The sequence below is a fragment of the Spermophilus citellus genome, assembly GCF_964194105.1.
Source record: "Spermophilus citellus genome assembly, chromosome: X".
Lineage (NCBI taxonomy): Eukaryota > Metazoa > Chordata > Mammalia > Rodentia > Sciuridae > Spermophilus > Spermophilus citellus.
In genome coordinates, this window is record NC_138190.1 from 44,968,281 (window position 1) to 45,024,073 (window position 55,793).

General features: G+C 43.0%; 2 protein-coding genes across 14 annotated transcripts; both read right to left on the reverse strand.

Annotated features, from left to right (window-relative positions):
• Positions 1-4,627: 4,627 nt before the first annotated feature.
• KDM5C (lysine demethylase 5C) lies at positions 4,628-50,291 on the reverse strand. 13 transcript variants are annotated; one of them, XM_081277525.1, is made up of 26 exons: positions 49,808-50,291; positions 46,111-46,188; positions 44,157-44,279; positions 43,692-43,862; positions 42,820-42,954; positions 41,666-41,789; positions 41,386-41,588; positions 40,256-40,414; positions 37,905-38,024; positions 37,614-37,772; positions 35,129-35,310; positions 34,867-35,029; positions 26,922-27,041; positions 26,618-26,812; positions 23,599-23,780; positions 23,385-23,509; positions 23,109-23,256; positions 22,435-22,540; positions 21,185-21,543; positions 20,461-20,599; positions 19,816-19,995; positions 19,512-19,649; positions 18,722-19,321; positions 18,363-18,441; positions 18,025-18,224; positions 4,628-6,155 (listed from the first exon to the last, which is right to left on the reverse strand). In XM_081277525.1, the coding sequence occupies exons 1-26, from the start codon at positions 49,955-49,957 to the stop codon at positions 6,150-6,152; spliced, it is 4,344 nt and encodes a 1,447-aa protein (XP_081133651.1). In that variant the 5' UTR covers positions 49,958-50,291; the 3' UTR covers positions 4,628-6,149. The 13 variants fall into 13 exon arrangements, with proteins under 13 accessions (XP_081133651.1, XP_081133650.1, XP_081133657.1 ...); XM_081277524.1 differs by lacking the exon at positions 4,628-6,155 and adding an exon at positions 9,342-11,051; XM_081277531.1 differs by lacking the exon at positions 4,628-6,155 and adding an exon at positions 17,346-17,915 and having other exon boundaries at positions 18,372-18,441; positions 41,386-41,567; positions 42,820-42,951; positions 49,808-50,290.
• Positions 15,914-17,481, reverse strand: LOC308639317 (uncharacterized protein; the record flags this gene model as incomplete). Its single annotated transcript, XM_081277536.1, has 1 exon — positions 15,914-17,481. A coding segment is annotated over one exon (627 nt), but the record flags the coding sequence as incomplete, so codon positions are not given.
• Positions 50,292-55,793: the final 5,502 nt, after the last annotated feature.

The window sequence follows — 55,793 nt, forward strand, 5'->3', positions numbered from 1 at the left end:
ATCACAATGTTTCAACCAACCAACCCAACTGTAGTTAGCACTCTTCCAACTGAGCTATATCCCCAGCCCATTAGCACCATTTCTAAGTTTCCAAGTGGCAACCTTAAATTCAGTATCTCTTTGTGGGTCCATATCAATAAATTTTATCCCAATCCAACATTATGTTCCTTCTACTATTATCCCACACCCTGTTACTAGGGATTGAACCCAGGGGCACTCTACCACTGAGCTACATCCCCAGCCTTTTATTTAGTTATAAGAGAGGGTATCTCTTAAGTTACTGAAGCTGGTCTCAAACTTGCAATCCCCCTGCCTCAGTCTCCCGAGTTGCAGGGTTCACAGGCATGCACCACCATGACTGGCCTTATATGTATTTCTCAATACAGGCTCCCCAGATTTATGTCTGTATAAATTAGAAGACTCAAGTAGCTTTGGAGCATACTGCATTCCCTCATGGGTCTACTTTGTGCCTCACCATTAGAAGCCTGCTGATACTTGAGTCTAGTTATAGATTTAGAAGCAAATGCAGGGTGGCAGGGATGGGTTGTAAGGAGGATCAGCATTTTCTTGCATAGCAACTGCCTCAGAGGAGGCTATTACTTTCCTCAGGCAATTCAGGGCTAACACTCTCAGAGGAAGGTGAAGAGGCTTTTTCCTCTAGGGTTGTGGAGGCTACTTCCCTTGGCAGAGAAGACACATTAAAATTTAGGGGCCAAATGTCCCCAGTTTCATCAGGGATCTTCCCACATGTCTTCATTACATCTTTCAGGACCCCATTCTTTCACAATCAATGTCCTCCTAATAAAGATTGGCAGTTCACTTGCATTGTAATTCAGCCAGGTGATATAATGCTGAGTTTGATTGTTGGCAACTACCAGAGATCAGAGTGACCTTCAGAACACACATAAAAGCTTTTAGGACATTTCTGCAGTGTTTGAGCTTAGGATTCATATCCCTAAACTCATCCTTTACTTTCCCCACTTTGTCCGGTGACATTAAGAACATCCATCCAACCTAATTATATTTGACAAAAATATCCCTAAGGATCATATACACAGTCACCCAGAACCTTTTAATAAGTGATTGATTATAAATATCCCGTGGTGACATTTTGTGGAACTCTATTGCCAGATCATGGCATAGATCAGTAACCAATGGGATATCAGAAAGAGGGAGAGATTGTTATAAGGAATTGGCTCATGTTAATTATGAAGACACAAGAGATTTGATTGTGTAGTTCTAGTCTGAAGGCCAGTAGACTTGAAGAACCAGTGTTTTAATTCAAATATAAAAGCCAGGAAGAACCAGTGTTTTAATTAAAATACAAAACCAGGGAAAAAAACCTATGGCCCAATTCCAAAACAGGCAGGAAGAATTGTTCCTTACTGTGAAGAAGATAAGCCTTTTTTTTTTTTTCTATTCAGGCCTTCAATTAGATGAGGCCTGCTGACATTAAGGAGGACAGCCTGCTTTACTCAGTCTACCAATTTAAAAATTTTGGGGGTGGTACTGGGGATTGAATTCAGGGGCACTCCACCACTGAGCCACATTCCCAGCCCTGTTTTGTATTTGATTTAGAGACAGGGTCTCACTGAGTTGCTTACCATCTAAGGCTGGCTTTGAACCTGAGATTCTCCTGCCTCAGCCTCTTGAGCTGCTGGGATTACAGGCATGCACCACCACACTCAGCTTTAAATTTTAATCTCATTTTAAAATGCTCTTATAGAGGGGCTGAGGTTCAGCGGTAGAACACTTGCCTACCATGTATGAGGCACTGGGTTCGATTCTCAGCACCACATATAAATAAATGAATAAAATAAAGGTCCATGCATCTAAAAAAAATATTTAAAAAAAACACTCTTATAGAAACATCCAAAATAATGTTTGAGCAAATATCTGTGCACGCCATGGCCCTGTCAACACCTAAAATTAACTATCATAATGGACAATGTTGAATATCCGTGTCTTAGTCTATTTTCTGTTGCAGTGACAGAATACCTGAAACTGGGTAATTTGTAAAGAACAAGGACTACTCTTGGGCACAGTGGCACATGCCTATAATTCCAATGACTGTGAAAACTGAGGGAGGAAGATTACAAGTTCAAGACCAGCCTGGGCAACTTATTGAGACCCTGTCTCAAAAAATAACAAGGGGAAATGCCTAGCTCATTACCTACCCTCTTGTCTGATCACAAGACAAAACAGGGAATGACATCATCCAAAGAACAAGGAGGTGCTAAAGGGAGGTCCTCAGCAGCACCTCCTAGCAATAACTGAGGGGATGAAATTGTCAGAAAGGAACTGGCCCCAAAGACATCTCCATTGCTTGAGTCCCTCCATAGCCGACCTCAATTCCCAGCCCCTCTAGCTAGGTCTCCTTCTTCACTTATCTTTGTTCCCAAGAAAGAAAGGAGGTGGCTGGGGTAGGTGCTGTAGCTCAGTGGCAGAGCGCTTGCCTAGCATGTGTGAAGCACTAGATTCGATTCTCAGCACCACATATAAATAAGAAATAAAGGTCCATTGACAATTAAAAACAATATTAATAAAAAAAGGAGGTGGTGGCTGGCAAGTACTCCAAGGAACAAAGAATGGACCTGGAACATGAACTGAATGGGGGAATTCTCTTGAACTCAAAAAGAGTTGGGTGTCCTCCAACATTTCCTCAGACTACTATCTCTCCAGAGGTCATAACAGTCTGCAGAGGACACAAGTCAGGGCACTCCCCACCAGAATCAATGACCCTAGCTCTATAAAGTATACAAAGTCCTGCATTCCCCCACCTTATCTCCCTCACATCCTACTTTCTATGCCTCAGCCATTCCCAGCAGGACAAGTTGCCCCCCCCCCCCCCGCTGTCTGTTCTCTGGACCTTAACTATTGCTCAGATCTCAGCAGGATTTTCATCCTCCTTCTCAAACAAACCCCTACTCAGCTGTTCAGATAGCTCATGTGGGATCTTCCTTCAGGCATAGAAAAGTGGAAGTATTAGCTATGAAAAATCTGATCTTCCAGTTCACTTATTCATTCTACAAATGTAGTCAAATCTACTGTTTATTCCATCTATTACATTCTGTACTTTAATTATTTTTTATTTCAAATTTTTATTTACTCATACCCTTTCCTGTATGTGGTTATGTCCAAAAATTTAAAAGTAAATAAAACAGGAAACAATTTTATATGAATACCCGCCAGTTGTAATACATGTGATATTTCAGGTAAATAATGTTTTTTGCATCTGAAATTTTATCCATAGACACCCAAAGAACAATAAAGTTCCTGTTTGATGTAATAATTAGTATATCATTTGGTTTAAGATGACTTAATTCAGTGTTTAATAAGTAAATTGTCAAATGTTTTAGTGTAAGAATTAAATAGGCCTACTGTACACTTTCTTTCCAATCTAGTGTTTTTTTTGGGGGGGCGGGTTTACTGGGAATTAAACTCAAGAGTGATCTACCACGGAGCTACATCCCCAGCCCTTTTATTTAGGGACAGGGTCTTACGAAATTGCCAAGCCTGGTCTCAAACTTGCAATCCTCCTGTCTCAGCCTCCTGCATTGTTGGAATAAAGGGTGTGTGCCACCATGCCCGGCCTAATGTGCTTTTTACTTGAGCTCAGCAGAATGGTTGAAGAAACACTTTATTCTTTCTATTTCAGTGTATTATTTATGTATGAGATATGTTCAACATGTTCTATGTCTTAGAAGTGCTCCAAGTCAGAATATGTTGCTTTTGAAACACAGTATGGAGAACATCTACCTGTACTAGACCTGAAGGTAAATGTGTAGATGTGAGTATCCTAAAATATACATATGACTGGCCTTTTTACTCTCTATCTCTAAATGCATTTGAGAAACTGTACCTTGTTTTAATATAATATAAGCAGTGTCTTTTGATTATTTATGAACAGTAAATACATATTGCTGACATGATTTTTTTAAAAAATATTTATTTAGTTGTAGATGAACACACAGTATCTTTATTTTTATGTGATGCTGAGGATTGAACCCAGTGCCTCACACATGCGAGGAAGCACTTTACTGCCAAACTACAGCCTCAGCCCCTTTGCTGACATGATTTTAAAAAGCTTTTTTTTTTTTTTTTTTTTTGTACTGGAGATTGAACTCAGGGACATTTAACCACTGAACCACATCTCCAGCCCTTTTTTGTATTTTATTTAGAGACAGGGTCTCACTGAGTTGCTTAGGGCCTTGCTAAGTTGCTGAGACTGGCTTTGAACTTACAATCCTCCTGCCTCAGCCTCCTGAGCCTCAGGGATTACAGGTGTATGCCACTGCACCTGGCTTAAAAAAGCATTTTTAAAAGCAAGATCATAGTTTTAGATTTTGAGTTCAAGGCACTGGGGAGTTTCTTTACTGCCCCAAGGAAAGAAATCTCCTTTAAACCCTTACAAAAATTAGCTCCAAATGAACCATAGGCCTAAATGTAAACCACAAAACTAAAAAAAAGCTCCTAGAAAATAATAGCAGAAAATTTAGGTGATCTTTGGGTATGGTGATAACACTTTAGATATAACAACAAAGGCATGATCCATGAAAGAATTGATAAGATGGACTTCATTAGATCTTTTAATGACATTTTTAATGACATATTTTACAAAGGACACTGTCAAAAGAATAGAAAACAAGCTACAGACTGGGAGGAAATATTTACAGGTCATATTTGATAAAGAACTTGTATCCAAAATATACAAATAATTCTTCACACTCAACAATAAAAAACAAACAAACAACACTCCCACTCCTGAATTTATATCCCAAAGAGATGAAATAAGTATGTCAAAGAGGCATCTGAAACCCCATATTTATTGCAACATTATTCACTGTAGCCAAGAACTGCAAACAACTTAAATGGCCATCAACTGATGAATGGATAAAGAAAATATGGTACAGATACATAGTGGAATACTATATGACCATAAAAAGGAACAAAATCTAGTCATTTGCAACAACACAGGTAGAACTGGAGATAATTATGTTAAAGGAAATTGGCCAGGCATGGAAAGACAAGTACTGCATGATCTTACTCATATGTAGAATCTAAAAACTTGATCTCATTGAAATTGAGAGTAGAAAGGTAGTTGCCAGAGGCAGGGGAAAATAGCAGGGATATACAGAGAAGATGACAGATGGGTTTCTGAGTTAGTTACATAAGAGAAGTTCTAATGTGCTATTGCACAATAGGGGGACTATGGATAAAAATAATGTACAGTACATTTCCAAAAGCTAGAAGGATTTTGAAAGTTTTCACCATAAAGAAATAATAACTGAGGAGATAGATAAATTTAACCTGATTTAAACATTATACAGTATATACATGTACCAAAACATCCCATGTTACCCCATCATTATGTATAGTTTCTTTTTGCAGTACTGGGGACCAAACTAGGGCTTTGTACAAACTAGGCAAATACTCTACTAATGAGCTACATTTTCAGCCTTTGAACAATTTTATGTTCTCCTGTATCAGTTAAAAAATAAATTTAATTTTGGAAAAGAAAACAACCCGATTAAGAAATAGGTAAAAGACCTAAACAGATACTTCACCAAAAAAAGGATGTACAAATTGTAAAGAAGCACATGAAAAAGATGCTTCACAAAATAGATAAATAAAACAAAGGTATTATGTCCAACTACAACTAAAAAAATAAATATTTTTTTAAAAAAAGAATTGGAATATAAATATCAGAGTTGATTTGGACAGATCTGAGTGCCCTAAACCCCAACCTTCACTGAGCAGGGAAATGCAAATTAAGCAACAATGAGATACTATTACATACCTGTTAGAATAGCTGAAATCCAGAATACTTATAACACCAAATGCTGATGAGTATTGGGAGCAACAGTAACTCTCAGCCATTGCTGGTGGAAATGCAAAATGGTACAGCCACTTTGGAAGACAGTTTGACGGTTTCTTACAAAACTAAACATTCTCTTACCATATAGTCCAATACTCACATTCCTGGATATTTTTTTTTCCCAGTGGGTTGAAAACTTATATCCACACAAACCGGCATACAAATGTTTTCAGCATCTTTATTCATAATTGTCAAAACTTTGAAGCAACCAAGATGTCCTTCAGTAGGTGAATGGAGAAATTTGTGGTACATCCAGACAATGGAATATTATTCAGTGCTAAAAAGAAATGAGCAGGTGCAGTGGTGCATGCCTGTAATCTCCACCACTTTGGAAACTGAGACAGAAATATCACAAGTTCCAGGGAAGGCTGGGCAACTTTAGCAAGACCCTGTCTCATAATAAAAGTTAAAAAGTGCTACGGGTGTAGCTCAGTAGTTAGTAAAGTGCCCCTTAGTTCAATCCCCAGCACTGAGAAGAAGGAGAAAGAAGTGAGCTGTCCAGTGACAGAGTGCTTTCCTATGCCTGAGGCCTTGGTTCAATTCCCAGTTTGAAGAAAAGAAAGGTAAGGAAGAAAGGAAGGGAGGAAGGGAGGGATGGAGGGAAGGAGGAGAGAAATGAGCTATTAAGTCATAAAGTGACATGGAGGAAACTTAAATGAGTATTACTAAGTGAAAGAAGAAAATCTGAAAATGTTACATACTCTGATTCCTGAATAATGTCATTTTGGAAAACACAAAACTTCAGAGACAGTAAAAAGATCAGTGTTGCCAGGGGTTAGAAGAAAGAGACACATGAATAGGTGAAGCACAGACATTTTAGGGCGGCGAAACTACTCTGTATGATACTGTAGTGGTAGACACATGTCATTATATATTTGTCAAAAACCATAAAATGTACAACACCAAGATTGAGCCCTAATATAAACTATTGACTTGATTGATGATACGACAATATGAGTTTATGAACATGAACAGTAACAAATGCACTACTCTGTTGTGAGATTTAGATAGTGCGGGAGGCTGTACACATGTGGGAGCAGGGGGTATATGGAAATTCTCTGTACTTTGCACTCCATTTTACTGTGAACCTAAAACAACTCTAAAAATAAAGTTTATGGTTAAAAAAGAAATCTGTTTATCTCTTCTAAGCCCAGGACTGATGCAGACTGAAATCAGACATAAGCTAAATCCTGTAGGTTGCTAACTTCCAATGCAGATTGAATTCACAGGACCTCCAGGTCTCTTATGTGAAAACAAGGCTACTAATTAGGGAAACAGTGGGACCTTAAGAATTGGAATAGAGGGGCTGGGGTTGTGGCTCAGCTTGCCTAGCGTGTGCGATGCCCAGGGTTCTATCCTCAGCACCACATAAAATAGATAAATAAACAAAGGTATTGTGTCCAACTACAACTAAAAAATAAATATTTTTAAAAAAAAGAATTGGAATATAAATATCAGAGTTGATTTGGACAAATCTGAGTGCCCTAAACCCCAACCTTCACTGAGCGTCCCTTGGCACCAGAGGCTGTTCTTCCTCCCCAGTCTAATGGGGCTGGTCTTGCATGACTTAGGGGCCCTTTCAAAATCTGGCTAATTAATCCCAGTGACTCAGGAGGCTGAGGCAGGAGGATTGCAAATCTAAGACCAGTCTCAGTAACTTAGCAAGGCCCTAAACAACTTAGAACAATCCCATCTCAAAAAATTTAAAAGGTACGGGGAGGTAGTGCAGAGGTAAAAAGCTCCTGGGTTTATCCCCTAATACCTCCCCCGCAAAAGAAAAAAAACAATCTGGCTAATCTTTCTCAAAGAGCTATCAATATCACTCCTTGCTGCCTTTAGACCCATTACAGAATTCAGATATCCACACGTTGGAGAACAAGTAGACACCTATTAGAAAGTGTTCAAGCACACATGCATACACAAACCTAAGGAGATTTAGCTAATTTATACTGGCAGGAATCTCAGTAACGTGTGGGAATTGACTCTAAGGATGATAGATCAGGAGAAAGAAATGTAACTTTACATTGAGCTAAACGTTTTTTGTTGTGGATGGATATATATATATATAAAATCAAAAAATTTGGGGCTGGGATTGTGGCTCAGCGGTAGATTGCTCGTCTAGTACGTGTGAGGCCCTGGGTTCGATCCTCAGCACCACATAAAAATAAATATCGGGGCTGGGGATGTGGCTCAAGCTGTAGCGCGCTCGCCTGGTGTGCGTGTGGCCCGGGTTCGATCCTCAGCACCACATACAAACAAAGATGTTGTGTCCGCCAATAACTGAAAAATAAATATTGAAATTCTCTCTCTCTCCTCTCTCTCTCTCTTTAAAAAAAATAAAAAAATAAATATAATATTGTATCCAGTTACAACTAAAAAATAAATATTAAAGTAATTCTTCATTATTTAAAAAAAATTTGTCATTTTAACCATTTTTGAGTGTACAATTAGGTGACATTAATCACGTTCACAATGTTGTGCAGTCATCACTACTATCTAGTTCCAAAACTTTTCATCACCCCCAAAAGAAATTCTGCACAACCATTCTCTCATATTACTAGCCCCCAGTAACCTTTTAACTACTTTCTGTCTCTGAATTTGCCAAGCCCAGATAATCTCACTAAAGTGGAATCATACAATCTTTGCCCTTTGCGTCTAGATTATTTCAGTTAGAATTTTTCCAAAGTACTTTCATATTGTAGCATGTGTCCAAACTTCATTCTTTTTATGGCTGAATAATATTCTACTATTTGTACATACCACATTTTGTTTATACATTCTTATGTTGATGGACAGACACTTGTGTTGTTTTTTCCTCTTGATTATCGTGAATAATGTTTCAGTGAAAATTAGTATTCAATTATATGTTTGAGTTCCTTTTTAAAGTTTTTAAGTGTAAACCTAAGAGTGGAATTGCTAGGTGATATGGCAATTCTGGTAGCTTTTTGAGGAACTGCCAAACTGTTTTACAGAGAGGGCCCATTTTACATTACTACCAACAATATACTAGGGTTACAATTTCTCCATATCCTCTCCAACTTCCTATTTTCTGGGTTTAAAATTTATTATTATTGCTACTCTAGTGGACATGAAGTGGTTTTTCATTGTGGCTTTGATTTGCATTTCCCTAATAAAAGACATTACACATCTTTTCCTGTGCTTCTTGGCTATTTTTATATCTTCTTTTTTAAAAATATTTTTTTAGCTGCAGTTGGACACAATACTTTGGTTTTATTTATTTATTTTTATGTGGTACTGAGGATTGAACCCAGCACGTCACACATGCTCAGCAAGCACTCCACCGCTGAGCTGCATCCCCAGCCCCTATTTTTATATCTTCTTTGGGGAAATATTTATTCAAGACCTTTGCCCATTTTTAAAACTGGGTTGTTTCTCTTTTCGCTAAGTTGTACGAACTCTTTACATATTCTGAAAATTGTCCTCTTTTTTGATAAAATCCTATTATGCACAAAAAATTTAATATCAATGAAATCCAATTTATCTATTTTATTGTTTTGCTCATGCTTTTGGTATCATATCTAAAACTCCATTGCCACATCCAAGGTCATAAGGAACAATTCCTATTTTCTTCTAAAGAGTGTTATTTTAACTCTTAAACATAAGGCGCTGATTCATTTTGGGTTAATGGTATATGGTGTGAGGTAGAGGGTCCAAGTTCGTTGTTCTGCATGTGGAAATTAAGTTGTTCAAGCACTATCAGTTGAAGACTGTTTTCTCCCCTACTGGACTTGTCACCCTTGTCAAAAATCAGTTATCCACCTGGAGGGTTAACTCCATGGTAGAGGGCTTACCCAGTTTATGTGAAGCCCTGGGTTCAATTTCTAGTATCACACACAAAAATCAATTGGCCATTTGATATTCTTTTTCAATATTGTTTTGGCTATTATTGGTCCCTTGCAATTTCATATTAATTTGTGGGTTGGCTTTCCAGTTTCTGCAAAAATCCTGTTCAAACTTTCATAGAGGACTGCATTGAATTTATAGAACACCTTGGCTAGTATTAACATTAACAATGATAAATCTTCCAATTCATAGACATGGAATCTTTCCACTTCTTTAGATCTTTATTTTCTTTCGGCAATTTTTTATAGTTTTTAATGTGTAAGTCTTTCTCTTCCATGGTCATATTTATTCCTAGGTATTTTATTTTTGTGGGTGTTATTGTAAGTGGAATTGTTTTTTAATTTCATTTTTAATCATTCATTGCTAGAATATAAAAATAGAACTAATTTCTATGTGTTCCTCTTGTATCCTGCAATTTGTCCTAAATTTATTAGCTCTATGCCTTTTCTGCATTTGAAATGCCTTTTCTGTATGAAATGAGATGATCATGTGTTTTTTTCTCTTTGTTCTATTGTGATGTATTACCTTGATAGATTTCATGTTGAATCACTCTTGCATTCCTACAGTAAATCCCACTTGATCCTGACATATAATACTTTCAATCTGCTGCTGGATTTGTCGTGCTAGTAATCTGTTGAGAATTTCACATCTATATTCACCAAGGATATTGTTCTGTAATTTTCTTTTTTTGTGCTATTTTTATCTGATTTTGGTGAGGTCAGACTTTTCAATAGAGGTACAGTCATTAGCAATCCTAGATGTACTTTGTAGGCTGAAGCAACTATGAGTATTTCTGGGTTGTTGTATTGTTTGACTAAAATGTGGTCTCAACAATAATCTGTGTTAAATGAAGTTAAGATGCCAGAAAATCTGTGGTACAATGTAAATAGAAGAATCCAAATTGTTTAGGGCAACAAGAATGTTGTAATTGACTAATCATGCTAACCCATTCATTTCATCCTCTGTTACTATTCCTTCTAGAAGGGCTTTGAAAAGTACAGTATGACATATGGCAAAAAATTGGTTAGGTGATCATTAAGTCTTCTTCCTCTTCTTTCTAGGGACAAATCCAGATTATGTTTTCCAGTGTCCCTGAAATTGGGTATGCCATTGTCTGAGTTCTAGCTAACAGAATGTGAGCAGATGTAACATGCACTACATCCAGGCTTAGCTTCTAAAAACATTCTACCTGGTCTTTTCCTCTTCTGGCTGGCTGGGATGGAGGTGACAATAGTACAATGGTGACCATATTTTGAAGATTTCAGTGGGGATGATAGGATCACCTTCGGAGAGAAGTTGGGTTTGGTTCCTATAGTGAACAGCAGAACCATAGCAGTAATCAGAATGGTTTGACCTGTGGGAATCTGTAATAGTGGCTAATTAAGCATGGTTTTATTGGGACCAAATAGATGGACAGTCCTACTTATTATATAACCCCCCCCAAATTTTTCTGGTGTGGCATATGATATAGTTGCCAAAATGTACAGTCCCAGCCTTTCCCCCAGTCCACAGACTAAATAAAGCCCCTTGAATGAAAGGGAGGGTCCATTTGAAGAATGACCTTGCTACACTTTCACAAGTGTATATGGTAAAATCTCCCTTCCTGCTTTCCCCACAGGGACCTACAGCCAGGATAATTTCGTGCTGGGGTCAGGGAAATATCCAGACATCTTAAAATACACTGGATATGCTGTATTGATGTTAATCCCTGGTGACCCAGCCACTCACTATGGTCAACTAGTTAGACTAGGATCAGGTTATACATGAAGTTTCATCCTGAGTCCTCAAATGGTGCCCAGGAGAAATCCTAAGGTGATTTCTCCAGTTCCTGGATACATTATTGAGACACACAGTACAGATGGCATAAAGATAGAAGGTTATAGCAAAAGAACAAATTATTGAGAGGAAGATCAGATTGAGGGCCTTTTCTGGAAATCAACAGGAAAGACTAAGGAGATACAACATACTTTTTATTTAAAGACTAAAGAAATGGAGGATAAAATTGGAATTGGCAACATCATGATATAGGAATCCCAGAAGCAGTGAGAAATAAAAATGAAAAAGTGGATCAATTTTGTGAGTGAACACCTGAGCACAGGACACCAGCTGACCTGTGTTTGGTGTTGATCTGCCTATGTTGATCTCTGGAACTGTCTCATCAGGTCCATGAAGTTATCTTTGTGCAACAGCATTCCACTATCAAATAGAATAGGTCTATACAGCAGGTCTTGGAAACACAAGTAAGCTGCCTGAACAGGTAATCTTACTCCCCCACCTGCTGTACTGCCATCTCTTTCTCACCTACACCTAGGCCTCATGGGAGTTGCCTGTGACCAAATGACTAAGGGATACAATATTTAATCTTGGCTTAAAACCAAATGGTTCTATACAATATGCTGGTATCTGCCAGAAGTGGCTAGTTGCAGGATTACAACCCCACTTAAGATTGATCTTGAAGGATAGTAAGAAGGGAAATTCTTCCAGTAGAAAAACTATCTGGTCACATAAATGGTCAAAAATGTAGATAGCTGACAACTCATTGATGAGTAGTTACCAATGACCTGGCTCCCTGATCAAGGACTTTAAAAGGATAGAGTTGAAATATTGTTAATAAGGAAGTTTCAGGAAGGCCATGTCCTCCATAGAATGGACATACAGTGTGAAAGTTAAATTTTTGTCCCACATAAATGAGGACCAGAAAGAATCCACTATGGAGGAGGATCTCAGACAAGATAACCTGTTCTGTGAATATGAGCCAACCTCTATCCTGTCATCCTTTTCCTTGCCCAACAGACTCCAGAACAAAATGGCCATGATGGTGGACATGGGCTCCACAATATGGACTTCCACCAATGCCAGTCTGGCTATAGCCACTGGTGACTGCCCAACTCACCAACAGAAGAGAAATACCAAGCATATGATTACAGAGACAATACAAGACAAAAAGAAGTCAATGGACCTCTGAAATTCTACTGGCGGTAAGCAGATTGAGCGAACTGCTTAGCTGCAAACATGTGCTACTCTTAATGAAAAAGGAAGGAAGGAAAGAAGGCACAGATGATGGAAGCAAGAGCCCAGAAGGCAGGGCAAAGAGCCATTGAGAATTATTCCCAGACCTTGAAATCTAATCAAGGAACTTCTGTTTGCCCAGTTAGATTTCAGAATTATTATAGACCAGTAACTCCCTTGCATCTTCCATTTCCCCCACCTTTTTAACAGGAATATCTGTAGCAGTTATCCTATGCCTGTTCCACCATTGTGTGTTGGGTGTCTTGGGAACAGATAACTTGCCTCTTAAGTTTCACAGATCTATACATAGAGAAAAATAGTATTTAAAGAACCATACTTAAGGAATACACCCAAGGCACCTCAGTCACACCTGGACCTGATTAAGATATTCTGAACTTTGAGGTCATGCTGTAATGGGATGAGATTTTTAGAGAACTTGGGAAGGGATGAATGTATTTTGTATGTGGAAGGAATATGAATCATTGGGGACCAATGGTAATCAGTCTCCAAAATGGCCCCCAATGTTCCTCACCTTCACTGTTGGCACCTACACTGTTGTGTAAATCCCTCCCACTCAGTGTGGTCTGGACCTAGTGACTTACTTCTAATGAATAGACTACTGCAAAAGTGATAGGTTATAAAGAATGACTTCTGTCTTGCACGTGGGCACACATTATCTCTCTCTCATCTCACTTGATTGCTCTGACAAAACAAGTTGCCCTATGAAAAGATCCACATAGCAAGGAATTGAGAGTGGTATCTGGCCAAGAGCCAGCAAAAAATACTGAATCTTGCCAATAACCCTGTGAGGGAGTTTGGAAACAGATCCTTCTACAGTGGAGCCTTGAGATGACTACAGCCCTGGCTGACACTTTGATTGCAGGCTGTGAGCGGCCCTGAAATAGAAACTCAACTAAGATGTACCTACATTTCTATCCCACAGGAACTATGAGATAAATGCTGTTTTAAGCCACTATGGTTTTGAGGTAATTTGTGACACAGCAGTACATAATACAGACAGGCATGGAGCTTATGCAGAACCTCAGCAACAAAGGCTTCTACCTACCAAGGCCAGTATGTATAGCACTGCTGAGTTCCCAGCCTACCAACAGCAGAGATCAATGCTGGGTTCCCACTATGAACTACTTCCTGGTGGCAGACCACTTACTTTGGAACCCTTCTGACAGGCAGAGCTTAGATTCACAGAAACAGTGAACATCCCAGCCCTATCAAGTTGATAATACCTGGGCCTGACCTGTTCTAGAGGTCTGTTTCCTGTGTGTCTATCAAGGACTCTGAAATATCTCATGTGGAACTTGGCACCCAGGAGGGGGTTCACAAGGGGCTGTTTCCCTTTGCTAGAATATGAGTGTTCTAGGGGAGGGAACCCATTTCTCTGGCTTGGTATCTCTTTTCTCTCACAATTTCAGGTCTTCTTGGAAGCATGCCTAATGCCTGCCCCATTGACCATGGACCTCAAACCCAATTACTACCACTATAGATTGCCATCTGGAACTTTTTGCAATGCAAAAAGGTTCACATGCACGGTATGGGACTCCAACTGCTGCTTCTGTCTGCCTTCTTCTGAGCCAACTTTGCAGGGTTCCTAGCCTAAAAGTGGGGAGGACTCAAGCCTGTGCCTCACCTTCCCTTCAGGAACTCCCAGTATGGGGAACAGAGGGTAGGAGGAAACCCATTAATCCTAGTGTTTCAGACACCATTTAAGGCACAGTGGAGGCACTAATGGCGGCGGGGGGGGGGGGGGGGTCAGTTGAGCCTGAGAAATGGGATAGTCCTTACTAATGTGTCTTCCTATCCCCTTGTCACCTGCAGACTCAGGAGACATACTGAGGGGCAAAGTAGTATCTGGGATACAGAGCAGGGTGTCTCTATAAAGTAGAAAATAACTTTGAAGTGAGACAATACTAATGCCCTGGTTTCATTCTCCCATCCCCCACTCAGATCTAAGGCTCCTGCATCAGTTACCCCTCCCTTTCTAGGGGACTGCCTGGGAAAGGGACAGATGTGGAACCAAAGTAAGTTCTCTAGTAGAGGTTAGAATTAACCTTGGTCTTGCAGAATGGCTACAGCCTTTTCTGTAGAGTTCAAGGGATACATGTCCACTGGAAAGGGGGCATAAAGTAAAAGAGGGATGGGGCAGGGCGGTGCCAAGGTGAGAAAGGGTGTCTGCCAATCAGTGAGGGATGGGCCCATAAACTGAAAGACCCTCACCTCAGGCAAGCAGTTCTCTAGCCTGGGTCTTGCTGCATCATCTCTTCCTTTCCTGTCTGGCCACTTCTTCCAGTGGTTAGCTGCCTTGGAGTGGTGATTGATTGCCAAGATTGAGCCCCTTTCTGTCCCTGTCCCAGGTCTTTCTTGTCTGTCATTACCCTCTTTTCTTCATGATCAATTTTAGACAGGTGGGCAGATAAAAAGCCAGCTTTTTCCCTGGACTGGAACCTGGAATAAAACTGGGCCCAGGATAGGGTAGTTCATTGGCCCTTGCCTTTCATTGTATAGTCCAGGGCCCCAACCCAAACTGGACGACAGAGGGCTGAGACAAGCCCTCTCACCACTCATAGCTGCCACAAGAGGGCGTGCTTTGTAATTCATCACCAGGTTCCTATCACCTGGAAATCCTGGGTAGGGAGAGAAATAGAGCAAATGGAACTCTCCAAACACACGGATGAAAAAGGACAAAATAGAGTGGCAATGTGCTGTATTCCTGGGCTAGGGATCAGGACCTGGCCTTTAGCTTCTAATACCTCTGTGCAGCCCCTTGAAAGGAGGGAAAGCCCTCTAAGAACCAAGCATGAAGAGAAGCTGGTTGACTTAGCAGTTTCTATGCTCTTGATTCCTCCTCTTTGTCCTTATGTCCTGAGCACAGAACACTCAGGACCACAAGGAATGGTTCTTAGCCTCTGGAGGGTCAAGGATCCTTTTATGAATCTGATGCAAGTTGGTTAGTCTGTTTACCTGAAAAACACATGCAGACACTCACAAAAACGTGTCAGTAATCTCCAGGGGTGGTCCCTGATCTAGCCCAGCACCCTCATCTTAAAAGATTTCAAGTCTCAGAAGGGAAAAATCCACCCAACTATTGTAGGACCATTAATGGGCTTGAAATGATTATGCCAAGTGAAAGAAGCCAAACACAAAGGATCACATATTGCATAATTTCATTTATATAAAATGTCAAAAATGAGCAAACGGGGGGATGGGAAGGACACCTAAGGAGTGTGGAGTTTCTTTTGGGGGTGATAAAAACATTCTAGACTTTTTCGCAGTGATGGTTGCACAACTCTGTGAATATACTAAAAGCCACTGAATTGTACACTTTAAGTGGGTAAACTATATGGTATGTGAATTTTATCTCAATAAAGCAAATTAAAAAAGTAAACTCAGGAATTGCAAATAGCCAACCACACATTTGAGCTTTAGTCCCCATTGATCAGGGGCAGAAAGAACCAGTGGAGAAACATCAGGGATGAGTCCCTGAATACGGCATATAGGTTAAACAGGAAAGCATTCTAGAAAGAATGACATTAAATATAATCTTTATCTTAAGGGGAATGAAGCATCACAAAGTTTTAAGCAGTAGTGATACGGTCAGATCCATACTGTAGAAACAACTGTCTGACAGAACAAATCACATATTTCGAACAGGTGAATTTTAAGCGTGAAGACTGTACCTCAATAAAGCCATGAAAAAAAAAATTCCTCTGGGAACTAGAGGCTTAGATGAGGGCACAAAGCTGGTGGAGGCTATTGTGCTGGAGGTTAGGTGGGCAGGGCCAGAGCCCACCTGATTGGAATGTCTTGCCCAGGTTAAAGAGAAGCTGGTGGGACTAAGATTCTGAACCCTGGGCTCCCTGTCCTCAGCCCCAGAATCCTGCTAGCACTACAGCTGCTCCGCTGACAGGCGAGGGAGGCACCATTCTCCCCTTCGAAGAGAAATGCACTTCAGAAACATGTTTCCAAAAAACGTTGCTAAGGGTTTTATTTCTAACAAGAGGAAAATTATAATAAAATAAAATTAAAATAGGCTTCAGTTGGAACCAAGTTTCTTGTTTTGCTTTTTTTTTTCCTTTTGAACAAATTAATTACACACCAACAATCTTCTTTATTACAACATGAACCCAGGAGGAGGAGGAAAGGAGACAGGGGAAGATGGGGTGGGAGGGTTGAGGTGGGTGTGAGGACAAGCACCAAAAGCTTTCTTCAGACCAAAGGATGCCCTGTTCAGCCCCCCAACCAAATTCCTTTAAAATAAGAAACTGAGCACAGCTATGTGAAGCTTCCTCCTCCTGGGTAGAACAGTCAGGGAGAGGAAGGATGGGAGAGGGAGGAAGGGGAGTGGGGAGAGGCAAGAGTGAGAGGGGGAAGGGGAGGTTAGTGTAGCATGGCCTGGCCAGGGCCAGAACTGGGGAAGAGAAGAGAGAGGAGATCCCCCAGTTTGCATATGCACTGGCCTTGTCTCTGGAATGGTGCTGGCTCAGCCCCAGTTGTCCCTCTGCCCACCTGCCCATCTGTCTATCTGCCTCAGGAGTCTGGGAATGCTGGTTAGAGGTTACCAGGGACGGGGGGACTCCAGGGGCCGGCCCCCAGGAGCTGAGGTCTGAACAATACCTTGGAGTCAGAATATAAAAATCAAGGGACTCAGGGGTGGGTGGGGAGGGGGTTGGCCTTCCCCCCCTCCCTGCCCACCTCCCAAGAAGCAGGCTTGATGGTCAGAAAGAGGATCCTTGAGGCCAAGGTGGGGGATCTCTGTTGGGGTCTGTGCTAGGCTCAGCCACTGTCACAACTGTTGCTGAGGAGGCTGCTGTGGGCAGGGCATATGCAGCCGGGAAGTCAGAGTAGAGAAAGGGGACGAGGGGCCTGAAGTGGCCCCTAGCGCCGGTTCCAAGCCATTCTGGTTCTCCTGGGTGCTGGGGCTGCCAGTGTTGGGGAGGGATGCAGGGGGGACCTCACCCCCAGTCTCCTCCTCCAGCTCCTCCTCCTCCTGGGCTTCCTCGGCCTCTGGCCCTGAGCTCCGTACCCTCTTTGGCTCTAGCTCCTCTCGGGCTGGGTCATCGCCCTCCCCACCCCGATCCACCTTCCGCCGCCGCCGCCTCTCCAGGGCCCGGCCCCGTGCCCGACTCCCATGGCGCTCTGCCTTCTCCAGCTGTGATCACAGACAGGCAGAAAAGATAGGTTGTGGGCCAGCAGTCAGGCCTGGGCTCCCTGCCTGCTTGGCCTGACCTCCTGGCCCTGCCTATGATTTCTCTCCTCACCTCTAGAAGTGTTTGGATCCGCTCCAGGTCTGGAGGCTGCCCAGCCTGCAGCAGCTGCCAGATGCTGTGGTTCTCATCCAGGGTCACCTCAAGCAGGTCCCCCTCCATCATGAGCTCCTCCAGTGGGGCCCGGGTTGCCTCAGGCAGTTCTAACACAGGGCCAGTCAACTGTGGCAACAGCGAGGATAGCATCTCCAGATCTAGGAGAGGTGGGGTGGGGACAGGCTATGTTAGAGACTGTCCTTGGTCGTTTCCACTACTATGACAGAGCTGAGAACTACATGGGTCACTCTGGTGACATCTAGTCAACAGCCTACCCACACCACATCTAGACCTACCTCTCTTACCTGAGCCCTCCTCTGGGGCCACCTTCTCAGGACTGGTCATACTATCTCCGTTCTCCAATAAACCCTGGACCTGCCAAGGAAAACAATAATGGGTAAGAGTAACTAAACTGAAGAACCAGACCTTATTCTTCTATCCCCAATCTGGGACCTTCTACATCCTGGAAGAGGAGGGAGCAGACACAGGCTACCAGTAGGGAAGAGTCTATGGATCTGGACAGATACAGAATGGGGCAGGGAGGCTGGGCCAAAAGAGTATGAAAATTGGAAAGCAGGGACAGAGCTGGAATCTAAATCGGGGTAGGGGCCAGGAGACAGGAATTTGAGGACAAGAGCTGGGCCAAGCAGCTCACCTTAGGCATATCCTTGCCACTGCCCTCTCTGAGAGAGTCAGAGGCAGGGGCCGAAGGATAGGAAGGGGGCTCCTCGGGCCTGGGTTCAGCCTGTAGCCGTTGGCGGAGCTCAGCCAGCCGTCCCAACAGAGCAGTCACGTCCTCAGAGGCCAGAGCCTGTCTGGCACGGCCTTGCCAGCTGATGGCCCTCTCTGTGAGGCACTGTAGGGCCTCACCCTCAGGCAGCCGCACAGGCAGTCTCTGTAGGGCTACCAGCAGTGCCAGGATGGTCTCCAGGCGTGGGCGCCGTGAGCGCATGCACAGTGGGCATAGGAATTTGGTGTCCCACTCCCACCAGGCCAGTAGCGGGGATGAGGTGGGACTGGGCCTTGGGGAGCTGAGGAGGCGGGGCACCGACACACACCGCCCATGGAACCAGTCCTGACACAGGTCACACTGCAGAGCTCCCACCCCGGCTGGCACTTGCCCACACACGCAGACGGAGGTTGCAGAAGAGGCCGTGGTCGACGATGCCAGTGGACTGGGCTTGGCTGAATTGGTGCGACGCAGCTGCAGGATACCCTCCTTCTCCTTCTGTTCCCCCTCCTTGAAGGCCACGATCTGCCGTGCCCAGGACAGGGGGGAAGAATAGGTCAGCAGCCTGCCCCCTCTCTTCTCTGGCCCCCTTAACACCCCACTCCCAAACCAGGAGAAGTAAAGCTCAAGAAGCAAGCGGTCTGCCCATGGTCACCCGGCTCAGACAACTCTATCATTGCCAGGCTCTTCACCCATCTGTGTCTAAGCTCCTTACCACAGAGCCTGGGTCCCTGAGGTCCTGCGCAGACAGCCCCAGCAGCTCTGTGTCAGATTTGTACAACCCCAGCTCCTTCTCCATCCACCGGCTGCGCTTGGTGCTGTCTGAGCCGGCGTCTGCACACGGGCAGAGCACCTGAGGCAGGCAGACAGAGGGGGAATGACCGGGCTTCCCTACCTCCCACACCCTCTCCTCTCCTCCCCTTTCTGGTGCCCTTCAAAAACCCATTTTCTCATATGAGCCATCTCACAACAGCCAGGCCAGGTGAGAAGAGGCTGTGGGTGAAGGTGCAAGGTCTCACCTCCAGCAGTGTGTAGCAAGAGTTCTTCTTGAGGAAGGTCTTGGAGGCCTTCTCCCTCCAGGAGTGCGCTGTCAGTACCTGCAGCTCCAGTTGTCTCAGTTCCTCTAGCCCCACAGGAAGATCCCGGCCCACAGCCACCAGGCCCTCCAAGTCATCCAAGCAGGGGTAGTGATCACCATTCTGAGGACAGAGGTGAGAGAAAGCTGAGTTTAAACTGCCAATGTCTACTGATGCTTACTCTGCCCAGTCCTGAGCTGAGAAGATGGACTGGACTCAGTCTTGAAGCAGAAAATAGGCATTGTCCCGGCTCTCTCCCAAACACCTGCATCCACTGACTGGCTTATCCCCCGTCCCAGGACCACCAGCCTCACTGTTAGCCTGTGGTTTTTCCTCTTCAACCCTCCTCCAGGTACCTACTCTGCTCCACTCCCACACTAACTGGTTCCGTGCCCTACCATCTTCATCCTAACCAGCACCTCAACTTTCTTCAGGCCAGCCCCTCGACCCTTCCTCTCACATTGTTCACCAAGCACATTTTGCCTCCTCAGTGTGCCATACAAGTTTCCTCTCTTTAGCCCACCCAACCCAGTGTTTGCAAACTCTTCTCAGCTGACAGAAAGCCTTGGATGGGGGAGTGGTCCTCACTTGGATCTCATCCACATCGGCAATCCAAGCCCGGGCCTTAGCAAGAGCCTCCTTGAGAGCTTGGATGTTGGGCAGGTGAACTGGGATGTTTTCTGCTTCACGGATTATGGCCTCGAGTGTAGCTGGTGGATGTTTCTGCCTAAAGGTAGGAAAAAAAGAGGACTCCGTCTGGTATAGCGGACCAGAAGCCCAGTCTGATAACCAGATGTATCTGCATAGGCCCCTTGGGCACTTGTAATTCCTGATATCATGTGGGCTTAATTGCTTGAGTCCTGACTATGGATGGCTGCCAGTCCCTGTTTCCTTCAGACTGCATGCACCCATGCATCTCCTTTTGCCACAACTCTTGCACCTCTGCCTGTCCACCAGTCGATCAGTCTGCTGGAAGTGCCTACACATACTGTTGGTGTGTAACCTATGGCTGCAGTCTTATCAGACTGCCCCATGTGTGTTGTCTTCCTACTAACATTATGCCCAACTGCCTGTTACTTGTGCTTTCGTGTGTATACCACATAAGCCTACAGGGCTAGTCCTCTATGCATCTCTGCCTCTCTGTGTATATAAATTATGTTTTAAAAAGAACAAGACAGGAAACACAAGTTAGGTGGAGAGTCCCTACACCAACACAGGAGTAAAACATCCAAGACCACCTATAGCAACCATCTTCAGGTTCTCCATGAAACTTTGAAGGATAAAGGGCATGGAGGGGAAGAGCCGGGCCTACCTGGCCTCCAGGCAGAGGTGGGCCTTCTCCTCCCAGCGTTCAGCAATGGTCAGCAACTCCTGCAGCTCAGCCTGGGCCTTATCCACAGCAGGGCTAGGGGCTACATTGGCCCCAGCAACCAACAGTCCTCTCATGACAGCCAAGGTGCCCCTTCGGGCAGACGGGGCCAACGTGCGTTTTACCTCATCCAGCCATCGCGCCTGTTCCACTTGCCGCTGGAGTTGCTGGGCCTCAGGCACCTCCACTCCTAGCTGCTGCCCCCTCTCCAACAGGGACTGCAGTAGCCCTGGACTAGAGGGCTGTGAGGCCAGGGCCTCACGGGCCTCAACCTGGTAGGCCTCCACCTGTTCCAGAATACCCTACCAGGATATGGAATGAAGAACAAACTCCTCAGCTGGGCTCACTTAGAGGTTCTACCAGTACATACCCTTGCCCCACTATCTTCTTCCCCTCTAATCTTTTGGGAAAAGGGAACCTAAATGCCAGGCTCTCCTCCTCCAAGCTCTAAGACAGTGATTCCTAACATTGAGTACTTCTTAAGATGCCCTGGGGAATTTGTTAAAATGCACACTCCTAGGCCCCACCACTAAAGATTCTTTTTAAATTTTCTTAATGGTACAGCAGGGGCTACCACTGAGATAAATATCTGGTCCTTTTTATTTTAAGACAGGGTTTCACTAAGTTGCCAAGGATAGCCTCAAACTTGTGATCCTCCTGCCTTAGCCTTAGTCACTGTGATTATAAGTGAGTACCACCACACCCAGTCACCCTCAGAAATTCTTAATAGAGAGTGGTCAGGAATCTGCTTCATTTTTCTCTGCAAAGGACTCTGCCCTCAGAGCAGTGAGAGACCCTCTGCCCTAAGAAATGCCACCCTACACTTAGTCCCTGTACAAACAATCATGCTCACACTGGTGTTTGCTCTCCTCTTGTCCTGCTTATTCTTTACCTTTATGAACTTTGTTCAATTTTCCAGGCCCAACAAGCACTTTCGTTACCTCCTTTTCTTCTACCTCCTCCAAACAACTTTCTTTTGATTCTGCATCCTACACTCAAACCCATCACCTGCCCCTCAAATCCCACATTTAACAGAGAGTTACTAGACCCTTGCCTCATGCCTATTTTCTCACACATGCAACCTACATCACCCAAATGCCTTAAATTTGCTAAGGGAGCCCAAAGTGACCTGCTGCTCAGGTTCCCCAGTCCCTCTGATCCCTCAGCAGCATTCCAAGTCCACCCCTCCTCACCTTGACATCCCCAATCTGGTGCATGGCACAAGGCAGGTTGTTCATCTGGTCCAGAAAGGCCCGGAGCTCAGCCAGGGTCATCTGTAGACCAGCTACCCTGTGGGGACTATGGAGTTTCACATGTGGGGGTTTCAGGTCCAAAACCAGTCCCTTCCCTCCATCTCTGTGCTAAGTAACACCCAATACCTTTCCTCACCATACATATCCACCTTGATCTCATACCTCAGGATTTCCCCAACTGCCCAGATTACAGGGAGGGTTTTAAAGTATAAGTATGTTCATAGGATAAGGGAAATCAGGAGAAACAGGTCCTCTACCACTTAGCTACACACCCCAATACCTGGACTCTTCAATCCATCCCCCACTGTGTACCCAAAAATGTGTGGCTATGCTCAGATTTATGTGTCTACATCCTGTTCTAACCCAACTCTTCCATAACTTCTCCCTGTCCACAAAATTCCTCAGCCTGTCTCTCAAATCTCCTATAGGTACTGATAAAATATACACAAGTTGCCTGGTCTCCTTACCCTTCCAGGCTACCTCATACTCTCAGGTACTTAACAACTTCCTGCTGACACACCCAGTGGTATTGAGAGTCCACCCCCTGTAGCACTTCTCTTAGGCACTGGATCCTAAGCAGTCTCTCTATGCCCTAGCACCTCATGTTGCCATACCCAGCTTCCTGGCCGCTGACCAGCCCCAGAGCCTGGGACACGCAAGCTTCTGCCTCACTCAGGCAATTCTTCAGTCGTTGCAGCAGCTCACTGTTAGGAAACCTCCGCTCACGGGCCTCAGACTCTAGTGCTCTCAGTTCTTCAAGGCCTAGAGGGAGAATGAGAGCAGCAAGAAGTAGGCAGTATTGAGTAAAGGCATAGGAAGGGTGTCAGGGGTACAGTAGAAAAGGGAATAGAACTTGCCTGTGGAGTCCCTCCGACCCCCCCATCACTCACTGCGCTTCCGCCCATCCTCCACCTCCAGGGCCACTCGCACTTTGTTGGCCCAGGTGTCGAAGGACTCGGCCCGAACCTTCAGCTTATGCAGCATGGCAGGGAGCTCATCCAAGGTGTACCGATACCTGGAGGAAGAAGACAAGGAAGAGCATGTCTGGCCCAGCTCTGTACCCTCCTCATTATCTCATTTCCTCCAGAAAGGTTCCATGCTCACCGCAGATACTGCCGGCTACTGGAGCACTTGCAGAGGTCATTGATATGGGAAAGGCAGACAAGGCCATCTGGGCAGTCATAGCAGGCCAGGGCAGAAAGGAAGCATGTAGTCTTGCACTTGATGCATTGGCGTTCATCATCTGGGAGCAGCTCAAAAGCCTCTCGCTCAGCCTCTGTGATACCCTGGGAACATCCAACCACATGTGTTATGAACCAGGCAGGGTTGAATAAACCCCCATCTTAGCTACCACTGAGCCCCAATTTAGACTCAAATCTATGCTGATGGTCATGGAGGTCGAGAGGCCAAACTTCACAGAGCACACCTGCCTTTTATCAAGTCCACACTCTCAAGGCAGAGGAAATCAGATGGATCAGGGCAAAATCAATATGGGCTGAGACAGAGAATTTAATAGAGGAAGAAAATCAGATAAGATTCAGCTAGATACTAAGGGCCTTTTGGATGAGAGAAGGCAAGGACAGTGGTAGACCATGGCACCAGAGAGGTAGCAATGTAGAATGTATTCAAGGGAACAATCCTGGCTTAAGAGTTACTTGTGCTGACTGCTTATCAGGCAGAAGACACTGCCTGCATCTATCCAGATTACAGAAATTCAACTGCATGCCCTTGTGTCCATGTCTTAAAGATACAAGATTTCCAAAGCTAAGCCAGTGACTTCATCTGCTGCTTAGAATGAAGACAAACCAGTCTATTTCAGAAATGAAGGAAAAGCCAACTATGCTGGAGTAACTTAAAGACAAAATGCTATATATTATGGGTTATTTTAGGGATTTTAAAGAGAAATACTGATGCTAACAGTTTTGCTTATACACTTCAACAACTAACCTCTGCATAAGCTATAAGACCACTGCAAATTATAGATACCACTGCTGTGCCACTTATTTTAGCTGTGTAATCATGAGTAAATTATTTAAACATTTCTGGGTCTCAGTTTTCTTGTAAGATAGAGGTAACAGTACCATCCTCTTTGGATTGTTAGGAGGATTAAAAAGCAACTTCAGTGCTCCACAAATACTTATTATATCTCATTTTACTAAGGAGGAAATTAAGTCTCAAGAGTCAGTAACTTGCCAACTAAGGATCTGACTGTAGTCACTTTGACTCCAAGCCAAAGAATGTTCTAATGATGAAGCACCTATGGGCTGGGGTTGTGGCTCAGCGGTAGAGCGCTCGCCTTGCAAGTGTGAGATCCTGGGTTTGATCCTCAGCATCACATAAAAATAAATAAAATAAAGGTAGTAAAAAAAGAATAGAACTTCCTTAAAAAAAAAAATGAAAAATGAAGCCCCTAGGTTTTCATGGATCATGAACTCCTAAGAATTGGATGCAGCCAGGCGTGGTGGCAAATGCTGTAATCCTAGTGCCTCAGGAGGCCGAGGCAGGAGGATTACAAGTTCAAGGCCAGACTCAGCAACTTAGTGAGACCCTGTCTCACAATAAAAAATAAAAAGGGCTGGGAATATAGCTTAGTGGGTTCAATCCACAGTATCAAATTAAACAAAACAGAATTGGATGCAAATCAAATCTTCTCCTCCCAGAAAAGTATTCCAACACACACATCATCTCTTAAGTATTCCAAGACTAGGGTGTATAGAACTCCTCTCTGAGGTGAGGGCCAAGTGTACAGAATTCTAAATGTTAGGACAGGAAAGTCTATTCTCCCCATGTTGCTTTGGCTCTTTCCTATAGTATAGTATAGCCTCAGGGCCATCATTTAAGAATAGAACCACAGAGAGAGAAAATGATGCCTGGAAATCCTCAGAGACTTACCAACTAACGCCATGACTGAGAGGCCCCAGACTTCCAACACTACTATAGCTGAAACTCTCCCTACATCCCATATTCACAGAAAAGTTATGAGCTTTAAAATAATAAAATACCATCCCAAATAGGAAGCAAGGAATTTCTCAGGACCAGCATTCATTTGTAAACTTTGTTCTTTTTGGTGGTGCTGGGGCCTTATGCATGCATGCTAAGTACACACTCTACTCCTGTGCTATACCCTCAACCCTCCTCTGTAATCTTATGGAGGAGCCCCACTAAGTCAATTCCCTAAAGAGATAAGTGTGAAGCTTGAAGGTGGCAGATGAATCTACATGGGTGGACTTTATACCTCTGTAGCAGCTTCTACTCAGCCACACACACAACTGACACATGGTTATCAGAAATGTATTAAAGTAGAAACACTTTCTACTTGGTAACACTATTTCCTTAATTAGAGTTACTAAACCACCTATGTGTAAGAAAATAGCACTTTCAAAGAAATATTCCACATTTCATTTTCTTCATGTATTAACATTACCAAAAAGAGCAGAGAAAAAAGAGCCTGTCTTTTTGTTTGAACCCAGGGCCTCACACTTGCCTCACACATGTGAAACTCAGTTTGAGTTTCACAACTACCTTGCAGGTCAGGTATTTATTCCCATTTTACAGAGTAGGAAAGTGAAACTATGAGAGTTTAAGTAACCTAATAAAGTCACCCAGATACTCAGCAGTGAGGATTTCATATGCTTGCCTGTCTCACTGAGTTATTTGGATAATGATAAAGAACTTCTATACAATCACCAGCTATGGGTCAGTTATTAAACATTATATCTGATCCACTGGACTATTCAAAAATATAAGTATTATTATTATTATTATTTTAGTTATAGATGGACAAAGTATCTTTATTTTATGTATTTACTTTTACATGGTGCTGAGGATCAAACCCAGAGCCTCACATGTGCAAGGCAAGTGCTCTGCCAATGAGCCACAATCCCAGCCCTTAAGCATTATTATAATTCCCAAATTATATGGAAAAACTGACAGTGAAGTCAACTGACTTGTCTAAGGTTGCCAATAAAGGTTAGAGCAGAGAATGGAGTGAGTTTTTTAATTTAGATGCATCCAGTTCTTTTCACTACACTCCAATAGTAAGGTTACATCTCCTTGGTATGGCCCATTTCCTACAACCTCCTAGGCTAGGGTATCTAATGCTAGGGACTCTCCCACCACCCACCTTCTCCAATAGAGCCTTCCGTAGACGCCGCTCCTCTTGCACCATGATGAACATCTCCTTATGCACAGCTGCTGCCAGGTTCAGGTCCAGCTTCTCAGGGCAAGCAGCCATCTTGCAGATGAGTTCCTCATGGGAGAAGACACAGTACCTTCGGAGCCGGCGATAGTGCTCAATGCACTGGCGCCCAGCTGGCAGCTGTGGACAGGTTCAAGTTTGAGTATGGCCAAGTCTGAAGGCAGTGATGTCTTAGCTTCCTCACAACTTTCCTGCTTCTCATTGCCAGCCCACCACACTCCAGACTCACCCAGTCGGCAGTGCAAAAGTTGACAGCCTCAGCAAAGTTGTAGCCTTGGTTGAAGCCACTATGGTAAGCACGGGGAAAGGTGATGACAAATTCTCCTGCACACTGGTTTGTACGGACAACCTGAAAAACAAGAAAGGTGAAGACTATTGATATGGAGGTTTTCCAGTCTGTAGAAACCACTGCAGGGTCCTTAAGGAGACAAAGGAAAGCATCAGGGTACACAACCTGACAACAGAATCCTAGGCCCTTCAATTCTGAAGGGAGAACCATTAGTCTCTGCTTTTCAAGGTTCTGATCTTGACAGATGACAGAAAGATTTGAGTCACAAACCCGCAACATACCTATCAAATTATTTCAACTTCCCTAGTAATTTTTGTAAAAATTATAAATATCACTTTTAATTAAGCTGCCCAAACTTTTTATACTAATGTTTACTTTTATTAGTCATAGACACAGTTTTAAGAGTCAAATGTGTTCTAAATGATTTGTTATAAAATCAGAAGGTCCTGCCATTCTCCCCTTCCCAGAGCCAATCACTTTCACCTCTTCTGGTTACATTGGTGTTTACCTTTAACAACCCTAAATGACATGCTTTGGACTCTGTTAAAAACAGCTGTGGCTCAGTGGCAGAGCACTTGCCTGGCATGTGTGAGGCCCTGGGTTAAAAAAAAAAAAAAAAAAAAAAGACAGCCTCTTTTTTCTCAATTTGCTTAACTTTCTCTGCACATATATTAATTTAACCCCCAACTTTCTGACAAGTGTCTGAATCACCTTTCCTATTAATTTTCACATTTCTATAACACTCTCTCATGCAGCCTTCTCATCTGATCCAGTCTGGATCAGCTGTCTTCCTGAGATCCTCATACTTCTATGACAGACCTCTCATTTCTTAGATCCCATGACTTCCTCCTCCTTGGTTTATTCCTTTGCCATATTTGAACTTCCTGAGAAATGGAGGGAAGAAACGTTTTTTGGTGGTGATGGGGTCTATTCTTACTCTCACACTTGACTGTATATAGAATTCTTGGGATTTTTTGCTTTTTTGTTATTGGGGATTGAACCCAGAGACAGTTTACCACTGAGCCACATTCATAGCCCTTTTTATTTATTTTCAGACAGGGTCTCACTAAGTTGCTTAGGGCCTTGGTAAATTGCTGAGGCCGGCCTTGAACTTGCCATCCTCCTGCTTCAGCAACCTGAGTCAGGATAAAAGGCCTGCACCACGACATCCAGCTGTGTATAAAATTCTAAGATGAAAATCACTTTGAAGGCTTGCTCTAGTCTTCTAGATTCCAATATTGCTGTTGAAAAGTCTAAAGCTATTCTTATTTCTAATGCTTTGAATTAATCCTGATTCTGTCTCAAGAAGTTCACATGATTATTCCGTTCCCAGTGTTTGAGATGAAATCCCCAAGATATATCTTAGTGTAGATCATTCATATACTGGATAGGCTGTTTGACTCTGAAAACTCAATTCTTCAGTTAAAGGAAATTTTCTTAAATGATTTCACCAATGATTCCATTCTCTCAGTTTCCATCTATTTTTTCTTTTCATAATTCCCACTATTTGAATTTGAACTTCCTGGATAAATTCTCAAATTTTATCTTTCCCCATTTTTATCTTTTCATTCTATTTTCTAGGAAATCTCAAGTACATTTTTTTTTTAAAGTTTCACTTCTGCTATCAAAATTTTAAGCTCTAAGTGCTCAATGTTTTGAGTATGCTCTTTTTAATTAGTTCTTAGTATGTTCTTTTTAAATAGTATTCTGCTCTTTCAGGTTTGCAGTGCAGTACTCTCACTGTATCTGTGGGGAATACATTCCAAGACCCCTAGTAGAGGTCTGAAATCTTGGATAGTACCAAATCCTATATTTAATGCTTTTTTTTTTCCTACACATACATACACAAATTTGATACCTTTCCTTTCCTAATAAGCACTTACCACATGCTGTGCCCATCTTTTGCAGTCTGAGGTGTGATATTAAAAATAGCACAAATTTCTTTTTCCTTCACAGACACAAGATTTACTGTAGATCTTAGCAACCTCAGCACACAACTTTTTCAAGTTGAGAATTTTTCACATTTCACTTAAGGAAAACACTTAACAGCTTCTCTTTGGCATATCTGAATTGCTAGCTTCACTACTCTTGCACTTTGGGGCCAGTATTAAGTAAAACAAGGGCTACCTGAACACAAGCACTATTATACTTTGACAGTCAATATGATAACCAAGATAGCTATGTGACTGACAAGTGGGTAGCATATACAGCACAGATATACTGGACAAAGGAATGATCATGCCCTAGGTGGGATAGAGCAGAGGTGGCACAAGACTTCATGCTACTCAGAATGGTATGCAATTTAAAACTTATAAACTGTTTATTTCTGGAATTTAAAATTTTTAGACTGCAGCTGACCACTGATAAATGAAACTATGGAAAGCAAAACTATGAATAAAAGGGCACTACTGTGCATGCTTATCTCTGAAGACAGTAATGAAGTTTCTTTTCCTTTTAAAGTTACTATTGTTGGGCATGGTGGTGCACACCTCTAATCTCAGGGTCTTGGGAGCCTGAGGCACGAGGATTGCAAATTCAAGACCAGGCTCAGAAAACTTAGTGAGACCCTGTCTCAAAATTTTAAAAAATTAAAAGAACTAGGGATGTAGTTCCATGGTAAAGTGCCCTTGGGTTCAATCCCCAGTACAAAAAGGAAAAAAAAAAAAAAAACCCTAAAGTTAAGTTTATTTCTCCTTTCCTGGCCTCTTTTTCTCCAAGTAGCTTTCTTCTTATTTGTCTGTTTCTATTGCATTTACTAGGGTTTCTTTAGTTGACTGTTAATTTGTGGCTGCCTATTTATATTTAAGAGGAAGAGATGCTGCTGGATGTGGTGGTATATGCCTATAATCTCAGCAACTCAGGAGGCTGAAGCAGAAGAACTGCAAGTTCAAGGCCAGCCTCAGCAAATGAGCAAGACCAGATCTCAAAATAAAAAATAAAAAGGACTGGGGATATGGCTCAGTGTGGCTCAGTATCCCTGGATTAAATCCCTGGTACCAAAAAAAGAGAGAGATGAAAAAGCTCTGAGTACATAGGTGAAATCTGACAACTGTGAGTTTCAATGCTGGGTGATCTACCTGAGCCATTTTGTTTAGAAAACTCTACTTCTTTCCTCTGAGGCCAGAGAAAATCCTCACATTTTTTTGCCTGTAGAAAAAAGGCCTGTCCGCATGTTCTAATGGTCAAGCAAAAGAAAATGCCTAGAAATCCCAGCTATCAGTATGCTCAAATGATAAAAATCCTATTTTCACTGTTAACCCCACCTTCAACTGCACCTAGGGGACCTCAATCCAGGGGCCCTCTGTATTAACCTCTTCAAAAATAAATCCTTGGTCTTACTTGAGTAAAGGTAGTTCACATTTCTAGCAGCCCAGCATGGGAGGGGAACCCCCAGCTTTTTATTCTTTTATTTTTTATTTTTTACAGTACTGGGGATTGAACCCAGGAGTATTCTACACTAAGCCACTAACCCCAGTCCTTTTTATTTTTTTAATTTTTGGGGGATGGGTATCAGGGATTGAACTCAGGGGCACTCACCCACTGAGCCACATCCCCAGCCCTATTTTGTATTTGATTTAGAGACAGGGTCTCACTGAGTTGCTTAGCGCCTCCGCTTTTGCTGAGGCTGATTCTGAACTCACGATCTTCCTGTCTCAGCCTCTGGAGCCACTGGAATTACAGGCGTGCGCTACCACATCTGACTCATTTTTGTTTTTTTATGCTGAGACAGAAACTAACTTGCCCAGGCTGACCTGAACTTGTGATCCTCCTACCTCGGCTTCTCTAGGTAGGAGGCACCATAGGCATATGCTACAGCACCTGGCTCACAGCTTCTCATATAGATTTGAACCAGTCCTTATTTTCATCCCCTTTGCCTCTAGAATGTCTGGTGCCACTGACTACAAACCTTTGGGGGACTTCTGAGGTAAAAATCAGGTTGGTTCTCAGATGTTCTCAGTTCTGGCTTAAGATTCAGTTTCCTTGTCTGTTTTGTAGTTTCAGGAATTTTATTTACCATTGTATCCTCTGTTTTCATAATCTCTGTGATCTTATATCCTAAAAAAAAATCCCCTTTGTGTCGTTTTACTGGAGTTTCACTAAGGAATGGAAATAGCTATGTATACTTTTATCTTTTTTTACAATAAGTCAAAACTTTTAAGATGAACATTTGATGCTAGCAAAGACACACAGTGAAATAGGTACAGTGATGCTAAGAAAATAAACTCTATTCTCCAAAAAATAATCTTATGTGTGTGCACACACTGGGAATTGAACCCAGAGTCTCTAAGTTACACCTACTGCATGCAAAATGGCCAATTTTTATCAAGAACCTGTTTATACCCTTCAACGATTCCTCTGATAGGATTCTAGAATAGTTCAGGATGAACTAATCCTAACAAAATTAAATCTTCCCATTCATGAACATATCATCACCACATTCATTTGGGGCATATATCAGTTTCTACCTCCAGTACATTTTCTTCTTCTCTGCTTAGAGGCAGTTATCTGCCTCAAAGCATTTCTTGCTGTATTATTGTACTAGCTTGCCACATTATTGTACTAGCCTCTACTATCAAACACCTGAACTATCTTTTAAAACTGCAAATCTGACAATGGCATATCTTTGTTGAGAGAGCCCCTCATTTTAACCTATTTCTACAAACCCTTTCCTAAAACCCCAGTCTTAAATGACCCAGTTTGTGGTTCTTTTGCAGCACCCCTCTTTATTCCATATGTTTACTGCTCTCTGTCCTGTACTCAACTGTGCATACCCAAAGGCAGGGACTGATTTATTGACCTTCAGGGTGTTTTTGAGAGGCCCTGCACACAGAAAGGGCTTTAGCAATATTTGCTGAATGATCTAGTCCCAGACTTAATTTTATAGATGTGAAAACTAAGTCCCAGAGAAGCCTTTGGTAGGAAAACCAGGAGTAGAACCTAATGCTCCTGGATCTTCATCTCAGCATGCACCTTCATTTTGGCAATTTCACTTTACTATTTCCTACATGGTGGTTTTAAAAAACTCTTCTCACGTTCTGTAGCTACTAAAAATGACAAATGTGAACAGCCAAAAAGTAAAAACAACCCAATATTCATTAGATAGTGAAGGGAATTATTGGGTCAGAAAGGGAATGAACTCCTGACATGGATAAACCTTAAAAACCTACTAGGTGAGAGAAGACCACTTATTTTTCTATTATCATGAATTGGCCAGAAAAGGCAAATCTAGAGACAGAAAACAGATCAATGGTTGCCTGGTCCTAAGGGCTAGAATGAAGAGTGACTACAAATATTAATAAGGGATCTTTCTGGGATAAGAGAAATGTTCTAAAACTGGATTTTGGTGATGGCAGCACAACTGAATTGTGCACTTAAAATGGATAAATTTTATGGTATGTAAACCATAATGCAATAAACTGTTTTTTTAAAAAAATGACAATTATAAAAATCATTCTAGACTAGCACTGTCCATAAGAAATATGCTAGGCACATATGCACTTTAAAATTCTTTAGTAGCCACATTAAAAAAGTAAACAGGTAAATTAATTTCAATAATTTTATTTAATAAAGGCACAATATTATCATTTCAATGTGTCAATTGTTATACAAAAGTGTGAGATATTTTACAATCTTTGTTTCATACTAAGTCTTGAAATCCAACATAAACTATATATACTTTTAGCACATTTCAGCTGGAACTAGTCACATTTCAAATGCTTAATAGCCGCATGTGACCAGTGGCTACCAATTGGACAGTGCAGTTCTAGACCGTCAAATTTATAAAACATTAAAAAATCTATACTGATTATTACTACATCAAAATTTTCACAAAAAACAAAAAACATATGGAAACATAACAAAAATGTTTACTAGGATGGAATATGGATAACCTCCTTATTTTCCACTTTTTGAAAAGGAGGAATGTTTCTTTTTTAATGAAAATAATACTTACACTGTATATCTATAAAAAGAAATGGCCTTCTCCCTCCAAAGAAGAAGGCAGCAGGGAACAGATAGCTAAAGATAGCTTTGCAGAATGTATGAAATATGATATGTCAAGAGCTTTGTAATGTTGTGAACAACCAATTAAAAAAAAAAAGTCAAAAAAAAAAAAAAAAAGATAGCTTTGCAGGGAGCTCCAGCTGGCTACACTGCAGCCTGCCAGTATGAGAACATGAAAATCACAGATGCCTTGGACTAGGGGGATACTGCCAAGTCCAAAGGACCTAGAGATGCTGGGAACTACCAAAATGGGGTGGGGCAGAAAGAGGGCAACGTGTAAAGCAGGAGCTGGCTAAAGAAGCTGGTTAGCCATTAGCCAAAGCTATGGAGATATAAGCAAAGAGTACATGTTTAAAAGTGTGTGACAGTCTTTAAAAAAGAGCTTAGGATCAAACAGCTCCATGACCTTCTCTCATATATATGCATCTCAGCTACCTAAATCCTTAAGAATCTTCTAATCTTACAGTTTTCCTTGGCATTGTAGACTAGAATGAATGCTGGGCTATGAATGAGAAAGAGGGAAGTCTGAGAAAAAGTCATATCCAAAGTCTACTTATGAAGTAGCAAAACTGAAAGGGTCTTTGATGATTTTTTTTTTTTTTCTTTTTTAGGGGGTATGTGCTGGAGATCAAACCCAGGACTTTGCACATGCTAAGCACACACTCTACCATGGAGTCAATCTGCAGCCCTCCTTGATCATTTTGACCCCAGTAATCCTTAACTAGGGTAAAGCACAGAGGGAAAAGGAGAGTCCCTTCCAAGTGCAGGAAGGTTGCCAGAGCTGTTTTAAGATGTTGCTTCCCTTGTTCAATATCCCATTTCATGGTTAAATATCATTAAAATGTAAAAAATTTTATCCATAGAATATAAAAATAATAACACAAGGTGAATGCAAGAAAAAAATTCAGAGAGAACCACAGACCAAGTCCAAAGCTCTACTGCAAAAGGTCCGGGATACCTCAAAAAGACTAAATATTAACAACTACCTAATATGTCCTATATATAAGACTAAGTGGCAATAAGGCCAAGGCCAGAGGGAGAAGAAGGGAATAGGGAGTAATACCAGCACAGAGTAAGAACTAAAGCAGAGATGGAAGATATACTAATTCCTTTTTACATAGGAATGTTGATCAGGTTTTTTTGTTTGTTTTTTTAAGGTCCACACCAGAAAACTGGCAGATGCTAATCAATGCCAAAAATTCCCAGAAATATAAAGTCCCTCACAGATATGTGAAGTTGTATACCCAGCAATACGTTTGTTTTTTGTTTTTGTTTTTGTTTTTTTTAAGGGTAAGAAAAAAACTGTCAGAGAAAGTGGATAGGCCAAGACTCTGGATTCAACTTTTGACCTGTTTAGTAAGTAAAAAGATATACCCACTGCTCCAAAAAAGGTAACAATATGAAAACATGGCACAAATAGCTATTTGTCCTCTGATATTATTTCATAATAATTTGACTTACAATTTGTAGGTGGTATATGACCATCCAGTGTAAAAATAACATTCCCTAGTTTTCCTTACAGCTAGATGTGGCCATGTGACCAAGTTCTAACAGGAGATAAGTTGATAGATTTGCCTTTAAAAGCAAGGAAACATTCTAGCCCTGCCATTCCTCCATTTCCCTCTTCCACTAACTGAAACACAGTTATGATAATAAGCCAGTCCTAAGGTACGCCCCTCAAACGCAAGGCCTGGAGGTCTCACAATCACATTGTGTATCTACCTATTATCATGGGTCTCTACTAGAATAGTCACACCTACAACTCAATCAGGATAGAAAAGGAACGAGAGCAGGGGTAAACTCAGATGAAGACTACCACTGCCACCAAAAAGGATATCACTAAATCATTCCTACTCCTTGTTCACTTTTCCTGGACACTCACCGGCACACCATGGGACATGAGAGTGTTCGGATTCATGAGAGTGACAAGTTGGTGCAAGAGGTCAGGCTGGCTATCAAAGAGCTCAGGTGTCAGCTTCTTCATTACTTCTTCCAAATGTTCTGCTGCAAGTGAGGGTACCCCATACCAGGTCTTCGGCTCACCCCTACTCAAGTGGAAAAGGAACACAATAATGTAGTCACACCTGATGTCATGCAGAGAGCCCATCCTGACTGCTTCCCAGGCTCTTCAGGGCCCCACTCACCAGTGGAGGTAGTTAATGGAGTAACTCCAGTGATCCTCAATATGCCAGCAAAAGGCTGAGAAGACCATGCCCACATAGAGCCAGGGCACCTTCATGCCAGAGATATCTGCATTGATGTGGCATAATACAGACTGCTCCAACACTGGCATCACATTCAGATTCCATCCACTCGTAGCATACTCCTGTAAGGTCAGATATTTGGGGGATCACATCTAAACATCTAAAACTGAAGTTTTCTTATCCCCCTTCCCTCAAAATGCATAAACACAAAATTTCAATTCAATTTGATCTATCCATCTACCATCTACAAGTCAAAGCCCTCTGCCAACTGATTTTCAACAAAGGCATTAAGAACACACATTGGAGAAAGAGCAGTATTTCCAATAATGTTGCTGGAAAAACTAGATATCCATATGCAAAAGAATAAAACTGTACCCCTATCTTCCATCATTAATAAAAATCAACTCTAAATGGGTTAAGGCTTAAATATAAGACCTTAAATTATGAAGTTAATAGAAGAAAACAATGGATACACATCAGGACATTGAAACAGGCAAGGGTTTTTGGTTCCTTTACTATGCCACATAACACCCCCAAAACACTGTGAACAGAAGCAAAAGTAGACAAATGGGACTACATCAAATTAAAAAGCTTCTGCACAGCAAAGCAATCAGCAGAGCGAAGAGACAACCTACAGAATAGGAGAAAATATTTGCAAACAATATCTGACAAGGAAGTAATATTCAGAATAAGTAAGGTAATCAAAATATTCAATACCAAAAAAAGTAGATAACCTGATTAAAAACTTGGAAATAGACCTTAATAGACATTTCTCAACAGATGACATACAAATGGCCAGCAGATATCTGAAAAACTGTTCAGTATTACTAATCATCAGGAGAATACACAGTGAAACCACAAAGAGATATCACTTGACCTGAGTAAGAATAACTAGTATCAAAAAGATAAAGAGGCAGGGAATATAGTTCAGCATAGAGTTTGCCTAGTATGCACAAGGGTTTGATTCTAAGCACCACAGAAAAAGAGAAAAATAAAAACAAAATTTAGTAAGTGCTGGCAAGGATATGGAGAAAAGTAACCCCTGTACACTATTGGTAAGAATGTACATCAGTATAGCCATGTTGGAAACAGTATGGAGGTTCCTCAAAAACTTAAAAATAGAACTAGCATATGATCCAGCAATCCCACTACTGGGTATATATCCAAAAGAAAGGAAATCAATATGTATGTCAAAGAGACATCTGCACTCCCATGTTTATTGCAGCACTGTTCAAAATCGCCAAGAAATGGAATCCAACCTGAGTCCATCAACCAATGAAGGAACAGAGAAATTGTGGTAAATATACACAATGAAATACTATTCAACTATAAAAAGGATGAAATCCTGTCAATGCAGCAAATGGATGGAACTGGAGATCATTATATTAAGTGAAATCAGCCAGGCACTGAAAGCCAAGTACCACATGATCACAAGTTCATACCTCACAGAAACTGAGAGTAAAATGGTGGTTCTAGTGAGCAGAGAAAGTAAAGGTAAGGGCAGAACTAAGAAAGGTTGTGTATCTAACTATATACTAAGTTATAGTTAGATAGATAGTATGAAATTCTGGTATGCTACTGCATAGTAGGTTGACTATAAATAACATTTATGAGCTAGGCGTGGTGGTGCACGCCTGTAATCCCAGTGGCTCAGGAGGCTGAGGCAGGAGGATTGCTAGTTCAAAGCCAACCTCAAAGCCAGCCTCAGCAACAGCATAAACAACTCAGTGAGACCCTGTCTCTAAATAAAATACAAAATAGGGCTGGGGATGTAGCTCAGTGGTCAAGCGCCCCTGAGTTCAATCCCCAGTACAAAAAAAAACCCCAACAACAATTAAGTACTATTATGTTTCAAAAAGCTAGAAGAAAGGATTTTGAATGTTGACCATAAATAAATGAGATATTTACTCTCATTTAAACATTACATAATATATACTGTACTGAAACATCACATGGTACCCCCCCATAAGTATATATAATTCTAATGTTTTTATATATCAGTTTTAATAATACATTTAATAATTCTATAAATTTTAAAACAAACATCAAAACCCTGTTCTAAACCCAAATGCTACTCTTCCCTTGAGATAGACTGGGCCCTCAATTTCCTATGCATCCAAATCCCACTCCCTGAACACTTCCTATGAATGAGCTGAGCACATTCTTGTAACATTTGCAAGATAGGTATTATCTCCATTTCACAGCTAAGAAAATAGGTTCAGAGAGGTCAAAGAACCCATCTTGCATCTATACACACCAGGTACTAGACTATGTTCTTTACATACAGCATTTCATCTAAATTTCACAGCAACTGCATTAAGAGGCATAATCATCTCCATCTTAGAGAAATACTGAATCTTTCAGATACTAAATGACTTGCCTAAGCTACACAGCTGACATATAACCATGGTATTTACCCACTCACCTCCTCCTCAGGGGTTAGGTGCCGCTTACTGTCACTGACAGGGAAACCACTGCCAAATTCTTTGGAATGGATGTCAGCCCCATACTCGACAGTCACATCTTCCTCAATACTATTCACTAGCCGCCAGAACTCCTTCTCTACTAGTTCTGTAGGCACCATCTGGGGAAACAGGGACAGCAGAGAACTGTGGTACGTCTTATCCTGGCCCCATTGACCCAGGAGAGGTGAGACTATCAGGAACCAATACCTATGACCCTAGCCCCAACATTATCCCAGCCCTCCATCACCTACATGCACGGGCATGTTGAAATAGTCGGCTTTAAAGGAGTCAGCCATCTCGCCAAAGCTCTGCAGAGTGTACTCCCGGGTAGCCTGCTCAAAGCCAAAGGCTTCAGGGGGCCGTTTACACTCCTGAAACCCAAAGGAGAACATGTCACCAAAACAGACAGAGATAGAGAATCCTCATAAGTGGAACTGGAATATGGAGTAGGAGTAAGGGAGAGAGGTCTGCACTCAAGGCCTTTGAGGCAGCTTTTACTTTATAGCTCTATTTTTTTCTCTTACCACTTGATCCTAATTCATCTTTTCCATTCCCCACATACACCCTCATTATATTTTTGTTCATATAGATCCTCCTTATTTGAAATGTCCTCTCTCTCTCTCTCTCTCTTTTTTTTTTTTTTTTGTAGTGCTGAGGATTGAACCCAGGGCCTCACACATGCTGAACAGGTGCTCTACCACTGAGCTATACCCTCAACTCCTCTCACATTTTTTTCATGACTCTTCGAAACTCAACTTCAAGCCAAATACATTGGTGCATGCCTGTCCCAGCTACTTGGGAGACTGAGGCAGAAGGATCACTTGAGCCCATGCATTCAAGAGCAGCCTGGGCAAAGTAACAAGACTCCACCTCAAGAAGAAGAAAAAAAAAAAAAAGCTGAGTAGGGTGGTGCATGCCTGTAATCCCAGTGGCTTGGGAAGCTAAGGTAGAAGGATCACAAGTTCAAAGCCAGCCTCAGCAATTTAGTGAGACCCTGTCTCAAAGTAAAAAAAAATAAAATAAAAAAAAAATATGGGGATGTAGATCAGTGGTTCAGCACCCTGAGTTCAATCCTAGTACCAAGGAAAAAAAAAAAAAGAAAAAACACAAAACCCAACTTCTATCCCACAGCCTCCAGAAACTATTGCCTCATAGCTGTAGCCTATACTCTATTCTTTAAGACTCTACCATCTAAACCACGTGCTCTAGCTTTAATATGGTCTCCCATGCTCTTCTGCCATCATTTTTTCTTTCCAGAAAGTATGAGTTCATATAGGATACTTCTAATGAAGCTTTCTTAATGGTCAGATTGGAACTTTTCAGCCTGGGAAAATGGCACTGAATATTCTAGTACCTTACTGAATGGAAAAACGAAGGCACTAGTTTCTATAGTGTCACACCCTTCACTATTCCTGTTCTGTAGACTGTCTAAGAAGACAGGACATGGGTTTGCCTTACTTGTATCTATATTCATAATTTCAGATGAGAATTGTATGCACCCCACACATCCTGCTCATGATGGAAAAATAAATGTCAGCCTGGTCCACTGGCTCATAACCACTTAAGAGAAGAGAGCCAAGTAGAGCTCACAGTCTTCCTCATTCATGACGCTATTGGTATCCAAACTTTTCCAGACAATAATCTCCACTAATACCAAGGCCATTATGCATTGTATTGCCCTGGTCCTTTTCCATATGTGTGTGTGTGTGTGTGTTACATGTGCACATCTGGTCTCTACAACCACAGCTAAGTCCCTAAGATGAGGTGAAACCACCAATGTGTGCTCGTAGAAGACAAGCACCAGGAATTTGGTTGAAAGCAGGAAGCTCATGAAATGGACCTGCCAGACTTCCCAGGTCCTTGCCTTCACTGCTGCTTCTGCTTACTGCCCCTACCTGCCCTAGGCACATTCTCTCCTACACAACTCAGCTCCCAATAATCCCCCATTCCCCAGGCTTACTGCAAATCAATCTAAAGGTCATAATAGGAGAACAACCAAATGAACATTATACCCATATAATGAAAAAAAAAAGTCATACCTTGAATAAGTTTAATAAGGAAATATGAAGTAACAAATGACCATATATAACAAGACCCCGAACTTGTTAAAGATAGTTACACAGAACCAACAAAAAAAAGATGAGAAAAAAGTATATCAGACTATTAATAGTGATTATCACTAGGTGGCGATAGGTAATTTGTCTATTTTCTTTAAAAAAAAAAAAATCAAAAAATAAAAATCTCAGAAACATGAAAAAGAAATTTATTCCTATCCTTCAAAGCTCATTCCTGACACTTTCCCTGATTACTACTCCTTATCATTCTCCTCTCTTCTCAACTGCTATTCCTCAGAATTTCTTAGTGTTTGCTTATAAATCACCAAACACAATTTCTCTGTTCATGACATTTACCTAGGAACTCCCATAGAACACAAGCAAAGCTTGGGTCTTTTCTTTCTCTCTCTCCCAAAGTTCTGCTCAGACTAACCCCACCCCAGGGAACCAAAACATAAGGCTTGTGGCTGAGCTAGGAGGCTGTCCTCAGTAAGGTCAGAGGAGCAAAGGACAGGATACCCTATGTGGATGGATTGGGAAAGCCTTACCGCCATGACACACTTTGGGCATCGCCAGACACCTTTTGGTATCTCAGGCAGAGGAGGCAACAGGCAGAAAATGTGGTAGTTATCATCACAGCCATCACACAGCAGGAGCTTATCATCCTCATCCCCTCGGGAACACATCCGGCATACATATGACTCAATCTGACATGGGAGGTAAGTAAAAGTCCATCAACACAAGCCCTGTCCAGCCTTCAAACTCCAGGTTCATTCACACAGAACCCTAGTCCAGAGAGCAGCTGTGAAAACCTGCTGTGCTTGCCAGCTGAATCATTCATGGCCCTGTATGAGTTACTCATGTGAGGTCTAGAATTCAACGGCATGCATGTCCCATCTCCCCAAATAAGCGGGCAGAACTGTAAGATTCATTGTCTTGAATCTTTCCATTTTTATTAATTCAGTGAACATTTACTGAATCAGCATTACACTAGACCCTATGGCACAGAAATGAGTAAGACATGGTATCTGCCTTCCAAAAGCTTACGGTACTCTAGACACCTATGTTTATAAAAACTTATGGCCAATATGGGCCATAAAAGGTACTATGGGAGCCTAGAGAAGGAAGCACTCAAAACAGCTGGAGATAAGGAAGGACAGCCTTGAGGGAGGACTTCTTTGTAAAAGTGACACTTGATACTGGATGAACCCTTCAGGCAAGTGGAAGCTTGGCAATGGAGCACAGCAGGAGGAGAAACTTCAAGGCAGAAATAACATATGCAAAGGATGCAGGTAAGAAAGAGGATGGCATATCTCAGGGGGAAAAAAAACAAACACACCCTCAAATAGTTTGGTGTGGCTACAGCAGATGAATGAGGTGGGCAGTGATAGGGAATGAGGGTAGAGGTCACCAGGAACTGGATCGTGCATGATAATGAGGAGCTTAGCCTTTATCCTAAATTAATGGACAGTGAGTCTCATTCTCTGGACCCTTCCAGCACTTCATGTAGACAACACTTGATCACCCTTTCTTGTTCTTTGTTCCAAGTGAGTTGGCTTTGTTTCCCAATTAAGGGCCCACCAGACACACTTGTCTGTTTAATGCAGTGTCATGCTGGGAAAATGCTCATTGAAGGGCCATGAAGCAGAACATTAGAGAATCAGGGCTAGGTCCTTACAAACTGAGCATTGCTGTGGTTCCTCCTCAGCCTCATGGTCATCTTGGTGCAGGGTTCTGGGCTGTGACTCAGCTCCTCCTTGCTTTCAACGAAGGTCTTGGGTGAGTTTGACTCCACCTTCATATCCCCACCTGACTCCTCCTTCACCACTACAGTGGGGGGACACTCAGGGCCTTCCTTATCTAGCAGAAAGAAAAGTGGCTCTAAACATAGGTCTGAGATGTGTAGGGCCCTACCTCCTCCCCCAAGGTGAGACCATCCCTCGCCTATTAGGGCTCACCTTTCTTCCGCAGAGTCTTATCTTTGGCCATGAGGCCTAGGCCCATCATCTTGGGACCTGCCCCATATATCTGTAGCTTCTTCAGTTCTGGATTCTTTTCAATGTCTTCTTCTGTGGGTTCCGGCTAGGAGGAAAAGAAATGAACCAAGATTGCTATCTGTGGCTGAATGCCCCATTCAGAAAGAATAACTCGGACTGTGTATCACCTAAGCGCAAGCCAGGGGCTCAAGCACAGATGGACCAAGACAAGAATTCAGGTGCTTTTTGGACACTTGGGGTAAATGAGCTCCCACCTCAGCCCTCTCTTAGAAAGTAATTAAAGATAAAATCTGTTTTCCCAGCTATAAAATGAGACTATTAACTCCTACCTTATATTGATGAGGCAGTTCGGGGATAACTCATATTAAGAAAATCTAACATTGTTTGGCTTTATCAATTAGTGGCAGTGACTATAATAGTCTGCTGAATTATATGCTTCAATGAGCCCAGGGGCAGTATCTATCCTGTTCTCTACTCTATCCCCAGCATCAAAAACACCTGGCACATAAGCTTCTGCCTAAAGTTAGGATACAAGGTATAAAGAAAAAGACTTTCACTTCTATGAACAGAGTGAGTCAAGAAAAGAATAGACAGGTAAGAAGGGCAAACATACAAAAGGTATTACACAAACAGATCAGGATCTAGCTCAATAGTGCAGCCAAGAATGGAGAAATGAGCAAGAATGAAAGCAGATATAAGCACACCAATGCTTAAAAACTCAGAGAATGAGCTGGGCATGGTGGCACATGCCTATAATCCCAACAGCTTGGGAGACTGAGACAGAAGGAACAAGTTCAAGGCCAGCCTCAGCAACTTGATGAGACCCTGTCTCAAAATAAAAAATAAAAAAGGGCTGGGGATGTGGCTTAGTGGTTAAGTGTCCCCGAGTTCAATCCCCAGTACCAAAAAATAAAATAAATAAATAGGGCTGGAGATATAGCTCAGTGGTGAAGTGCCCCTGGGTTAAATTCCCAATTACACTCCTCTCCAAAAAAAAAAAAAAAAAACCCTCAGAGAATGAGAGAGACAGTACAATAGGGAACACAGCCTTGGTCAGCGAAAAGAAGATTTTCCACCCCAAAGCAACTCTAAATTAAAAAAGGGGAAGTACTCACATCAGGCTGCAGTCTCTTGGCCCGCCGACCATAGCTGTTGAACTTGGAAGGCTGCACGGACTGTCGAAGGGGGATGCTGTGGGGTTTGTATTCTTTGTCCTTCTCCTCATTATCAAACGGACGTGTATTACACTGCTGGGGACACATGAAGGGAAGGGATCAGGGCATGGAACTTCAGTCCTCAAGAGCAAAAACTTCCCTCTAACCTCACTCAACAGCCACCAAAATTGTGGTACACTGCCCTGACACATACCAATAGCCTCCCTTCAACGAGTCTTTATCAGTGACACCAGATGCATTTGAGGACCTCTCAGTGCTTTTGCACAGTCATTCCTCTTTCCAATGATCCTTCTTCAACCATCTCCCAAAGTAAATCAGACGCTATCTCTTCCCACAACCTCTCTAGTCCAAAAGATCCCTCCCTCTTCTGAATTTCTCTGTCAGTTATGACTTTGTCAATAGTAGGCTAGCTCTACAGATAACTCCCTGACCTCTAACACTGGACAGTGAGGGAAAAGAAAAGGCCCACTAGGAAAGGGTATGGTCTAGCTCCCAGAGCTCTAGTCCACAAAGCTAGTTTTATTAAGAGCAAGAGTGATAATCCAGTTGGATGCAGTGACACATGCCTGTAATCCCAGTGGTTTGGGAGGCTGAGGCAAGAGGATCACGAGTTCAAAGCCAGCCTCAGCAAAGGCAAGGCACTAAGAACTCAGTGAGACCCTGTCTGTAAATAAAATACAAAATAGGGCTGGGGATGTGGCTCAGTGGTTGAGTGCCCCTGTGTTCAATCCCCGGTACCCCCACCCCCCAAAAAGAGTGACAATCTATGCCTGACGGTAAAGCCCTACTTTATCTCTGCCTGGCATCCTTACCACAAGGTTGGCTCCAGACTGGTACATCTCATAGGGATAAACGATGCGTTCATAGTGAGAGCGTAACAGGGAACCAATGTTTTTGCCTGGTGGATAGTTGAGGCGCTGGGCCACCCGGGCCCACCGACGGTCCTTGCAGATGGCTTCATAACCACCTTCCTCCACCACAATCTGAAAGGACAAGCAGGAAAGGACATAAATGTGCTGTGTTTATGTACATAAGGAAGCAGGCCTGTCAAAGGGGAAATAGGAACAACCCCAGCCCCTCACTTTACTGGGGGCTACCCCTTTCTCCCAATCTCAAATTTCAGCAAGAGATGCCAAGATGTTCTGATGACACCTGTGCGCTATCAGGCTGCGGCCTTTCAACTGTAGCCTAGAGATCTAATATCCAAAATAAGGAGAATCCAGAGTAGCAAGGTTACTGGGGTGGGGTAGGGATATTTGAAAAAAACCTGTTCTTACTTTGCTGAGGCTGTAGAGGTCCAAAATCCGCCGTTCTACATTGGGAATCTTTAAGGAGGAACCCTGGATTTCCCAGAATTTGGCAATCTGGTCCAAGTAGTTCAATTTCACTCTTGTCTGGGCCTGAAGAAGAAATGGCTCAAAGAGACTGGCCAGCCCTTCCCCCAATTCCTATCTTCTGGCTCAAGAGAAGGAGAAAAGGGAACAGAGCAGCCCATGTACACTAACTCAGGGCTTTTCCTACTAAATTGGATCTCATGATCTGGGCAATGCTTAGTTTTCTCTCTCTCTCATCTCCCAAGAGAGGGTAGAACAGCCAAAGCTTTACATACATTTATTCCCAATCTCCCTGACAGGGTTGTATGAGTATTATCATCTCTTATACAGAAGAGGACACAAAGGATCAGAGAGTTATATCACACAGCAAGCATCAAGATACCTGGGTTGTCAAACAACTAAAGTTTTAGTTTTTCCTCTACTACTGATTTGCTGTATAGCCTTGAACAAATTGGTTCTAATGTCTGAATCAACCATATTTTTATTATACAAAGAAAATAACTGGCAGTCCACCTACCCTAGAGGAGTAAACTCAATAAGACCAGTAAAGGCCCTCTGGAAACTTCAGAATTGTATCTAAGCTCTAAGCAGGTTTCAAAGAATGAAGACTCCAAAAGAACGTAATCACCTCCTTATGTACCATGAAACTGGATCCAAGAGTACCATGAAACTCTTAAAGGACAAGAGAACATGCTATAGGCAGAATGGACTAAAGAACTGAGGTGGAATTCTGGAATAGCACCAATATCTAATGACCAACTCAGTACCTGACCTAGGGCAAAAATCCCAGGTAAAAGGTATGTATCATGCTTGCCTGGTACACGGGTCAACTCAGTGACCTAAGAAGGGCTCCCCAAAGCCCCAATTCTATAACCTCCTCACTCCAGTCAGAGGACATGGTTCTAGGGAGAATTAATTATTAGTATACACTGAGGCAGGAAGATTATAAGTTTAAGGCCAGCCTCAGCAACTTAGCAAGATCAAGATCCTATCTCAAAATAAAAAATAAAAAGTGCTAGGGATGTGGCTCACTGATTAAGTACCCCTGGGTTCAGTCGCCTGTACAAAATAAGACAGACAGGACAAAACATCCTACAATGAACAAGACAGCCCCACCAACCATCCACCATGACAAGAAAATGATCTGGCCCAAAATGTCAACAGTGTTGAGGTTACGGAACTCTGGTCTTGATAAATAAACTTTCAGGTTATGGGTATTTAGCTGGGCCCAATCACCCCTAGGACTTCTAGTAAGGCTCGTGAATACATAATAATGTTGGAGGAGTGGAAGCACATGTCTAACCTACATCTTTCATGGAAAACTCCAGGACCTTACCTAGAACTGGTTTCAGAGCATCCTATTTCATTATCCCAGGGCATTCTCAATTCCTTGGTGTAGAACCCTATCTATCCATGAAAAAGGGCCTGGATTTCCTGTATAGAACAAAAGGTAGAGGGGAAAGCCTACCTGCCTGACCCTGCCTGTCTCTAACCATTCTTGCCTCTACATAGACCAGTCCTTGTGTTGTTCCTGCCCTTTTACCTTACCTCCCACCTTACCAAGCACCATGGAAAGAAGATAGAAAGCACAAGGCTATAAATGAATTAGATATATGAAGAAAGGGTCTCAGCCAGCCCTGTATTTCCTTTTTATTAACCCAAGAAGGTAGATCTTGACAGGGGAGCTTCAAAAATAGCAAACTTTTGTGGGAAAGGGGCATTTCTAGCCTTTGGGCCACCAAACCAGAAACGTTAAATGCCCCCTGATCTTGGTTTTATTTGGAGCTCTAAAGCTCCAAATAATAAAGGACCTTAGCCATAAAAGGTATGAAGGAAGAGGGATCGGAGCTCAGGTGTTCATTTTCCCAACCCAACCACCAGCTACCAGTCTTCTCACCTCTAGCTCATTCAGCCTCTGAATTCGGGGGGTAAACCTGAAGTTGTCCACTTCCACAGCAAAGGGTGGCTGCCAATCCTGAGAGAATAAAAAGGGGAAAAGAGACTAGCGTTACCCCAGTATAATACAAGACTAGAGGGCAATAAAAGTAGCTCAGCACTCCTTTTACACCTTCCCAGATCTCTAGGCACCCCAGACCCATTAACCTGGCAAATACCCAATCCACCCACCCCTATTTCCCTGGTAGACCCACAAGTCTACATCCAAGGTCCCATGTGTATGCCCTGGGAAACTTCTAGTCCCTCTCAACAGTACAATGTCAGGATTTCAAGACACAGAGAGATGGAGCCCAAAACAGATGACCCCAAACCCTCCTCACACCCACATTAACTCCCTATACCCAAGGCATGTACAGGAAAACACGTAGGATCTACAGTCAGAAGACCTGGTTCATGTTCTAGCTCCACTACTTACTAGTTATAAGATCTTACCTTTCTGAACCTGTATACTGATTTTCGAATGAAAACATCATTCAAAGGAGTCATCATTAAGACCTAACATCGAAGGCTGACCCCATAACCCAATACACACAAAAGGTAGCTCAGCTCCAATTCTGGCAGGATTTAAAGGTTTGGGACTTTCATGTCTATTCTCAGTTTAAAGGGCCTGAGATAGACACTGCAGGAAAAAGCAAGGAACATCGAAATCCTCATACTCCCTTGGTTTGGAAGGTTTCCTGTGGGTCTTCTCTTATACACCAGCCTCATACAGGAAGAGATAGGGGAGGAAACCGAGGGCAGGTAAGCACTGGGATGGCAGACTGTGGTGGCAAAGAATGGTAAGATTTGAGGAGGGGGAAGTCAAGGAAAAATAATGAAAGTAAGTGAGACTCTGCCTTTTCATGCTGGAGCTTGTTTTCTCCTGCCCAAAGGATGACGGTAAACGATTCCTCCCCTCTCTAGTACTCCACCCACCCCCAGCTACCATGTTCCTGGGGTGGGTGGGGTACTAGAGAGGGGTACCCAGAGCTCTGGCTTTTATTGGGGTGGCAAAACAAAAAGAACCTAGAATAACCTAGATCAATGCCCTCATTTTACAAATGGGGAAAATGAGGCCTAAAGAAGAAATGTGATTTCTCCAAAAATCACATGCTGAGTTAGTGGTGGAGTCACTCATATCTTTTAACTACAGGTCCAAGGTTCCTTGCACTACAGCAAGGCACCAGTGTTCATACATACATGTATATACATGGAAGGAAAGGTGGGGGGACAGTAAGAGAGGGAAAAGCTCTTCTACACTTACATTTTAGAAAAAGGGGCCAGAGAACTTACACTTGCATGCACACATACTCTTCCTCACCCTTCCTCCTGAACTCCAGCAAGAGCAGGTAAAAAATACAGTGAAGCAGGGGGAGAAAATATAGGCTAAAGCCCAGTCAAGCTTCCCATGTCTCTTGTCTCCCACCTCTAGGGCACTCCCCTCAGTGCAGATAACCCAGGTAGAAAGGAGCTCAAACCCAAAAGCCAGGCACCTTCTTTCCTACTGACTCAGGTTCTAGACAAGAATCAGTGCAATATCAAGCACCCAACAGGAAATTGCAGAACTGGAACCCTAGAGCAGGAGCTGTGGATGCAACTGATAGCTGGGGAAGGTCCAGCAAACTTCCTGTCTTTGGTCTCATACTACTGTGTGCCCATGTACAATATGGTAGCATTATTAGGATGTGGTGACAAAAAGGCAGGAAGTGAGAACCTTCCAAGCTCCCTTGGTCTATTCTAGGGTACCAACATTGTCCTCCCACCCATCTATCCCTAGTGTAGTAATACCTTCCCAGCAATTCAGACCCCAAATGACTCATCCTAAGGCAAACCTCCAGTTCCCAGGCACCCACCCATACACAGGTTTCTACCCTGAACCCAAGCATCACTTGGGTAAGCGCTTCGAATATCAACCTGCCTAACAGTCGTCTAGAAGAAAAAACAATACCAAACCAGAAAGCCAAGTGCCTTGGATTGGAGGGGAGCACACTGTTGGGGTAAAGAAACCTAACAAAGGACAGATCCCTCCTGCCCACACATACACACACCAGGGTAATAACATGCAGAAGGCCAGCCTGCCGGGTAAGTCCAAGGTAGAAAAAAGGAAGTTGAGTCCTCAACTAATCCCTATGTCAAATATGTTTTTTTCCCACAGGCCTGCCCAACCACTTCAGGGAGTGCCTCCTTAAGGGTGCCCAGGACTCCAGCCTCTTCCTTCTGCTGGCTTTCCTGACCTCTCACTCCCATTGCCACTCCCTCACCATGGATAAGGATACCTCAGAGATCTGTGGCCAGGATCCAACAAGGAAGAAATTAGCTTACCCAACACCTCCCAGAGGATCTATTTGAAACCATCCTAGATCTGTGGCTGAGCACCAAAAGTAGCAAGTTGGATAAGAAGGCCTGTGGTGCCTTCCTCAGGTGGGAATGAGGCTCCCCATCTAGAGACACCCAATCAAAAAACCCCCTGTTCCATTCAAACTCAATTCCTGCCTTTAGAATCCCAAGTGGTCAATAAACAGCATATATCATTTCTTCTCCATGGCAAGAGAGCAGTCTGTCCTAGCCCTTGGGGGATTTCTCCAGGCCTAGCCAGGTCCAGAAGGAAAGACATGGCCTTTGTTGCTGACATCTGGGAATCAAGTGTTCCAAAGAGGGCACAATTCCATAGCTCCATTCTGTTTCTTCCCCCGCCCCGCCCCGCCCCCGCCCCCAAAGCCCTCTCCTCTGGGACCTCCCACATCCGGGGCCACAGAAAAGTGGAAATCTTCTGAAAAGGACTCACAGCCCACACTACCAAGATGACTGGTTCAAGCCTCTCCACAGAAAGCAAGTCTTGGGGGTTATGTGCAGGAAAAGGCCTGACACTGTCTTCAAATAGGAAAAGGGGACAATCCCTGAACCCACCTCAAGGGAGCCAGACAGAGCATTCCCTGTGAGACTGATTTCATGACTGGTCCACCTGGCCAGGATGTTATCATAGACGAATTGGCCTAGCAGGGTGTGAGTAAATATGAGTCAACCCACATAGAAGCAAACCAATGACCACATCAAACACCTTCGCAGTCTCAGTAATTACCCCTTACCTAGTGCCTACTATACACAGACGCTACCTAGTTTAATCCAATCCTAGAAACAACCATTCCTGGGACTCATTTCACAGGCTCAGAGAGATTACATTACCTGCCCAAGGTCACACAGCTGCTAAGCTTCAAAGCGGAGTTTTGAACTCATGTCTGTCTCCCCTCTGAGCTGTGATACTGTCATTACACTATGCCGCCTGCCTTAAGGGAAGTGATGACAGCAGATGGAAGAAGGGCTTTTATTGAATGGAGCCTTGACCTGAATGGTCCGGAGTAACTAAGAGATATTTGGGGTGCCTCTCTGTGAACTCTTCCCCGCCCACTAGACTCCCTGCCTGGAACCAAGAAATAAAAGCGGGGATGGAGGTAGGACTCAGACCCCAGGTCACTTGTGCGCCTCAAACTAGAGGACCCCTGCCCCCAGCACCGTTTCTCCAGTCCGCGCCGATCCACAACGGTCCCAATCAACCCATCTTCCCACACCTCGAGCTGCCCTCCGCCCCAAGCTTCACCGCCGGCTACCCTAATCCTTCATCCCCGGCCTCGCCGCCGGCGACTACCGGCCCCAAGCCTTACCGCGGGTGGGCGGATCTTGCAAATGCCGGACTTCTCGGCGATGGGCCTGATTTTCGCGATGTATCCCAGAGGGTCTCGGAACTCAGCCCAGCTAGGCTCGAACACCGGGCACTCCGGCGGCGGTAGAAAGTCGTCAGACCCCGGCTCCATGGTGGGCCCGAGGAATGGGCCAGGGATCAGCAGGGCTCGAACCGCCCTTAAGGGCTCATGGCGCCGCCGCTATTTGAAACCGAGGCACTGCTCGGAGACTAGGCCCTAAACCCGGCGGCCGCCGCCCGCCGAAGGCCTAGGGGGGCGTGTGGCTGCCGCACTCTGAGACTCTCAGGATAACGCCACTGCTATCCCCTCTTCGTCTTGTTCCGTTCCTTCCAAACTCTGCCGCTGCCTCCTAACTAACACAGCCCTCACCACTACAGTTACCTCCCAACCGCCGCGGCCTCCATCGCCGCCGCCGCCATCTTGGTTTGTCAGCGTCTCCCCCTCCCCTCACCACAACAAACCGGATCCCTCCGCGGAGTGTCCCTCCGAGCCTCTTTTAACTAGCGTCAGGATAAACTCTAGGAAGCCCTTATCCTTTGGGGACTTGGCTAAATAGAATGTCACGGGTTCCCAATCTGGAAGCGATTACTCAAAAGTACCTTCCCGACTTACAGAAAATAGTTCACCTCAGCCGCGGAAGAACAAGGTTGTAATTTGTTTGCCGGATCCTTTTTCCGGATGGACCGGCGGTGCACGTTTAAAGGCCAATGGCGCGCATGCGCATTTGGGGGACAGACCGGAAGAGGAGCTGGTCTCCGTGGGTGGTGGGCCCAAACTGACGCCCCGCTCCGCCCCCCACACCCCCCCCACCCCCGCCCCACACCACCACCCAGAGGATCTCAACCTGGTCACCAGCCCCGCTCCAGTGTTTTCTGCCCCTTATCCTTAATCTTTTGTGTGGACCGCGGAAGGCAGTTTGGGGTGCCTGATTTCACAAGACCCCTTCTATGCTGGCTCACAGGTGGAGCAAAATATACTAGGCTCACTGTTCTAGGCCCCGACCTCTAGAGCTTTGGAAAAAGGAAGGCAAGAGGCCGCTCGCTCCCTGGGGAATATGGATTTTTAGAACCCTAAATCCTCGGTCCCAAGTAGAGGAAAGAAATATTTCTTTTATCCAAGGTTATGTAGAGGCCTCTCAGAGATGGGTTTTCATTCTTAACCCCCAAAGAATCATTGACAGCATTTTAATGAATGCTTTCAACTGTTCTGTATGTATTTATGTACACATTTGTGGCACAGTAATCCTATAAAATAAGCCCGAGTGTATATATATTTTAACTGCTGGATGTTTAGCAAACGTTATTTTATTCTTCGCCTACCAGTGAGTGCTACTGTGTAAAACACCAGAGTCAACTGTAAGCTTACAGCATACTGTTTCTCAAATGTCTGTGTACAGCCTGGCATGGTGGCTGAGACAGGAGGATTGTGAGTTCAAAGCGAGCCTCAGCAACTTGGCGAGGCTCTAAGCAACTCAGTGAGACTCTGTCTCTAAATAAAATACCAAAAGGGTGGTGTGTGTGAAGATGTACCTCACTGGTTAAGCGTCCCTGGGTTCAATCCCCTGTACCAAAAAAAAAAAAAAAAGAAAAAAGAAAGAAGAGTGGTTGTGTACATTGTGTGTTTATTGTGTAGTGTAGAGCCCATCATATGCATTTTATTACTGTATGTACATCTACTCCTATTGTATGCGTGTTTCTTGAGCAGTTTCAGAATAGATTTGAAACAGACCCCTATGAAATGAAAAACTTCCCGATGACAGCATTTACTTCCTCCAACAGAGCACAGACACAAGTGAAGCTGAAACTGACTGGTTCTCTGGCTTATTAAATATGAATATGTATATTTCCTGCCTTTTGTATCACCTGCCTTAAGAGCGCCCAAGAAGATGATTTGAGAAGTCTCTAATTTCCTCCAAGTTGGCTTTGAATAAGCCTATTTTCCTTACCAACCTGTCTCCCAGATTTTTAGTGGAACAGTGAACAGTAAGGCCTTTCCCCCTGGGTAACATGTTCATCCCAACTACCTTGAAGGAGTATCAAATCAGTATTTTGTCCATCAGTCATCTACTGCATTTGAGGATCATCTCTATTATTCATCAGGTGTAGGCCCATGGCATGTAGTTTGAATACCAACTCTACACATATTTCAGTATTTATGCACATGCTATTAAGTGCTTGTTTTGTGCTCCTCTACCAGACTATGAATTCCTTAAGGGCAGGGACCATGTAGCCATATACATACTTAGCACCTGGCATGGTAAGCAGTAAATGTTGAATGAACAAAAGAAAAATGAACAACTGTATAGTTTTGAGTAGACTGAGAATATTGACTAAAAATAATGTATACTTTTTGCAAATATGTCCTATATATATTAAGCATCTACCATGAGCTTGAATGCATTTCAGGGGGTGGGGAATGTCATTCCTTCATTCAGTTAATTATATCTAATCACATACTGTGTGCCCAGTTAGGTAGATTCTACCTACTTCAGGACTGAGTTTAGGAAATCCTAGCTGAGGGAGCAGGTAGGAGCTCGCACCCTGGGTCAGACAGGCCTGCCTTCCTGTTCTACCAGCTCTACCATTTTCTAGTTATGTGACCTTGGGCAACTCCCAACTTCTGAAACTGAAATGGGGATGATAATACCTACCTTGCATGATTATTGTACAGTACTTGGCACATAGCAAGTCCTCAGTATCTGGTAGCTGTTACTTTTGTTTCTGAGAGTCAGCAACCAATATGTTAAAACTCATTAAGAATATCCTTTGTGCCAGGCATTCAGGCATTGTGCTAGTGTTTTTTTTTTTAATCCCCTGGATCTTTATATTACCTTGATTGTTCAGGATCTTTATCCCCACTCGGTCCCAAGTAATACAAATGGTGACATCTCCTTTCTAGTTTTCTAGATGTCAGGGGAAACCCCAGTCCCTCCCTGCCAGAAACACATTTTTTTGAGACAGTGTCTTGCTGTGTTGCCCAGACTGGTCTCAAAATAGGGTGATCAAGCGACCCTGCCACTTCAGCCTCCAAGTAGCTGAGACCAGAGGTGTATTTTATTATGCATGGCTTCTAGCCTGGACTATTAAAAGAACCTCCTCAAGGTACCTGTGTGAGCACATGGTTTATTGGATAAATAGGGAGAGAAACAGAGAAATATAGATGAATACTACGTGCTTAATACATATACATAACAATAAAATCATATATTCAAATAGTGATAATCAAAATGAATTATGGCAGTAGTGGATTATAGCTCATTGATTAAAAATTCATGAATCCACATTGATATAAGTAAAATGAGGGAAAAGGGAAAGCTCTTTTTAAAAGTAGAATGTTTAATAATAAATACTGAAGGAATGATGGGGTTAAAAAATCACCAATGGATGCTCAAACTTTTTCAAAATAATAGAGAAAATTCTATAACACCTACTGCCCAAATCTTTGATTTCTAAATGCCATTCTCTACTAGAAAGAATCAGGGCTCCTTGGACACAATGACTGTTTCCAGAGTTGGGGCAGGGAAAACATAAGATAGGTCTGAAGCATCTCTTGGTGCCAGAAAAAAAAGGAAAGTGCTCAAAGAAAGATGGAGACATGCCAAAGGACACAGGAGCCAACTTGAAGGGCTTCCTGCTGGCCAGATCTGGGGCATTCTGAACATTAAAATAAAGAATGATGTTAATGGGTTATATATAACCCATAGAGTAAAACAGCCATGAGTCCATGAGGATATAAATAAATGTGGGAGGAGGCAAAGTTGTACCTTATAGTGGAAAGCCAACAAATACACATGAAAAGAATGATGGCATTTGAAAATCACCATTTGGCAACCTCAGCCATAGTAATTGTTTCAGTGGAGAATCATCAGTGAATGTTAAAACTGGTGGGTAAAAGTTTGAGGAATAATAGGATATTTACATATTCTCAATGCATCTCTCCACAAAATACTCATTATAAGGGGAAAATAGTAATTTTACAGTGGAAATACTATATAGTCCAACTATCACCTGATATTTCTTTAGCTGCTGCTGAAGCCAGTTGGAAAACCTGTTGGCAACAAAGCAGAGGAGGCCTATCTGCCTCCATGCTTCATTGTATGCTGCGCCTACCACCTGAGCTGCACTCTCCCCTTTCTTGCCATGCCACTAATACTTGTATTTTCTCACACCTCAGGGCCCTTGCACGTGCTGCCCCCTCTAGTGAATGACCTTCTTTAGCATGCCAATTCCTTCTCAGTCTTCAAACTTAGCTAAAGGGGCAGTTCCTGAAAACGTTCCTTGACCCTACTCCCACCCCCAAGTGGAGTTCTTTGTGTCCCCACACACCCAGTGTTTCTTTCCAGACCTGGTCTTAGATTGTCCTGACATTACCCACCAGGCTATCAAATCCTAAAAGTCTTGTCCTACACTGTCCATTATGATTTACACCATCCATGAATGGCTATTTAAATTGAACTATTATTGGTACTGGGGATTGAATGGAGGGGCACTCTACCACTAAACAGCATTCCCAGCACTTTTTATTTTTTACTTTGAGACAGGGTCTTACTAAGTTGCCCAGGCTGGCCTCAAACTTGTGATCCTCCTGCCTCAGCTTCCTGAGTCACTGGGATTACTGGTGTGTGCTACCATATCCTTCTAAATTTAATTAAAAATCTTAAAATTCAATTCCTCAGCTGTACTAGCCTCATTTCAAGTGCTCAGCAGCCACATGTGTTTAGTGGTTACCATATTGGACAGCAGAGATAAGAACATTTCCATCAGCACAGAAAGACTTATTGGACAGTGCTGGTCTAGAACAAAGGTTAAGAACTCTGTGAGATCCTAGAACCTTTGTCCTTTGATATAAGAATAGTCAATAGGCTTCTTGTCTCCAGGTCCTCAGAGAAATGGGGAGGTGAGATGAACTACTGCTCCAAAGTCTGGGCCAGGAACCTCAACTGAGAAGGAGAAGGTAGGGGCAAGGACAGCCTGGAGCTAGAACCACAATGAGGATAGGAAAAGAACTTATGAAAGAGCTGAAGGAAGCATGAGGAGGTCCCAGAGGGTCCCCAAAGCTTGGTACACAAGGTTGCATCAATTAATAAATCAACCAATACAAAGATACCTTATTCTAAGCATAGAAAGAACTATTCAAGTTGGGTGTGGTGGCACATGCCAATAATCCCAGCAACTCAGGAGGCTGAGGCAGGAGGATTACAAATTCAAGACCAACATGGGCAACTTAGTAAGCTTCAGTCCCAAAACACATTTTTTGAAAAAAGGGCTGAGTTATAGCTCAGTGGTAAGGTGCTTGCCTAGCATGCATGAAGCCCTGGGTTCAATCCCCAACAAAACACACACACACAGACACACAGACACACACACACACACACACACACACACACACACACACACACAGAGAGAGAGAGAGAGAGAGAGAGAGAGAGAGAGAGAATATTATTCATTCATTCATTTCATTAATAAAATCTGAGTGACATCAGTATTGTGCCAGGCACTGTGCTAGGCAATGCTATGGATGGAGATGATGCAGATCAGTGTTACTCTCAAGCCACTTGTGGCCTGGTTGGGAAGATAATGAGAGAATCTCAGGAAATCTGATCAAGGACACATTTTATGAAGGATGGTCCCTTTAATTCTGTGTTTCAAGAGTGAGAAAACCTCCATCAGGGATATTGGTGGTTTGGGGGGGCACTCTGGCAGGGGGAAAAGGCACAGGTAAGATACTGAGGTTGGAAAGTACACACAGGCACTTACAGAGAACAGTGAGTGTATGATCCAAGTGTGAGGGAGGAATGGGAGACTATAGAGATCAGCTGGGCACCCCATGGAGAACTCCCAGTGTCAAGACTAGCAGTTTGCACTTGTTTCTGTAGGTGGCCAAGAATACTACTGTGTGTCTGGCAGGAGGTAGGCGCTTCACTTTCATCTAGTAACAACTGTACTGC

Bases quoted from the DNA above. Each gene is read 5' to 3' on its own strand.
- KDM5C (XM_081277521.1), bottom strand. From the start codon at position 49,957: ATGGAGCCGGGGTCTGACGACTTTCTACCGCCGCCGGAGTGCCCGGTG. The intron at 23,781-26,617 runs GTGGGTGGTGGG...GGATGTTCCCAG, and splicing joins GGAAGGCTCTATTGGAGAAG to GGTATCACAGAGGCTGAGCG. The intron at 20,600-21,184 runs GTAGGCCCGGCT...TCCTACCTTTAG, and splicing joins CACCTCTGCCTGGAGGCCAG to GCAGAAACATCCACCAGCTA.